The 72,089-nt window shown below is 39.9% G+C and overlaps 1 protein-coding gene across 3 annotated transcripts; it reads right to left on the bottom strand.

Annotated features, from left to right (window-relative positions):
* Positions 1–17,643: 17,643 nt before the first annotated feature.
* LOC130913306 (ubiquitin-associated protein 2-like) lies at positions 17,644–70,471 on the bottom strand. Of its 3 annotated transcripts, none has more exons than XM_057831799.1 (29): positions 70,355–70,471; positions 63,920–64,068; positions 61,505–61,582; positions 61,320–61,430; positions 61,086–61,245; positions 54,884–54,961; positions 51,714–51,774; positions 51,460–51,539; positions 51,126–51,178; positions 50,987–51,036; positions 50,714–50,900; positions 50,279–50,540; positions 45,850–45,984; positions 45,619–45,755; positions 43,950–44,173; positions 43,618–43,849; positions 43,499–43,538; positions 43,308–43,431; positions 43,156–43,213; positions 41,355–41,568; positions 36,806–36,897; positions 36,546–36,596; positions 35,463–35,541; positions 32,597–32,797; positions 32,354–32,524; positions 27,053–27,160; positions 26,693–26,766; positions 20,863–21,054; positions 17,644–18,340 (listed from the first exon to the last, which is right to left on the bottom strand). In XM_057831799.1, exons 2-29 carry the CDS (start codon positions 64,022–64,024, stop codon positions 18,245–18,247), a joined length of 3,453 nt encoding a protein of 1,150 aa, XP_057687782.1. In that variant the 5' UTR covers positions 64,025–64,068; positions 70,355–70,471; the 3' UTR covers positions 17,644–18,244. The 3 variants fall into 3 exon arrangements, with proteins under 3 accessions (XP_057687782.1, XP_057687783.1, XP_057687784.1); XM_057831800.1 differs by having other exon boundaries at positions 36,546–36,593; XM_057831801.1 differs by lacking the exon at positions 27,053–27,160 and having other exon boundaries at positions 17,645–18,340.
* Positions 70,472–72,089: the final 1,618 nt, after the last annotated feature.

Below are 72,089 nucleotides of genomic sequence, written 5' to 3'. Positions count from 1 at the left end.
AAAAAAAAATGTTTTTAATGTTTTTTTTCTTTGACCGAAATTTTTTTTTGATTAAAGCAACTTTTTTGGTGGATTGAATGATTTAGACACAAATGTCCTAATCATAATATGGCCCAAACACAAAAAGGATTGCTTCAATCAAAGAATTTTTTTTCAATGAAAAATGAAGTGTTCAAATGCAAATTTTTCAATCTCAAATATTTTTTTCGCATTCAAAAACTTTTTCTATGATTGAAATTTTTTTTTTTTTTTTGATTGATTTAAAAAAAAAAAAAATCTATATTTTTTTGAAGCAACTTATTTTTTCATTGAATAATATAGACACAAATGTCCTAGCCAAAATGTGGCCCAAAAATACATCAACATTACTTCAATCAAAAAAGTTGCTTCAATTAAAAAAAAAAAAAAATCAAAGAAAAATAGCTTTCACATGCATTTTTTGGGGGGGGCAGGGGGGTGAGTTTCAAATTTATTTTTGCAAACATTTTTTTTTTTTAATGAAGCGACATTTTTTTGGTTGAATAATAAAGACAAATCTACCTCCACTGTATATTACCCTGCACTTGCTCTATAAAATTAACATTTACTGACCACCACAATGTTTTTATTCATTTCTTTTTGTGTTTCTGAATCCTAAAGAGTTGCACTTTTAAACTAATTATTTTTCAAGCTTTTTATCAGTTTGTGTTCTACACTATAAACATTTCTGAGTGAGTGCTTGTCCGAGACTGGTGATTGCATACTTTTTTGCTAGGGGTTGTAGTACGTGATGACTGAGGCCATTGCAAGGGAAGCAAGAGTGCTGCTGATCTGTTTGTTGGTAGCCATGATGTGCATGCATCATTGCCCCAGGTTGTGTTACTGTGTTTCTCCAATAACGCAAAACATTTTTCAAATATGGCATTTTCTGATCTCCGAAAAGTTGCCCCCCCCTCTTAAACGATCAATACGTATATAATCAAAGCTCATGTACCAAAAAGAGTAGTTAAGTCAAAAATATTTATTCTACTTTGAATACAATTTTGCATATGCGTGTGCAGTCACAGACTGGCTTTATCATGGCGTTAACTGTCAATTCTCATTCACAAACAAACATTCGTCATGACAGGAGGCTACAGGTACACTTGCTAAACTTAGTTTTTGGCTTACTGTTGACTTCTGTCAGAGCGTGATCTGTAAAATCCTGTTTGGTGTCACCATAAACTTTATGATATATTGACATGGCACAAATGTCAAAAACTTTGTTTTCTAAACCAAAGCCGCTACCAACCTAAAAGCAAAACAGGCACCTACCTTAGCCATATATGAGTCTCCATGAGCAGCGACATCAAGAAATTCAAAGTCGTTCCCTTATAAAATCCTGATTATTTTTTATATAGGTATAACATAACAACATGGCTATAAAACTCTCAGATTTTACACTAGATAAACAAAAATCACCAAATGCAGAGATAACCTACATTTTCGGGATCAACAGCACTATTTAACGTATCAAGTTTTTGCCCAAAATATCAACTTAAATTTTTTTCAACATGTTGAGAGAAATGGTGGAGGAAATGTTTTGTATTCATAAATGTGTCCTCAGTTGATGTTGAAATAATGTTCCTATTGCTTGTTATTATTGACATATTATCTTTTGACCACAAGATGGCAGGATGGGACTTAATTGTCTAAAGTGCTACATTTATTACTTCTTTGTGTTTGACTTTGATGACTTTGATTTGTGGGATTGCCTGTGAATACAGCAATGAGAGAGGATGTATCCGCATGTCAATGGAAATTAAATACGCCGAGTTTTGGCTAAAAGACAACTTATTGTCCGTCAATTCTTCCTACAAATGCAACGTTGAGCTGCAACCACCTCAACACAACAGCTAATAAATCACTCAATTTTTACAGCAGAAACTTAATACTTGATGAAAACATGCAGAATCAATTATAATTTATAAATAGATTATTAATAAATTCTATATGCAATCACAACTTATTATAGAATAGCCCTTTATTGTCATTACACAGTTGTACAGTTATATAGTTTAAGTCAGGGGTGTCCAAACTTTTTGCAAAGGGGGCCAGATTTGGTGTGGTAAAAATGGGGGGGGGGGGGGGGGGGGGGGGGGGTCGACATTGGCTGACGTCCTTTACGTAGAACAATATATTTAAGCAAATTTTAGCAAGCCATTCTGTGTGTCACATTTGCTTTATTATTATTATTTTCATTTAATAATTTCAAGAATCTCACAACTAGCCTTTGTGGCGTTTGACTCTCAGGATATTGCTCCTGTGAAATTAAACTAGCTTCAAGTTGCTTCAGTTTCTCGCTGCGTATCTTCCCTGTAATCTTGTCGTACATGTCAGCGTGTCTTGTTTGGTAATATCGCCTCACATTGAACTGTTTAAAAACAGCGACTGTCTCTTTGCAAATGAGGCAGACACAGTTGTTGTGTATTTTAGTGAAGAAATAGTCCAATTTCCACCTATCCTTGAAGTGTCGGCCGTCGCATTCAACTTTTTTTGTTGTTGTTGAGTGTTGCCATTTTAGAAAATTGGAAGTCAAGCGTCACACGGGGTAACGTTGCTTAGAGTGCTGCTGCCTTTTAGTGGGTAAATGAGGAGCAGCATTTAATGTGTAAGCTACTTCATATGCTGGTAGCAGTACTGCTGACCAATTTATTAAGTCTGTGTGCGGGCCAGACATTATTGATCATATGACAGAGGCTGGGGGCCGGATGAAATTTGACCACGGGCCGCATTTGGCCCCCGGGCCGCACTTTGGACATGTCTGCTTTATACATTTGTTTACACTTTTCAACTAATATTGCTTCCATATTATCTTTTAGCCGAGGACTGCCGCTGAATGCTATGATCTTGTGGCTTGTCTCTCGCTTTACAAATGTGTGGGATTTTGGCCACAGAGACTGACCTTTCAACTTCAGTGCCACCTTTGACCCCGCTTACTTGTTGTGTTACAACACCTGCTACTCTCTTCACAGCATGCCTGACGGACGCTTACATTTATTCAATACTCAAGTACATTCACTTGTTTTCTACAGCAGATAACTGATTTTCCATGTTAAATTGCTGCGGTACATTTGAAAGTTATACTGTCATCTAGTGGCAGCAAACATGAACCACAAATTAGGGGTGTATGGGGCATTCACCATTCACCCCCATATTGCTAAATCACGCAGCTCAATTTTCCTTCTTGTAGAACAAAGGCGTTCAAACGACAGCCCACTTACCACCTGCCCAGTTTTACGAGCCTGCAGAAAGGTATAAAAATAACAATTAACATAGTCTGCACAAGAACTTGGGAACAGCCTAAATTCTGTGGCACTTCTCAGCTTCAACACTGGATGGAGCTAGCCACTTAAAAAGTGGCTCTTCAAAGGCTCCGGGGTCAAAATGTAACATGTTGAAATAAATGTAGGAAAGTGTAGAATTTCAGTACAGGTAGTCCCCGGGTTATGAATGAGTTCCGTTCCTACGCTGGCGACGTAACCCGAATTGCTGCGTAAGTCTGAATCAACCCTTCAAGTACACCTAAATCTCAAAATGACTATCCAAAAAGTCTAAACCAGTGGTTCTTAACATGGGTTCGATCGAACCCCAGGGGTTTGATGAGTAAGTCTAAAGGGTTCGGTGAAGGTAAACGCAGAGCTCTATTTTCGTACGCTGATTAAATCTAGACATAGTGGCGTTTTTAGACCAGTTTTTGGACTGGTTTGCTTCCAAATTACAGGCTGAAGCCATTTCTTTTAACTGCTAGTCCTCAATCTGACGGGAGGAAGAACTTGTTTGCTCAGTGGAAGGTTGACTCACACTTGGTATGAGAGAATACAACAGACCAATGGCCAACGTGGTCTCAAATTTTGACCTAGTGAACATGCTGTCAAAACAAGAATTGTGAACGGGAATTCGCTAAATTATTAGCTTACTAGCCTAGATATATTGGTTTTCAATAAAGATCCCGATCGATCGGGTCCGATCACGTCATTTTCAAAGTATCGAAATCGGCAAAAAAATATCGGCCCTTTTTTATATATTTAAATCGTTTTCTAATTGTATTTAACGTTACAGACAAAAGGTCTTACACTCATCCAGAGTAGTTTTGGCTTAAAGTACGGCTATCAAATTTATTGCGTTAACAGCGGTATTTTTTTAAATTAATCACGTTAAATAATTAACGCATGCGCTGCACGACCCACTCACGCATTGTCGCGTTCAAGCTATAAAGACGCTGTTTTACCTATAGATAGCACTAAAAGGCAGCGTAGAGAGAATTTTGACAGCCTTTGGAGCCTTTTTTTATGTGACTAAAGCTGACAATACCTCTCTCAGCAATTAAAAATAATGTGGGGGGCAATGTGGGGAAAAAAGGTAGTTGTTGATCATTTTCTTAATACCCTATTTTCTTTCCCAACGCAGAGAAGATATATCAATTGGTGCCCCTACGCAAAGTCATGGTTGCACTTCCCATCATGCATTTGGGCAGAAGTTAAATGGCTGCAGTATCATTTACTAAAAGCTCAACAAATACACTAGATGGCAATATTTAGTTAGAATATACAAAGTCCCATTTATCCTTTAAGAATTGCAAGTCTTTCTATCCATGGATCCCTCTCACAGAAAGAATGTTAATAATGTAAATGCCATCTTGAGGATTTATTGTCATAATAAACAAATACAGTACTTATGTACTGTATGTTGAATGTATATATCAGTCCGAGTTTTATTCATTTTTTTCTTAATGCATTGCCAAAATGTATATGATCGGGAAAAACTATCGGGAATGATTGGAATTGAATCGGGAGCAAAAAAAAAAAAAAAAAAAGCAATCGGATCGGGAAATATCGGGAACGGCAGACACTCAAACTAAAACGATCGGGATCGGATCGGGAGCAAAAAAACATGATCGGAACAACCCTAGTTTTCAATATGAAAAAAAATATTAACCAATTCCGAAGGGTTCGGTGAATCCACATGTGAAACTTGTGGGGTTCGGTACCTTTAGCAATGTTAAGAACCACTGGTCTAAACGTATTGTATTTTGTTTAATGATGGAGGATACACTGCCCTCTGGTGGCAGCGTTGGGTCTGGCTGGACTGTCGCCTTGTATGACTGAGAAGCAGACTCAGACATCTGACATGGATAAAGGATAGCTGCACTCTGGTTTGGCCCACATTAATGCTTTTGTGTTCCGGTGTCGGTGGAGCGACTCTACGCTGTCATTGCGCATTCGAAGTTCTGCGCCAAGGGACCGCATTGGTCTGTAATTCACCACCATACCACTAGAGGGATGTGACTTTGTACAGTTTTTGAGGACTCTTGTCGAATTCCTTTAGTTTTCCTCCGGTCATTGACAGCAACGGCATTAGAGATGGAAAGTGTATTTGCAGCTGCAGCTAATCAATAATGAACAACAAATGTTAATTCAAATGTTGTAGCGTAGGCGACACAGAAGACGTTTGCGAATGTTTGAATATGGCGGTGTTGCCGTGCTGAACCGGAAACAGCATTCGGAGCGGACCAATCACAGTCCTCCGACATTAACGATGTAGTCAGGATTTTTTGGAGTTGCACGTAAGGCTACGGCGTAGGATCGTAAATCAGGTCTGCATTAACGGCGAAGGTCCATCGTCACTGCTATGCAGAAGCATAAACCAGTCATAAGGCTGTAAGTTGTTTCAGCTAATATGTTTGTGTATGCAATTGTAATTATGTTTACAGCTAGTTTGTGGAGTTGTGTGTGAGAGATTAGCTATGTGAATGTTATCATTTGTAGCATTTATGAATTAAGACCAATTTGCCGAACAAAAATCCACAAATCTAATATCCTAAATTTACATATTGATTAGACTAGATCAGGGATCGGGAACCTATGGCTCACGAGCCAGATATGGCTCTTTTGACGGCTGCATCTGGCTCGCAGACAAATCTTACAAATATAAAAAAAAAAAAAAAAAAAAAGTTATGTATCGGGGAAAACCTGGCAGGCGTAAGGGCCACAGGGGAAGCATTAAAAAGAGCAACCAGTAAGGGGTGCTCACATTTTTTCCTTTGGCAAGCCAGTGGTCGGGCGAGAAAGGGGACAGGTGCGGCAGTGGAAAACGTAAGAGTCTGATGATGTGTGTGATGGTCAGTTGAACAGGCATGAAAATGGGTCAGGGGTTAAAAAGGTGAGAAAGGTGTGGAGGAAATATGTTCCGGCGTTCTGCCAAAATGTCAGCCGTCGGCAAAACGTCCTACATATGGCGAATTTGACCATTTTAATTTTTCACATAAGGCTTAATATTCGAGTTAACGGGGGTTTAATTAGTTGAAGGAGTTGATTTCAACCACCATTGACTCGCGCTAGCTTAGCCACTCCGGAGCCCTGAAACTAACAAATAACTGTCAAACTGCACAGAATTTGTTCAAATCATTTCCAACGACTAATTAAACCCCGGCTAACTCAAAGATTAAGCCTAATGTAAACAAATCAACTTCCCCTTTAAAATAAAGACCATTGAATATGGCCCTTAAAATGTTGTCTATAAAAGTTTTAGAGCAATAAAACAAACAACACAAATGAATAAAATGAACAGGAATCATTCAAAGTATTTCATAATGGGTCTAAATTATTTTTCGAACAGATCATGTGACTATAGAACCTTAGAGACAGCCGTTTGCATTGCTTAGCCAAAACTACAGCTAGGAGGCAAGATGGATATTTAGAATTTCTTTATCTTTACTGGACAAAAATGTGAAGTAATGGCTGTGTTTCCAGTGTGCAAATGCAGCCGTTTGTATCTCCTGCCTATTTCATTGCATCCTGGCGAGGTAGCAAGGCTATGTTGTTTTGGCCGCAAACTCCCAGCGCTCACGCATCATGGTAATACACGTGACCCTTTTTGTTCCATCCCCGATTAAAAAATGTGACATGTGATGTCACTCCCATGACTACAGTATTCTTCATTCTACACACATTATGGGGCAATAACAAAATAGTAACGCACAGGCATCAAGGAAAGTAATTTTACTCAGATTACTGATTTAGAAAAATGAACGCGTTAGATTGTTCTTTACTGAAAGAAAGTAATCAGATTAGTGACGCATTACGATACCGCGTTCCAAGAGGAAGCGGTCCGCGTCCAATAATCGCCAAGTTCGAGTTCTACCAGCAGAAAGTACTGGTGAAATCCAAAGGAAGAGAATTACAAGGAACAAGATTCGGCATGAATGATCATTTCCCGCGCGAGATCAACGAAAGACGGAAAATCCTCTATCCAATTCTGAAGCGGTCCAGAGCAGAGGGCAAACGTGCAATTATCACGTTTGACAAACTTTTCATTGATGGTCAACTATACCGAGACAAAGTGCTCACCCCATGGCTATTCTGACCGATAAGTAATGCCTAAATATTTCTTTTATGCATACAATGCTGAATGTAGCTGTCTTGATTTAAGCAAGACATATGTATAGATTAGGGAGGCTTAATACTTAGTCTGCTATTCCTAAACACTTCCAGTATGCATATAATGCTGAATTATATTGTTTTGGGTTGATTAAGGCACATATGTAGAATAGGGCTGCATGATAACTATTTTGTCTGTACCTTCGAAACACTTCCAGTTCGTATATAATGCCGAATTAAGTTGTCTTTTGTTTGAGCAAGGCACATGTGTAGATTAGGATTGCATGATAATCACTTTGTCTGTACTTCCTAAACACTTCCAATATGTACACAATGCCGTATTAAGTAGATTTGATTTCAACAATGCACACGTACAGATCAGGGTTGCATGATAATCACTTAGTCTAGAAGAGTCACGCATGTCTCACACTACACATTTCTATACTGGCGCTCATATCTTTTCTTCTTTTTCTGGGTTATTTGTCTCACCTTTTCCACACCGCTGTTTTCAAACACACACTAAGTACACACTTTAAAATTGTAATGTTTTGTGTTGATGCTACTCATGTATTTAATCCTTCTAACAACGTCTTAATGTTGTGTGAATTATGCCAAGAGGTTTACAAAAAATTGCACTCAGTTTTATTAGAATTTGATTTATTACATACTCGTATGGCTTCTAATGAATGTGAATGGTTGTTGACATTCAGGACCGAATATTATAACACACATCCTGAGATCATTACTTTCCTTAAGATACTTATAAATATCCGCATATGACGTATATAAATTTTGTTTCATTTAATGTGAATGGCTTCCGATCGCAGGCAAAGAGAACTAAAATTATGGAATACATCACCAAATTAAAGGCAGACCTCTTCTTTATGCAAGAGTCACATCTAGCCAAATCCGAAGAGAAATATTTTAAACACTCAAATTTTAACTTGATGTATTCAGCCAGCTATAACAGCAGACAAAGAGGAGTATCAATATTAATAAATAAAAGAATCTCGTTCACATTAAATAGTGCAATTGCAGACCCGGAAGGTAGATTCATAATAGTACAAGCCACCATAAGTAATAAACTGTTCACATTAGTGAACATATATGCCCCAAACAACGAGGACACACAGTTCTTCCACAATATCTTTGGTAAACTGAGTGACATGTCAGAGAGCTCAACAATTATTATAGGAGGGGACTTTAACACAACTCTTGATCCAAGTATAGATAGCTCCAATTTTAAACTCACTAAACAGTCACAAACCGCAAGAACCATTAGGAAATATATGGACGATTTCGGCTTAAGTGACGTCTGGAGAGCAAAACATTTAACAAAAAGGGAATATACCTTTCAATCCCTAGCCCATGGTTCATGTTCAAGAATAGATTTTTTTCTAGCGAATAATTCCGCTATTAATAATATTTCGCCAAGAATACATCCAATAATCATCAGTGATCATGCACCAATTTCTTTAGCCCTTAAAATTGACTCCCGCACGACACCCCACGTAACCTGGCGCTGTAATGATTCCTTATTAGATGACCCAGCATTTGATACATTCGTTAAGAAAGAATGGAAAGACTTTATGGAACTTAACGATTCCCCAAACATCTCACCATCATTGCTTTGGGAAACAGGAAAATGCGTAATTCGAGGCAAGATTATCTCATATTCATCATATAAAAAAAAACAAGAACAGAAGTTGGAAAACGAATTAGAAATAAAAATCAAACAACTGACGGAGGAATTCGCCAATAATCCCACAGACAATACCACAAAAGAACTTTTCAGCGCCAAAGAACGGCTCAATAGTATTCTGTCTAAAAAAACTCAGTTTCTGTTACAACAACTACGATATACCAACTTTGAGCATAATAACAAATCCGGGAAATATTTAGCAAACCAACTCGAACGTAACAAAGAAAAAACATTAATTACAACAATACAAGATTCAGCCGGCGTAATAACACAATCACCAGAAAAAATTAACGAAACTTTCTATAGCTACTACAAAAACTTATACTCGGTGACAATTGATCATAATGAAGACATTGACCTATTCGTTAACAATCTTGACATCCCCCAAATAACTTTGGAAAGCCAACAATTGCTAGATACCCCACTTACCCTCGCTGAATTATGGAATGCCGTAAAGGACATGCCAACAGGTCGCGCACCGGGGCCCGACGGGTTCTCGACATCATATTTTAAACACTTTTGGAATATGCTGGCACCACTTTTCTATAGAATGGTCCAAGAAATCAGTGCAAAGGGTCAAATTAGAGACAATATGAACACTGCAGTAATCAAACTACTGCCAAAAGAAGGGAAAGACCTAACCCAACCAGCAAACTATAGACCAATATCCTTAATGAATACAGATATTAAAATTATTGCAAAGGCTTTAGCTACTAGATTAGAACAAACTCTTCCCACTATAATTCATAAAGACCAGACCGGCTTTATTAAAGGACGTAACTCTACAAACAATATAAGACGCGTGTTAAATCTTATTAATATTGCACAGAATTATAAACAGAAAGCAATTATCCTCTCTTTGGACGCAGAAAAAGCATTTGACAAAGTCAACTGGATTTTTCTCTTCAAAGTTTTGGAAAAATTTGGCTTCGGTGAGCCATTTATCCGCTGGATAAAAATATTCTACAACGCCCCAAAAGCCACTGTAAACACAAACGGGGTCATCTCACAAAGTTTCTGTCTTCAAAGAGGAACTCGACAAGGCTGTCCACTCTCACCCCTATTATTTGCTCTATTTATTGAACCATTAGCAATTGCAATAAGACAAAACGCTAATATCAAAGGGATCTGCTCGCACACATCGGAACACAAAATTAACTTATACGCAGACGATATACTTCTATATCTAGAAAAACCAGAATCCTCCCTACATGAGACTTTTGAACTAATAAAGACATTTTCACAAATATCAGATTATGCTATAAATTGGTCAAAATCAATTATAATGCCCTTATCAACAAACTCATGGAATCCTGCAAATCAAAATCACAATATTCCAATAGGGAATATAAAGTATCTTGGAATCAACATTTCACCAAAACTTACAGAATTAATTAAACTAAACCATACACCCCTCCTAGCAAAAATATGTGAAGATTTGACACACTGGAATAATCTACCCATCTCACTTTTGGGCCGGATAGCAACAGTCAAAATGAAAGTATTACCACAAATAAACTATTTGTTCTCAATGATCCCCTTTAAACCCACTCAAAAATGGTTTCAAGACCTAGACTCAGCCGTCACAAAATTCTACTTTAAAAACAAGAAAAACCGAATTAGCCTTGCCAAATTGCAAAGAAATAAACCAGAGGGGGGTCTAGAGGCCCCTAATTTCCAACACTATTATATAGCAAATCAAATACAATATCTTATTAGGTGGTTATATCTTAACACTGAACAACAGTCATGGCTAGAATTAGAGCAAACAGACTGCAACCAAATACAATTGGCAAACCTCCCCTTTATTAGCTCTAGTATTAAGCACCATAGCTGCTTCAAAAACCCAATGATAGCATGTACCTTGAAAGCCTGGTGGAGAGGTATGGAAATTACGCAATCACAACAAGCCCCGTGTAAATTCTCACCAATCTGGCACAACCCAGACTTTGTAGTTAATAAAATTCCTATTTATTTCAGCACATGGGATGATACGGGAATAAACCAGTTACAGCATTTGTTTAAAGATAATACATTCATGTCATATGAAAAAATAGTACAAGATTTCCAGATCAAAGGGGTCAATTTCCTTCAATACAATAAAATCAGGGCAGCCATCAGAAGCAAATTTCCATCACTAACGGGTACGTTAGACCCACCACCTTTCGTAAATAAAATAATAAATATACATCCTCAACAAAAAAAAATACTTTCAAAAGTATATAAAGCCCTCTCATGTAACAACTCTACTTGCCTACCAATCGAAAAATGGAATAACGAACTTTCGGTAACATTAGATAATAACTATTGGTCCAACATCTGTAAAAATGCATTTATAATGACAAAGAATAAGAACCTTCAGCTTATACAGTTCAAAATACTGCACAGATGGCATATTACTCAATCTAAAATGCACAAAATGGGGTTCTCCCAATCCGATAAATGTATAAGCTGCAACGAAGATATTTCAGATACATACTTTCATGCTCTTTGGCAATGTAAACCAATACAAGATTTCTGGGCACAGATAACGAAGAAACTCTCTTTCCTATTGAACTGCAGGATTCCATTGTCTCCAACTCTTTGTCTGCTTGGCGATCTGAATACAGTGAATATCTCTATCCATCAAACCCGTCCACTACTAGCAAGTCTAACGATAGCCAAAAAAACAATATTGTTGAATTGGAAAAACAAACAAAACATTAGCATTAACCAATGGCTAAATCTAATCATTGAATATATAACATTAGAGAAAATATCTGCCAAACAGACAAATAAAATGGACAAATACGAACAACAGTGGGAAACGGTCGCAAGAATGATGAACATAGACTAAGGATTCTCTCTCACCTGCGAAGGAATGCCACAAAAATAATAAAATTGTATACATAAATGGATGTATGCGGGGTGTCCAGGGAAGTTGTATGCATCCTTCTGCAGCTGGAAACTGGACATGTTTAAATCCGAATTGTTTTATACACTCCCAACAGCATGTAATAAATAATTTTTCTTCCTTCACAGTTTTGTCGGTCAATGGGCTTATTTTACAAGGATACTCATGGACAATTTGGTTTCCAGCTGCTGGGGATCATATGCAACTTTTTTTGGAACACCCTATATATTACTTATCAGACTTGGAACAATTAAGGAACTATGCGTAAATAATACACTTCACTGGTCCTTGGCATACATCTAATGGTGTTTGATAAACCTCTTCTTCTATCAGCTTTACAGGTGGAGTTTGTTGGCGTCCTGCCCTGGGCCGTCCCGCCGCCGGTCTTGGCCCCCGGGATTTTCGGCCGGGGCTTGTCCGGTTGCGTCTGGCTGTGCGGGGGGTCCCGTCGGGCGCGCGCTGGTGTCGTGGGCGGGTGGGGGGGCCGTGCGGGTGCCGGTCCGGGGCCGCGGCCCTTCCCCGGCCGGCCGGGTTGGGGTTGGGGTGGGGGCCGGGGGGTGTATGCGGCAGCCATGGTTCCCTCCCAGGTCCGCCCGGCCGGAGCCGCGTCTCCCTGTACCGGGTGCCGGGGAGGTGCCCTCTGGTGCCATACCGCGCGCCCCTCTTGGCCCGGGGGTGGGTTGTGGGGGGTGCGCTTCTCTCCCCTTGGTCTGTTTCCGGCCCTGTCTGCCTCCCTGGGCCGCGGCGGCCGCGGCTGCCCCCCGGCCGGCGGGGTCGTTAGCGGGGCCTCTTGGGGCCCGCGGGGCCTAGGGTGAGGCTTGTTGTCCCTTGCCGGTGGGGTGGACGCCCCCTGGTCGCCGGCGCTTGGTGTGGCGCCTGCTCGGGGTACGGGGTGGGTGCTCGGTGGGTGGGAGGGGGGTGGGCGGTCGCGGAGGCGCCGTGGGTGTTCTGGGGCGGGGATTGATCGGGGCCCTGACGCTTCTTCCGCCCTGGGGCCGGTGGTTCTGGTGGACGGGGCCACGCCCGCGGGAGCCTGCCTCTTAACTCACGCACTTCTCACTTCGGCACTGTAAATATTTTTCACCCTGGCACTTACATGCTCATACATTTCTCCGGGGAGAGTTGGGACGGGGCTTTACAGTCCCAGCCCGACTCCCCCCTGTTTTTAATGCACCACACACCAAGGTTGTGGGATGGTTGGGACCTGCTGGGGGGGGGGGGGGGGGCCTCACGGCTGCCTCCTCACCACAGGCCCCGCCATCCCTGCACCTTTTTTAAATGCACCACACACATCATACTCCACAGGAGAGCTCTGGCAAAGGGCGGTGGGACGGGCGGCTGGACAGAAACTCCATGCTGCGGTCCCACTGCCCCAAGCCAAGCTCTCCTATTTTAATGCATACATTGCACTACCCTCCCCTCACACCCCCATCACGGTGCTGGGTGATGGCTGCCAGTCGGGAACCTGGCAGCCACAGTAATAGGGTGGTAGGTGGGTCCCACACTTTTTCTATATGGCGTGGCTCCCGGGGTGTGGCCTCCCCTCTGCCTCGGCTGCCGGCCGCGGGAGTGGGTTGGGGGGTCGGGTCTCCGGTCTTGCGTCGCCCCATGGCAGTCCCTGGGCGTTCTCCTGCCTCCGCCTTCCCCTCTCTTCTCTGGCTGGGCGTCCGCCCTGCGCTCCGTCGCGGGTCGCTGGCTGGGCGCCGGTGTATCAGCGGGGTGTCGCCTGCACCGGCGGGGGGCCCTGCCTTGCCTGGGGCTTGGTGGGCCGCTGGGGGTCCCGTGGCGTGCCGTGCCGGTTGGGGGGCTGTGGCTCGTGGTCCGGGTGGGCGGGCGGGGGTGGGTGTAGGCGTGGGGTTGGTGATGCGTCCCCTCCTGCCATCCCTGAAGGCCGGTTGATGGGCGCGCGGGTGGCCCGGGGGACCACCCTGGGTCCCGGGGGGGGGGTGACGGTGGCTCCTTTGCTGGGCGGTTGGAGGAGGGATGGGCTGCGCATGGACCAATGGGCCAATAGGCCCCCACATGGTGTAAACCGGAAATACATCTCGCTGACGATAGCACCAGCATATTAGTAACTAGTTTAGATGTTCAATGTATTTCTTGTTGTTGTTTGTGTATGTGTTTCTTTTCTTTCTTCTCTTGTATTTCTTTTCTTCTGTCCCCCCATAATCCCTTCCTGTTCGCTGCTTTGTCATAATAAAAAGGTATTTTGAATGATCACAATGGGAGTATGTCAGACTCTCAATGTGAAACATTAAAACTGTTCAGAATCCGGGCACTTAGACTTCCATTCTCTGTGTCAAACAGCTGAACAGGACAGGTTTAAAAAAAAAAAAAAAAAAAAAAAAAAAAAAAAAAAACAATTACAGGCCTCGCTAATATTTTCAAGTGGGAGAACTTGCAAAATTAGTGGATGAGTAAATACTTATTTGCCCCACTGTATGTAGCGCCTTCCAATGCTAAATCTAAGAAAATGTATTGAACACAGAAACAAAACAAAACTTTTTTTTTTTTTTTTTTTAATGGAAAAAAAAAAAAAAAAAAAAAAAAAAAAAAAAAACGATACCGCGTTATTGACAACACTGCTTTTATATTACCGTTAAATACACAAGCTTGACGCTACCTTAACGGGAGAGCTATTTTTTCCACCGGACGCTCCGGCAGTGTTCAACGCAAGCTGCAACGAATGGCAGTAACTTTGTCATACCACAAAATATGAAAACGAAAACCATTACTCACTAAATTCAATATGCTGGCAAATGCATTCATCTAAAAACAATCGGGAGTGATACTTTACCTCCTCCAGCGAATGTGAATTTGTGCTTAGTACAAGATCATCTGTCGCAATTACCGATCTTTGACGCTCTTTTTTTTTTTTTTTTTTTCCTCCCCGCATACAAACTTGTTTCTCTCTCAGCGGCTCAATGAAGTTGCTGTCCTAGCTAAGCCTTGCCTATCATTCGTCTTTGTAAGTTTTTAGTAACTTTGTGTATTGAATTTGAAAGGAAAATGTGTGTTTTGTTTTTGACGAACTTTTTCATGAAGCTAAACTGTTGAAGCTACTCACATGTGGAAAAATACGAGTGTACAACGTTTTAAATGTATTAATTTGGTATATTTCAGTTACCACGATTTGAGAGATCAATAAATTGAAGAATTTACGCCTTGCGTTTGGAGTGCTTGTTTTTGGGTTTGCTGGAATAGCGTCACTGACACACGCAGCATCAAACGGGAAGGGGTAAGCGCTGCCGCGCCAAGCTAATTCTGGCTGCATTTTCGACACATGAAAAATAACGAATACGTACTACTGCATGACGGAAAATTTTAGTGGTTTTGTAACCGCGACGTTTTCATAGCATGGTAATCCGTGAAGGTAACTGGCACATGCCTACAAACGACCCCCCCCCCCCTTAAAATTTTTTCTCCTCGGATCTACACGATTCACGTAGGTCATCCTTTTTGACTTCAAAACGGCGAATTTCGCCGAAAGGTGAGAGATTTTCATGCCTGGTTGAAGTAATAGCTATGCATCTGTAGCGGGGTGCAGACAGAACTTAAATACTTCAATCTGTTGCAACACATTTAATGTTTTATCTTCTTTTTTCTTGTATAGCTGAAAGAAAAAAAAAATACTTTTAACAACAACGTCCATTTCGCATTGCTGCACAGATGGCTCATTCCTTATTCGCTCTTTCGCTCTAAAATGCGAATACTTATTACCCATGTACCCCAAGAAGCGAATGCTGCTCCCTGCTGGTTTGAAACCGAATTCTTATATCATTATATTAATAAAAGAAGTCACAAGTTTTTGTGACGAAACATGTTTAACTTCTGCATTTTAGACAGTACTACCATTCACTCGTCGTCCACTCGCCATTACAAACACATTTGCAGTCATAAACATACTTAACATTAACATATTTCTGAACTATACTAACACACAGTACATGTCACAATCATCCTAAATTAAAGCAATCAGCTAATATACACAATCAAATTATACTCTCTCACCTGAAACAAAAAAATACTTATAATAACGTCCGTTTTGCATTGCTACACAGACAGCTCATTACTTATTCACTCTAAAATGCAAATACTTATTGCCCATGCACGCCAAGAAGCAAACGCTGCCCCTGCTGGTTTAAAACCGTAAGTACAATAGTCTTTTCAGGCTGAAACTTGTATTTTTTCCACAAACAAAAAAATAAGATGAAATATTTTAAACATAGGGTGAATCTATCTGTGGACACAAAATACTAAAATAACTTTTAATATAATTTATATATATTACTTCATTATTATTATTTATATAAGTTATTAAAAAGAATTCAGAGACTTATTGTACCGTATTGGCCGAATATAAGACTGCCCTGATTATAAGACGGCCGCCTTTTTTAAGACTCAAGTTTGAAAAAAAGACTTTTTGAGCACCAATTTTTATACAGAAAATTACATCTGAAACAAATGATGACAATATATTTGAGAGGAAAAAGCATGTTATTTTGCCTTATTCAAATCTTAATATCTGAACTTTTAAATATGTAAACTAAAGTGCAATCACATTCGTAAATGAATGGCTTCTGGTTTTTGAAATGTAAATAAACCAATCTATTGTGATACAACAACAAAATTGCAATAACTGCATTAACCATCAAAGTGAGGTCTAACTAACTGTAGTCTTGAAACAAATCTGAATAAGGAAAAACACTGCAATAAAATAATGTAAACTGGTTAAACTTGAGAGTAGCCGAGATCTGTCATGACAGAACATTACTCCTCAAGTTCAGCATTCACTTAATTGATATCTGGCACCATCTAGTGTCGTAAATGGGTATAACGTCTCGACCCCGAATATAAGACTGCTCCCGCTTTTTCAGTCTTATTTCAATGCAAAAAACACTGTCTTATATTCGGGCCAATACGATACTTTAAAAGTGTTGAAATTACATAAAATGCACATATTTTATTTTTAGTTTTAAACATATTGTATGGCTCTGACAGAATTACATTTAAAAATGTGTTCATGGCTCTCTCAGCCAAAAAGGTTCCCGACCCTTGGACTAGATGGACGTTTAAACAGTTTGTTTTGTGTCAAGTGTTTTGTTAAAATGCGTGTCATTTTAAACATAAAAGTACATATGTGTGTGACAGCTTTACAAATTGAAGGGGAAAAAAAGCTTCAAAAAGCAGTTGCCTTATTTGTTCTTTGTAAAGCTGAACAACTTTACGTTTCGTGAGGACAGAACATGTCATAATAAGGTGAAAAATAAGTTACTGTGAGGTACAATAAGGTACTGTTTATGCGACTAAAGAAAAGACGACTGGAGACAAGATGGCGGACGAGACTCCGGCATCATAAAGTCGAAATTGCCTAAATCGAGTACATTGTAACCCGGGGACCTGTATCGTTTTACATATTTTAAAAATCCAGTGTGATAAATTGAGGTATCTAGGTTGTGTTTTAAACTGTTGCTCAACATTGAGTTATAAACATCAAATCTATCTCAATTGGATAGGCTAGCATGAGTTATCATGTTTCACCTTCATTGACGGCGGATCGAACGCTGACATTCAGCCACCCAGTCAAAATGGATGGACGTCTGGTTGAGTAGATTTGGGCCTTTGTGGTTGATCCCTACAGAGAAAACTCAAGACAGGAGACAAGTGAAACTTCCAACATCTCAGAACGTTTATTTGAAGGGCTATGAGGATTAAAATTAAATTAAAATATAAAATTAGGGTCGGCAGGTGGTGTCTTAGACACGGGGAGCTTACAAAATGAAAATTGGGGATTTGTGTGCGTGTGTATTGTATATAAAACAAAGAGAAATGCAGTAGCTGTGGTGATAAAGACCATAACCCCCACCAGAACAGTCCTCATGCATCAATCAGTGCGGTTGTTCTCCCTCTCTGCTTGCTTCTTTTTCCTGTAACTTTTTCTCTTCCTGCAGTGTTCAAACTCAACCCGAAAAAAAGTCTTTCAACAATGCAGCAACCAAATCAAGTTATACTATTACATATACAGTATATATATCTATATATCTATATTTATATAAATACATACATAAATATCTTACAGGTACAATCAATTTGGAGGTGGGGAAGGAAGAGAACCAAATGATGAGGACTCGTGGAGGTGGGGGCAAGGCCAGGGCACGTATGGTTGCTTTTGTGTGTCTTTCCTTTTTGTTCCTTTTAGCACAAAAGGGGGGGCTGGGTTACAGATTATTGTGAGGGGTTTAGAAGAAATCCTCAGTTGCCCCAGTAGGGGGAGCTGCCATAACTGGACTTGCCGCCTTGGCTTTTCTGCTGCATGCTGCTCGACTGGCCACGCTGACCCGGACCGCCCTGTGGGGGAATTAGACAAAGACAGATGTCCAGTAGAATTCGTCAAAGTGGTAGACATCCAAAATGGTAGTGTGAGAATGAGTGTTTGATGGTGGTCGGGAGGGCCTACGGCGCAGATTGGCTGCCTCGCTTCTGTCAGACTGCCCCAGGGCAGCTGTGGCTACAGTAGCGGCTTACCGCCATCGAGTGCCGAGAATAATAATAATGCAATGTGAAGTGTCTCAGTATCCAAAAAAGAGCTAAAAAATTCCAATGTATTATTATAATTTAAATGGCAATAAATTCCAATGTATTATTATAATTTAAATGGCAATGCAATGGCAAAACTTAAGATTAACGTTACTGTACCTTGCTAACGGAACGTTAGCCCTGCGGAGGGCTAGGTTTCTATTAATTACGACTACTGTCGATGCGTGTCTTTCATACAGGCTTTATTTAATCGGTGAAAAAACAGCACTGTAAAGTGATGAAGGTATAAAACAAAACATAATAAAGATAATCGAGATGTTGTCAATTTGAGCTCAGTAGTCATTGATGGTTAAAACAAGTAGCACTGGTGCCTACTGTACAGGTATACAACAGGTATCAAATTTATTTTGAACACTGCAAAAACTCAAAATCCTATCAGGACTTAAAAATTCAACTTAAAACAACTAGAACTTAAAAATAGCTTGGCACAAATGGAAATTCAATTGAAACATGAGGAAAATAACTTTACACGATGTGTGTTATCAAGCGTAATGACATTTTTAGGTAAGAAATAAGTAGTGAAAGCAGTGAATTTTTTTTTCCTAATCGCATCTGTGATGCAATTGTTGGCTGTTTTCAACAATGTACATCGAAAATAAAGACATTGATTGTCTGAAAATGGTTCAATATTAGGTGAAATGTCTTGTTTTCTCATGTATATAATTGCTCGATTACTCGATAAAATTTTCAGTCGAATATTCGATTACTAAAATATTCGATAGCTGCAGCCCTAGTTTGGTATTTGCAATTTCCCTGACACTTCCCAGCCACTAGTGACGCTGCAGCATTAAAAAAAAAAAAAAAAAGCAGTCTTCTCTTTCCATATCAAGCAGGGCCAGAGGTAGGTGCCATTTCATCATGACATCTAGCAGTCGGGATAAAAACGACAGGTAAAATGAAATACTATGCACCCTGCTCTATATTCAGGACTGTTTTGATTTCCACAGCTGTTAAAATCTGAGGTAAATTCTACCATCGCAGGATTGCGGATTCCTTGGGAGATTATGCAGTAACTACACTGTAATAAATGCATTTCCAGTTAATGGACATAATGGTCAAAATTAGGGCTGTCAAACGATTAAAATTTTTAATCGAGTTAATCACAGCTTAAAAATTAATCGTAATTAATCGCAATTCAAACTATCTCTAAAATATGCCATATTTTTCTGTAAATTATTGTTGGAATGGAATGATAAGACGGATATATACATTCATCATACTGTACATGAGTACTGTATTTGTTTATTACAACAAATCCACGAGATGGCAAAAACATTAACATTCTTTCTGTTAAAGGGATCCACGGATAGAAAGACTTGTAGTTCTTAAAAGATAAATGTGAGTACAAGTTATAGTAATTTTATATTAAAACCCCTCTTAATGTTTTCGTTTCAATAAAATTTGTAAAATTTTCAATCAAAAAATAAACTAATGGCTCGTTATTGCTGACGTCGCCGAGCGGGACCTCACATGGGCTCCCTGCCATTCTTCCACCGTGTCTTTAACTACGTAAGGTAGTGATTGAAATACACCGCAAGGTGTCAATGGCGAGTTTTAAATTCGAGATCTAGCCAAGGCAAAGTCTGAGTAAGTTTTATGTGTATTTTGCAAACCTATTTTGATTGGGAATGCCAGTTCTCTTTGCATTAAGCGCTTTTCTTTTTGTGAACATTATTTTTTTGAGAGAAGAATATTATTTTTGTTGTGCTTTCACTAAATGATACTGTAGCGACTTAACTGTTCCGCCCAAATGCATGATGGGAAGTTGGGCAACCATGACTGTCAGTGGTGGCTGCAAATGGTATACAGTATGATCTGCGTTGTGTTCAATTAAGCGTGCTCCGAAAAAGTCTCCTGTCATTCTTTCCCACGTCGTCCGCCACAATAGTTATATTTGTTGTGAAAGAGTTGCCAAAGCTTAAGCCAATAAAAGGCGCGGTCCAATGAACGCCTGCGTCCACTCAAATTGCTCTGCCTTTTCGCTCTCAATGTGCCAAAACGGCATCATTGTAAACTGTTTGAGGCAACGCATGAACGGGTCATTCCGTGCATGCGTTAATTGTGTCAAATATTTTAACATGACTAATTTTAAAAAATTAATTACCGCCCGTTAACGCGATAAATTTGACAGCACTAGTCAAAATATGAACTTATTTATCCTTATGTGAAATATTTGATTTTATACACAGACTTCAACCCGGAACAAATGATGCTTTCATGAAAAAGTTTGGGGCCCAAACTTTTACATGACCCTGTTTAAGATATTGTCATACCTGTGTGTCCTGTGCGAGGTGGTGGTGTAACAACTGTGAATGGGGCTGCTGATGCGGGGGCAAGATGTGCAGAAAGGGGGCTGGCGCGTAGCCCGGTGCTCCCGCGGGGTTCATGGGCCCCGCACCGCCCAGGGCGGAGGGCAGGCTGAAAGGCGGCGGCGTCCCCGTGTGGAAACCCTGTTTGTCGAATGACTGAGTATTGAGGGGGGGAAGGGGGAACATAAGCTCAAAATCCAAGAAGGCTCCATTGTTACGACACTGATTATTTGCCTTTCTGGACTCCTACACCAGGAGTTGCGCAAAAAAGCCAGTGTCAGCCAACTCATCGTCATGGGCTTCTTACATAGACAGCAAAATATATTTACGAGAGTACTTCCCCCCCATATTTGCCTCTTTAACTGTGAAACACAACCCCAAACGTCCCAGCATGCCAGAAAATCCCTTTTAAATGACAACTTCTTCCAAGGAAGTACTGTATTTTTCGGACAAGTCGTTTTTTTCCCCCTCCTTAGTTTGAACAGGGTTCAGACTTATATGTGAAATTATTACAGGGATGTTGGTTCTAAATTCTTTTAATGTGGGTAACTCATTGATAATATACACAGGGTTTCTACAGGTATCAGCAAATCTCATTTAATGCTTTTTAATCCCACTTTAAACTAATTTAATACCTATGCTAAACTGCAGATAGTTTCACACACACAAATTGTAAGCAGAGTTGTCCGATAATGACTTTTTAACCAATAGCCGATATCCCGATATTATCAAACTCCAAAAATCCGATACCAATATCAAACCGATACAGATATGCGATTGTGGACTTAACCTATTACGGCTAATTGTATTGTGATGCAGCGGCACGGTGGCGGAGTGGTTAGCACGTCCGCCTCACAGTTCTGAACTCAAGGGTTCGATCCCGGGCTTTGGCCTTCCTGTGTGGAGTTTGCATGTTCTCCCCGTGCCTGCGTGGGTTTCCTCCGGGAACTCCGGTTTCCTCCCACATCCCAAAAACATGCTGATTGAACACTCTAAATTGTCCGTAGGTATGAGTGTGTGCGCGAATGGTTGTATGTCTCCTTGTGCCCTGCGATTGACTGGCAACCAGTTCAGGGTGTCCCCTGCCTACTGCCCGTAGTTGGCTGGGATAGGCTCCAGCACCTCCGCGACCCTTGTGAGGAAAAGCGGCATGGAAAATGAATGAATGAATGAATGTATTGTGATGCCCCACTGGACACTTTAATAATGATAAACGTAACAATTTCAAGATATTCCAATAAACATTGTCAAAAATAAGACAATTTCAACAGAAGTGCCTCTATTGCACCACTATATTGTTAAAAAATAATACTAAAAAAAAAAAAAATGCAAACATCAGGTTTTTGGATCAAGATCAAAGTGCCAATACGGCACTGTCATACCTCATTTGGCTCACACAGTGCTGCTGGCTCAAAACAACAACAAAAGGTACACAGCTTCAGTACAGTGAATGAGGTATCTAATGAGTTTATATTTAACTATTCTAGTCATTGATTGTTCATTTAATCTTTGCACCATGAATGCAAATGGTCTGCTCACATAACAAATCCCAATGATCTTCTTTTGGAGACATCTAATGGTCAATAAGCACAACTGCTGTGCAAAGCTGTGACCAGCCCTTGTATCATGGTAGGTCTCATCTACATTCACTTTGAGGGCAACACGCATATTAGCCCAAAATCGATAATAAAACAGAGGTCAATATTATCCAATATCATTTAAAATGTTTTTATCCGCAACCTGCTAATATCGGACAACTCTAATAAAGCATGTTTAAAAAAATTTAAAAAAAAAAAAAAGTTTTTAACAATAAAGCACATGTATTTTTTAATGGCAACAACAGTGATTCTTAACCTTGCAAAAGGTACCGAACCCCCTAATTCATTTAGATAACTTTGGAAAATAAATAAATAAATAAATAAACATCGTAAGCAGTTACTCACAATGTTACTCATTGCTTGACTATTCTTTTCACCAAATACTTGTACTGGAGTACATTTTCAGGATGACTAATTTTACTTTTATTTGAAAAAAAATTTGAAGCAATGCTAGTTTTACTTGAGTTAAATTTTTGGCTACTCGACCCACCTCTGGTTCTGTTTGTTTTTATGAGTCTTGTAACATTGGCTGAATGTATCACGTTAGCATACCATACAACTTCAGCCTGTTGTTCTTTATTCCAAATTTATTGTAACGACTGTTTGTAATAACTGTCCTAATAGGTCTGTTCCGCCCACAAAGGTTGATTTGTGAGAGCACAGTTACTGGGAGTATTGTATCAAGCGGTGCATGAGGCGCAAGACGCCTTTCAAAACGAAATATCTATTCTTGGTGTTGGATTTTATCAACCCCCCCCCCCCCCCACCGCACCCCCCAAAAAATGCAATTTCTATTCAAATGTGCGTTATACATGTTTTTCTTTCTGTATTACACATTTTTTCACTGGTGTGATTTATATTCCAGAGCAATTTATTCAGTAATCCGAGTAGAGATTTGTGTACGTCGCCCTCTCGTGATTGGCCGCCATTACTGGGGTGTTTGCAAACCTATGGCAGCCCAACGTCAGTAAATGTAAACAGTAACATTAGCTAGGCTTGCACAATATATAAGTTGAATATATCATTCAAATGATATATTGTCAATATATTGTTATCAATATATCATTTCGCAATAGCAATGCGCAGTAGTTCCATTGTAGGACGTGCAATTGATTTGAAAAAAAAAAAAAAAAAATTATGTTAACTATTGTTTTTCTTCATTAAAGTAGCAATTGTGCAGAGACATGGCTTCCCGGACCCCTTTTATATACACACTTCATTCACAGATAAACTCCCTTAGCTTGGATTAAACCGTATTATATGAATACTAGGGATGTCCCAAACACATATTTTTTCCCCGAGTCCGAGCCACCTAATTTTGAGAATCTGCCGATACGGAGTCCCGATCTGATACCGAAAAAAGTTTGTTTTATGCCGCTGAAAAGAGCTTCTCACTTAATAGTGCTGCAACGATTAATTGATTAACTCGAGTATTCGATTAGAAAAAAAACCTTCGAATTAAATTTGTTGCTTCGAGTATTCGTTTAATTAAAGTGGCATTGTAATGGTTTATTTTGAAAGTGTTTGCATTCAGTTTTATTGATTAGGGTGGATACACTGCCTCATTTCACATGGCTGAATGCAGCTGCTCTCTGTTAAGACCAATGTAAGCTACCGTAATTTCCCGAGTATAACGCGCACTTTTATTCCCAAAATGTACTCGTAAAATCATGGGTGCGCGTTATTCACGGGTACAGGGACAGAGACAGAAAAAATTCATCATGATTCATGTTCCACTGTAAGCATGGACCCGCACAATATTACCTAATCCGAACGACAGTGATATAATAATCAAGTTTCATGTGGTAAATAATTGTTTTCATGATATTTTTCACATCTAATAAAATTTAAAATAATTTTGTACTATTAGTTTATTATTTACCGGTACATTTTTCTAACCTTTGCGTTGCAACATGCCGGCACACGGCGATGTTGTCTTGAAGAGAACGTATACGGCGATCCGTTTCATATAAATGTTGACCATGTGGCGAGCTAGGACAGGTGTCTGAGGAAGCGTGTCGAACCACTGAGCCAAGCCGCGTTGTTTTATTTACAGTACATTGAAACTCACAAAGTAACAACGTACGTCTTGCACGCAAATCGCGGGACATTTGTTTACTTCCGGCTGTTCCCTTAACTAAACTCTTCCCCCCGGGAACTACACAACTTGCCAACATTAGTTCCGCTGGTGAATTTTGTTAAAACTCGCAACAACTCCTTACATTGTGAAAATTATTATCGTATCCTGTGAGCAATTTTACCACAGAAAATTAATTCTACTTTTTTAAAAAATGTATATTTTATTCATTATTTATTGATTGATTTATTTAAAAATGCAACCGCGTACTTTATAAAAGTTCGAGACACGAGACTCATTTATTGGTGCTAAAATTACGGTGCGCTTTATACATGGGTACAAGAATTTTCCCTAGATTTTACAGGTAAAGTTGGGGTGCGTGTTATACACGGGTGCGCCTTTTATTCGGGAAATTACGGAAAGTCTTTGTTTGAGCTAATGTTTTTTTTAATGCATTTGTAATTTAGTTTATAGATATATTGCCTGAACCATTTGTAAAGGGCATTGTAAAAAAAAAAAAAAAAAAAAAGTTAGCATTTTATTGCATTTAAGCTAGCAGACTTTTGCTATGTAAGTTAGCCAATTGTTCTTTTGTTGTACTTAGATCCTTTTTTATCAATTTTTTAATATTGTTTGAGGCTCTGCTCAGGTATTTTCATTTTTTATGTTCCTTATCCGATTACTTGATTATTCGAACTAACTAGTCCATTGATTAATCGACTAGTAAAATAATCGATAGCTGCAGCCCTATCACTTACACAATGCATGAGTTGCCATAGCACACTTCAGACTGTGTACGCAGTGTAACGATGATTAACATATTTGTATCTTTGATTGTAGAGCTCCCGAGGAGTCTCTGGCCAGATCAAAGCTACAGACCTGTCAATCATTGTTAACTAAGCACCAAACGGCAACTGCACTGGTGACCAAGAAAAACAGTTTGGTCCCACTGCTTTTCAGGATAGAGTGTGAGAGGCTTTGCGAGCACGAAGAAAAACAAATACATATTTTTAAATTTAATATCCGATCCTTTTCACCCGATTCCGATCCTTTGAAGAATGGCTCGATCGGCCCAAATTCCAATCATGTGATTGGATCGAGACATCTCAAATGAATAAAATGTGGTCATAGTGAATAGACCAAAGTCTTCCCAAACAGAGCTATTCTGGTGAAAATTCCCCTAGTTTTAATATGACAATATATATCGCAAACCCCCCAAAAATCGCAAGTCAGTTTGTTCCAATATCGTTCAACCCTAACATTAGCTGCTGTTGGCTGTGTGCTGCAGGCGGCACACCTCAGCAATGGCGGACGGGGTACTTCCAGTTGTTTTGCGCTGGTTATTCAATCGACCGAAAAAAGTCAAAGTACCGTATTGGCCCGAATATAAGGCTGTGTTTTTTGCATTGAAATAAGACTGAAAAAGGGTGTCGTCTTATATTCGCGGTCTAGACATTATACCCATTCACGACGCTAGATGGCGCCAGATATCAATGACGCGATGTTCTGTCATGACAACTCTCAGCTACTCTCCCCATTCATGACGCTAGATGGCGCCAGATATCATTGAAGCGATGTTCTGTCATGACAGATCTCAGCTAATCTCAAGTTTAACAAGTTTATATTATTTTATTGCAATGCTTTTCCTTATTCAGATTTGTTTCAAGACTAGTTAGTTAGACTTCACTTTGATGATTAAAGTAGTTATTGCAATTTTGTTGTTTTATCACAATAGATTGGTTTATTTACATTTCAAAAACCAGAAGCCATTCAGTTACGAATGTGATTGCACTTTAGTTTACACATTTAAATGTTCAGATATTAAGATTTGAATGAGGCAGAATAACATGCTTTTTCTCTCAAATATATTGTTATAATAATTTGTTTTGGATGTACTGTAATTATTTTCTGTATAAAAAATAATCTGGTGTTCAAAAAGTCTTTTTTCAAACTTGAGTCTTGAAAAAGAGGGAGTCATCTTATAATCAGGGCTGTCTCATATTCGGGCTAATACGGTACATGGAAATTGACAAGTGGGAAGAGATTTGTTTCGTGAATGATCACAATGTTACAATATTCTTATGAAAATGTGGACTACAAATGAAGCTGTTGAAGTCACCTGTGTTTTGCTGTAAATGGACGCATTGATCTCAGGTACCCCTCCACTGCTGCCCGATCCGGACAAACCTGGTGCTGAAAGCAGAAGAGAAAATGACTGACTTAACCAACAGGAACATGTCAGTGACGCTCGGGTTGACAATCAATGGTGGGACATGAGGTCTTGGGGAAAGGTCAGCCAGTTGGAAGATGCTGATTAATGAAGTTTAGGCAGTGCGCAAGCAGGAAGCACTCTGCTTCTACCATGTGACTAACATGCATCACAGACATACACATTTAGCCTCCTTTTATGTTTTCTTTTTTGGACGCCCACTGACTCAATATATGTGTATGTGTGTGCGCGTGTGCTTGCCGCCTGTACCTTTCCCTGGGCCGCTGCCCGCCGACTTGGCGACTTGAGATTGGGCAGAGCCGCCGTACCCTCCCTTATTGTACTCCCCAGCGTGGGCTTGAGACAGGTCATCAAAGGCTGAAGGAGGAAGAGGAAATAAAGAAGAGGGAGCAGATAGGACAGATGAGGTGAAAAGACGGTGAAGAGGGAAGGAGGGGAGAAAGGCAATAAGGTAACCTGACTACAATGGCAGCTGTGTCTATATTGAGCCAAACAGTGGTGATGGTGGTGGTGGTGGTGGTGGGGTGGGGGGCGTTCAGCTATGCATGCAGCACAAAGTTAACAAGCACACACGCACACATATAAAGAGGCCCGACACCCAACAATCATGCAGAGTAGAAAGTTAACCTTGCAAAATCCACAAAATGTACTAAAAGCTGTACAATTGCCTTCTATTCGACTTCTGCAAAATTATTTCACAATAAAATTAACCTACATTGGTCATTCTTTACATTTCACTTACTTGCAGAAAATGCACCAATGCAACACTGCTTAAGTTGAAACTCAGTCAGTTCCGAAGTTCTAGCCGACCTTCACTTTGTTCAAATACTGTCGCCGTGAGTTTGTTAACATTTTGAAAGAACACAGTGCAAAAAGTTGTCTATTTGGTTAAAAATAGTAACACACTACTCAACCACTTTTATAAATACAGTAGGTCCTGCTATATGGAAGCTAACCTATACTTATAGCTTGTAGCTCAAGTCCACATGTGCTGATTACGTTTTCAAGGTATACCGTGGTATGAAAACATCAAGGTTTCAAAACTGCACAATTATTTAAGTCCAAAAATGCATGGAGAAATCCCCCGATTGCAGCGTCGAGGCTCAACCCTCCCCCACCGGTTGTTGCTCAGTGTCAGTGAGTCAGCTGTGCTACACGATGACTGGAGGAGGTCAAACTCCTGAACTTTTCCCCCCTCCATCCAAGAAAACGAAATCGCTGGTATGGGAATACTTCGGCTAAAGAAAAGTTAGACGGCTGCCGCTTAGAGGAGGAGGGCCAACTGAAATGTAAAATGTTTGCAGAAAGTGGCTGCCGAGGAGGCAATACCTCCAATATGATTTCACATTTATACAAACTTAAAGGTTAGTAAACAATGTAATGAACGTTTCCCACTAGCTGCGAGAGAACTCCAGCGTGTTTAGTGGTGGTAAAACGTGGAGTCTTTTTCTCTCTGGCAACTGTCTGTGTTAAGTGTGTATAATGTAAACACGATACGAGTCATACACGCGTGCTTTTTATGGAAAATAATTCAATTATTCCGTTCTGTTGGTAATAATGCTGAGCTGTGGTTGTGGGGTTAGGCTTACCTAAAGGACTGTATTTATTTTAATTTTATCAATATTTCAGTTATTTTTTTTGTTATGTGTTAAAATTTCAACTTAAAAATATACTTGTGTTCCAATTTGCGAACATGTTTTGGAAAAAAAAAATCCTGTCAAAGTTTATTTATCTGAAAGTAACACATTTTAGAGCTGGAATTGCAATACCGTGAAACAGTGATATTTTGGCTTAAGGTTATCGTACCGGCACATGCCTAAGCTCAAGTGAAGTGTGGCGTCTACATGGCATTTGTATACCTGTGTGTATTGTGCAGTTGTGTTGAATGCATGCATGTTTCTTTGTTACAGTTTCACACAACGAATTACTTCATATAAAAACAAAAGACCAAGCCTTGTGTTTTCTTGGAGGACATTCAATGTTAGCTGGCTGTCAGGCAGTGCACAAGGAAACACTGCTTTGGGCCGTATACTTACATATTTATTTTTATTTTCAAAAGGCTAAAAAGTAGGGGTGTAACGGTACACAAAAATCTCGGTTCGATATGTACCTCAGTTTTGTGGCCATGGTTCAGTTCATTTTCAGTACAGTAAGAAAACAAAATGGAAAATATAAATGTGCTAGTTTTTGTAATACACACCTTTGTGCTTTCAACAATAGGAACATTAGCCTATACAAAGCTAGAATTCTGCTCAAAAAGTAGCGGGTATTTAAAGATAATCCAACTACAATTTGCCTTTCAGACCCCGCGTATTGGTCAGCTTTCTTTCTGAAAGAAGGAAAAAAGTCCTGTGCTAAAGAGAAAAGCAATCTCAATGACAAAGATTTTAACATGTATTTTACAAATGAAATGCCTCAATGAATCATTTTTTTTCTTATGAACGGTTTTCAAAAGCCGAATTGGTGGATTTTCTCAAGTTAAAGCGCCACACAGAAATTAATACATTTGTGTAAGCAGGATCTTTGTATTATTCTTATTATTTAATTACAGGTGTTTTAGCTCATTTCAATTTATTTTATTTAAATGGGCTATTATTTATAACTATTATGTGTTTATATTTTACAAATGTGATGTAGTATTCATTTATATTGTATATTTTATGTTTTATAACTTTAGTTCCTATGTGAATATTAGTTCCTCCTTGTTTTGTTGTGGTAGGAGGGTTTTGTATTGAACACGGGGCCGTGCTGGTTATTATTATAGCAGAGAAGAAAGCAGTAAATCAACAAAGACAAGTCAACTGTGCCCCGATCTACCACTCAAGAGATCTGATGGACTCAAAAAGTGGGTTACGATTAGGGCTGCAGCTATCGAATATTTTAGTAATCGAGTAATCGACTGAAAATTCCATCGATTAATCGGATAAAACATTTTTTTAGGTAAAGAGCAATTTAAATATACATGAGAAAAAAAGACATTTAATCCAATATTGAAACATTTTCAGTCAATGTCTTTATTTTCGATGTACATTGTTGAAAACAGCCAACAATTGCAACTCAGATGTGACTAGAAAAAAAAAAATCACTGCTTTCACTCAAAAAACTTCTAGATCTTATATATATATATATATATTAAAAAAAAAAAAAAAAAAAAAAAAAAAAATACATTTCTTACCTAAAAATGTAATTACGCTTGATAACACACATCACTTGAAAGCTACGTGTTTTCCCACGTGTTTCAATTTAATTTCCATTTGTGTCAAGCTATGTTTTAAAGTTCTAGTTAAGTTTTAAGTTAGTCTAAACTGTAAGTACTGATAGGATTTTGAGTTTTTGCGGTGTTCAAAATAAATGTACGATACCTGCTGTATTGGAGCACATTAGGGACCAGTGCTACTTGGTGTTTTATTCAGCAATGACTACTGAGCTAAAACTGACAGTTAGCTTTATTATGTTTTAATTTTACACCCTCATCACTCTACAGCGCTGTGTTTTTACAGATTAAATAAAGCCTGTATGTAACTCACGTTAGCCATGCATCGACAGTGGTCATAATCAATAGAAACCTAGCCCTCCGAACGGCTAACGTTACGTGAGCGAATGACGGTAACGTTATATTTATTAGCGATGAGTAGTCTACTGTTTAAAGATGGCGGCTGTTTACTGACGCTGTCCAGACGCGGCCGAGTCTGTCATTTCGCATCAAGTCCTAAATGCATGCGATATCTATGAGACGCATCGTACATTACCTTCTACCACACTAGCATCATGCGGGCGTAGTTTTTAGCAACGTCGGCGTCGGCTGCTGTAAGTTTTTATTTATTTATTTATTGCTTTTTCCTGTACGCACGTGACGCAGGCGCGTTGTCCCGCATTAAAAGTATTCCGGGCAAAACGTGATGCTTAGAGCTGGCAAAATTAAACGATTCCTCGAGGCGAATAAAATTACTCGGATCAGTTTTTCAACCCGAGTTACTTGAGTTGCTCGAGTATTCATCTCAGCTCTAGATTGCATATTAGTTTGAAAATCGACCGGATCCACCGTATTTTTACACGAGTTACTTCCGGTCTGCCCGATCCTAGCTACCGGCAGTAGTAGTATTGACGCAGGAGCGTTGCGTCTCGCGTCAAATAATAAACTGCCGTTCTTTTCGCGTGCATCGTGTTAAGCTGCTTCTAGGACGCGTCTAACACACGGCCGCACTGCGACTGGTGTGCATTGGCTGATTGACTTTAACGCCCGCGTTTCACAGCGTTCTCGCGGCGGCCACGTTGTCGCGCCGTTGACGTTTCTGGGTTATACTGTCCTACCGTGTTGGTCTTCATTATCTCATTTGCTCCCGGAACCGTATAAATACGTTTTATTTCCAAATGCTTCAGTGTCCCGATTACGTATTTATACGTCTTTTGCGTTTTTTTGTACAAGAAGCATCTAGAGCTTTCGATCTATCGCCAAAACAAAAAACAAGCCTCAAAACCCATTTTAAAGCAATAAAACTGGCCACTTGAGGGCAGTAGCGCATTTGTTAAGAGCCCACAACTCAATTCAAACAGTACAACTTTATTAGGGAAGCTAGCAGAGCCCCTCCGCAGCTTGCTGCTCACTTCCACCGCACGCTCGAGGGTCCTGCACGGAAACGCGCACGGCCAAACCAGTTCCCCCCCAGGAACATAAGTTCCCCTGGTGAACGAGACAGTGGTCACCACAAAAAAAGACTTTTAAAAAAATCCATCTTTACGAGACAGTCGGCAATGAGGGAAAAGTTTAACCGCTGTCGCAGCCACCAAACGTCATCTCTCAGTTAGGTAAGTGTGAATAAATTGTTACTTTGCTATGAAAAGCTCTATTTGGCTGGTTGTTCGTGTTATTTTGTAAAAGGAAAACATTATTCAGATGTTTGGGATGTCACTGAAGCTAAAAATAGCCGTGTTAAAGTCAAAATTATGTTTGAAATTTTTGCGTTTACAAAAAGCTCATTTTCTCCGTTTTTTCATCAGAAATTGGAAAAATGCTCAAACTAAGCTATTTTCTAATGCTGATTTCTAAAGAATGAAATAATGTATGAACTTAATTTTTTTTTCTGCTGAAAGAAGAGAATCTAATCTTTCTTTTGGTGGGTTCCATGTTTATGTAGCAATAGAACAGAATTTTTTGTGGGCCGTGCAAAATCAGTCAAAATCCAGTAAAATGGCCGGGAGCGAAGGGCCTTGCTCCGGTGAAAATGGCTGGGAGTGAATGAGTTAAAGTAGAGAAGACGGAGTAAATATAATCTACACAGAGAAACTGTAACCCGATCGACTCACAGCCTCGAAAAGTAAGGGTTACAGTCCGTCAGAAACTCGTATGGTACGCCACCGTTCCGAACCGAGCACCATGTACCGAAAAGGTTCAATACAAATACATGTACCGTTACACCCTTATCATATATGTATAGAAATTTAACACAAAAAAAAAAATCCCTACTTAGTCCTCTAATGACCTCCACGTCATTGGAAAAGGGATGTTTATAACAAATTAAAGCCATGCACGTTGTGTGTTATGTTTCTCACCTGTGCTGTATGCATGCTGTCCATAAGTGGGCTGATGCTGTTGGTGGTACTGATTAGAAGGGTTGGCCAGGCTCATGGTGGGTTGTTTGGCCGAAGTAGGAGGCACAAAGACGGTGGGGCCATACTGGAAGGCCGAGGGGACCCCGGGCATGCCCGCGTAGTATGGCAGACCTGAACACACAAGAAGTATGGGTTTGTAAAAAGGTCTCAATCGTGAGTGACGTGTGGTCGCTCATCAGTCACCAGTGTATCCATAGCCTGGTGGTATCGGTGGGTTGAGGAAGGCCTGGTTCTGGGTCTGCTGGCCTTGGCTCTGGCCTTGACCCTGCCCCTGTGTTCCAGCCTGTGGCGCCTGTTGAGCCTGCGATTGTACCCCAGCTGTGGACAAGCTGGTAGGTGGCGCCGGGGATGAAGAGTCGTTCCTCCCAAACTTTGTCGCCTCACCTGGACAACGGGAGTGCAAAACATTTTTTTTAATTTAGAAATATTTCACACGGAAATCTCCCAAGTTTACAGGTATCGTATCAGCTGTAGATTCCCATTTGTTTTGTTTTTTTAACCCAAATTAATTTTACCTTTCAATGAGCTAAAATTGGGCAGTAGGCAGAGAATGAGTATGGATTTTTCATCTCCCATTAATTCTAACAAAGCTGACTATCTGTGCGTGTGAATGCAAAGCTTGGGCGATAAGATAAAAATTGTTATGACGATAAAAGTTTTCTTATCAGTCGAAATCGATAATTATCACGATATTTTTTTCTTTCCAATTTGATTTTGCATTTGAGTGAAAGTTGACAAGACAAGATTCTGCTATAAACAATCTTTAGTGCAGGAACAAAGACGCATGCATGGTGATAAACTACTACACAGCATTGCACAAATATGAGGAACATTGAAAAAAATTATAAGTTAACAAAATACAGAACATTTCGCAAAATCTGAGGTAGACATGCAATCTCAAAAATTCACCATAAATAGACAATTTTTAATTTACACTCCGCAACATGTTAGTCTTTTCTGCATGAAGTCTTAAGATACCTGACAATATCAACGAAAGACATTAGAAAATATTTAGTTTCACAATTTTGACAAATACACAAGACTCCCATTGCTTTAACCATTTAATGCCTGCGATATGAAGCTATTGTCAGAGAATATCTTCATGAAATGAATGGTCTTAATGAAACCTTTTTTTCAAATTTGTAAAAAAAAAAAAAAAAAATATGTGGAATAAGCGCTCTAATATCTATAACCCTTGCTAATTCCTGTTTTTTTTCTCATGGAACCTGCAGATGCACGAGTTGACTTGCATCCATTTTTTTTTTTTTTTTTTGAGGAAAGATATTTCAAAATTCTGTATTAGTCTCAAAATCATGAAAGCGTATCAAATGTGATACATTTAGCAAGAAAGGGTTAGAGGTTACGGGCCATAAAATAAGTAAGTCCACAGTGTCAAGCTTTAATGCTTCTCTGTGACAGGTCACAATAATGTTCTCTGCTGAGCTCAATGCACTCTCACAACTAACGTTCATGTTGCGTCAGCGCTCTCTGGTGCATGGATGGTGTAATTACAGTTTAAATATCGACTTTTTTTGGAACATTTCTGTTGACAAAAAATATATGACGATAATTATTGTTATCGTTTTATCACTCAAGGTTAAAACACAAACATTATATATATATATATATATATATATATATATATATATATATATATATATATATATATATATATATATATATATATATATATATAGCGGAAAACACAGACAACTGAAAAAGCAGTTTCTGCTCTTGCACTCCTCTTAGCAGTATTTTAAGCCAAAACAACAGTTGTTTGATAGAACAATACGTCTACATGCTGCCATAGCAGATTCATGGTGCATTAAGCCCCCGAACTATTTTCAATTTGTCCATTTTACCCTGAAAACCCCCGTTTACAGACGTCGCGAAACCGCTTTCGTTTCAACCTAGCCATAAAAACATGTATTATTCAAAATGTCTGCCATTTTTAGTTTAGAATCATTATTGATGTCTAATATTCAGTTTAAAAGAAGAAAATGGCTTTAAAAAATTATTCACTCACATATTTTAAACAATTTACGTCCCAATGAAAAATTTGGCGTCTGTAAAAAAAGTGACGGACATCTACCTCATAACTATCGCTTAATTGTATTTTTTTTATTTTTTTTTTACTGTTACATTTTCCCATATAAGTTAGATAAATAATCGATCCAAACAAAGAAAAATTGAAAAATAACGTTTAAAAGGGTAACTATATGGAAAAGAATCTCAACCACTCCTTGTTGTCTGCGATTTCTGCATCGCGACCCTTGTTATATTACCATGGTTCACCCATAAAATCCCCCAAAAATCTGGCTGTGGCCATTCACAGCTGTGTCTTGACACTCAGTGATACATGCTACATGGAGTTTTTGGATCGAAACAAGGTAAGAAAGAATTAATATCTCGTTAAAATCGTGACGTCTCTAATTCTGCTCTCGCGTGCTTTCGCCTCTAGTTAGGGTTTTGCTGTTTAAATTTTTTATTTATTTATTTTTTTTTTTTTAAAGAATGCCCTCCTGTTCAAAATTTTTCCTCCCCCAGAAAATTGAGATTTTAAGCTTTTCAATGATGTATCACACATGAATATCGGACAATTTTGAAATTTGGCCAAACCGGGGGTCTCAGAGCGGAACTTCAAGTCACCTGAGTGTTTTCCGGCATATGCAGGTTTAGCACAGGGGCCCGACAACCATTATCAATGCATAATCTTAGTGAAAAATGAATGTACACTAGATAGAAATAACTCTTGTATGAAGAAGCAGCTTATTGAAACAACTTCACAGCAAATACATGCCATAATTAAATCTAAAGGCAGTCCAAGGAAATATTAGAGTATGACTTTTTGTTGGTAAGTCAGTGTGTATATATGTATACTGAGAGGGAGAGGAAAAAACAGTTGGGCATTCTTTGAACTTGAACAATTGCCCTTCGTTGTCAAAAGACTAGTCAACCTGAGAAATTCATGCCATTTTGAGGGAGTAGTAAAACTGTCTTAGAGAACTTTTCCTACACTCAAGCTCATGCAAAGCTCCCCGCCACTCACCTGAGTAAGGATTGTTGGCCAGGCCATCTCTTCCAGGCATGGTGGCCGTAGTACCAGGAAATGCTACACCATAGTAGTCCTGCATAGACAGAGGTGCCACTTTAATATTAGATATTCAACCTGCAATAGGGTCTTAAACTCATTTACTCCCAAAAACGTATAAATACATCCTATTTTTAACTGTTTCAGTGTCCCAAAACATCTTTTACGTTTTTTCTCATCAGAGACATCTCTGGGTTCTGATTCAACTGAGCTCCAAAGTACAAAGCTGAAAAACAATTTTAAAGCTATAAAACTCGCCACTGGAGGGCAGTAGCGCATTTGGTAAGACCCGCAACCCGATTCAACGGCAACGAACGGCCCGGCCACATGGCCAGGGCGCCAGCAGAAGGATTCCAGGCGGCGGATGACCAAGCAGAACAACCGAGAGGACGCCCGGGATGCCAGGCGCTGGACGACCAAGTACAATGACCGGGACCACCAGTGCAGCGGACGATGCCGTTGAGTCCGTGCTGCTTGCAGAGCAGACCCCGCAGAGACTCCAAAAAAATCCATCTTTATGAGACAGGTGGCGATGAGGGAAAAGTTTACCCGGCTGTCGCGGCCACAACAGCGTCATCTCTCTGTTAGTTATGTGTAAATAAATTGTTAATTTGCTATCAAAAGCTCTATTTGTCTTGTTGTTTATGTTATTTTGTAAAAGGAAAACATTATTCAGATGTTTGGGATGTAACTAAAGCAAAAAATAGCTGTGTTAAAGTAAAAGTTATGTTTGAAATGTATGCTTTCACAAAAAAGCTCAATTTCGCAGTTTTTTCATCAGAAATTGGAAAATTGCTCAAACTAAGCCATTTTCTAATGTTGATTTCTAAACAATGGAAAAGATATGAACTAACTTTTTTTTTCCTGCTGAAAGAAGAGAGTAATCTTTTGGTGGTTTCCATGTTTATTTAGCAATAGAACAGAATTTTCTGTGGGCCTTGCAAAATCAGTCAAAATCCAGTAAAACGGCCGGGAGCTATGGGGGTTGCACCGGTGAAAATGGCTGGGAGTGAATGAGTTGAATATAAAAATGAAATTTACCATAGGAAGGCGGGACTGCAGCATCTGCAGGTCCTCGTAGCCATAGATCTGCTATTGGGATTAAAAAAGAAAAAAAATTAATAAACTCTGCCCAATATCAGATGATTGCATTCATTGTGCATCATTGATTGATTTTCTGAATTATGTAACAAGGAAGCTTGTATTGCCATATCATGAGATAATTGTAGTCATGAGCCTTGTATAACATTGGGAGGTACCCAGAGGTTTCCCACCAGAGGTTTGATATTTACAGTAGTTACCGGGTAAGCTGGGAGCAAGCCACCAGGGCCCATGATGTATTGACTGGCCAGAAGAGGGGGCACTCCTTGGGCCAAATTGGGGGGAGCTTTGCCTAGCAGGAGAAAAGGAAATCAAATTTAGTTAAGAATAAATCTATTTATGCAACACATTTCCTCACATAAACAGCTCAATTGTTACGCATTAGGAAAAAATGTTTGTAACCTATTATCTGGATTCATAATTAACATTTAACGATTATTATCAACATTTAACTACATAGCTTCAGAGCTTTTATGATCTTGGCCACCTCCTTGAAATAATAAAAATCTTGTCTTTCTTGTGCAACAATTAAAAATAAACGCATTCTTGCAAGGGAATGCTGCTCTATGGGATTGTAATCGGGCAACTGCTATGCCCAATCGGGAATATTCCAACCTATTGTGGTACCTCGACATACGATCCATTTGTAAAGTACGTAGCTGCTTATTCAGCTTCATTAGCGCTATGAAATAATGCGATTTTTATTCTCGTACTATTAATTCGACATTCATTCTCGTAGTAATAGTTCGACTTTTTTTCTCATATTACTACGTAGGGCTAATGTAGCTAAATAAGCAGCTACGTACTTTACGTAGCGTGTTGCCGCTTCCATTAAAATCAACAATATTGAAAGCATCTTGTGTTGTAGAATCGGTTTTACAAAAAAGGAAACCCTTAATATTTTTGCCTCATCACATCATGAAATTATCCATAGAATGATTTATACTAATGCTTCGCTGTAGGTCCCAGCTAAGGTACATGTACGTAAAGTGCGTAGCGGCTTATAGCTACATTACTCCAATAGTACGACTTTAATCTCGTAGTCCTTTTTTGGGGGCCCCTAATGCTCCATCATAAATTTAGACCATAATATCTTTGTTATGGTTCTTCTAGGAAAAAATGCTGCTAAAAAAAAAAAAATTCTCATTTGTCATGATATGAAGCAGTTTTCCACCACCCACAGCTTAAAAAATCCTACTGGAAACCCTGTATACTATCATTCTGATTTGTATTTATAATTCATTTGCTTTGCTATGTGTAATTGTAATTGTTTCAGCAGTATTTATCAAGGATTTAGCGTAGCTTTTTGGGCTGTGGAATGAATTAATCAAACCATAATGTATTCTTATGGGAAAATCCCGCTTGACATATGATCATTTCCGACTTACAAATCAGGTCTTGGAACGGATTGAATTCGTATGTAGATCGTACCACTGTATTACTTAATCTTTTTAACTAATTGCATCAGATACACACCCAAGATGGTGGAATTTCTAATGGCGTACCGGACGCATGCTATTTTTAGACCGTGACGTCGCATCGTAAAGCGGAGGTAAAGTAGAAGTGGGACATTATAGACCCGCCCTCGCATAGAAGCAATGTTAATTCTGTTACTTTTCTCCGGTAATCTTTAAAAAACAAACATGCTGATCACGCAATGCTTTTTCGGAACTTGTAGAAACGCCTCTAGACATTCAGGATGTTTTCTTCATACATTTCCCGAAATCAAACACTCGGGAGGAAAGAATGTGACGAATGAATCAACTTGCGCGGATGTTTTTTAACGCCAGCTAGATGAAACCAGGGTGAAGCCATTCACATTTCATATGCAGTAAACATTTTGTTGAGTTGGCATGCGCCTTCAGAGGACAAACAGGTAAGCCATTTTGATATTTTTAACTTATTTTTTTGCATGACGTTGTGGCGTCCTGCTTCTGTCTGACAATGAGTGACCTGAAAAGAATTACCGGTAAAATGGTATTTGACTGCCAGTTACATTTTCTGTTGTTTAAAAAAAAAAAAAAAAAATTAGTAAGAGGAAGTGGAAATAAATTATAGAATTAAGATTTGTTATCAATGAAAACATTAAAAGTGTTCATTGGCTGTCACTGAGAAGCATTTGCGATCGCTACACAAAACTAAATTACAACCAGAGGATATAATATATAAGAAAGCCAGGGCTGGTGATAAAGGATAGCTTTGAATTGCCTTGTGTTGAATTGTGCTATATAAATAAATTTGCCTTGCCTTGCCTTGCCTTGATGAAACAGGAGAATGTCCTTGTCAGTCGCGTCGATAAAAAAGCCAAGGCTATGCTTCGGTCGCCTCGTTTTTTTCCGTCTTTTTCAGCCTTTGACGCTCAAGCCATGTGTTTAACTACTGGTGCACGATAATTATTGGTCCGATAATAGGAATTATGACGTCATCCCGATAATTCCAATAACATTTATATTAGGACCGATAATATGTACTGTTCTGGCTTTACAGTTTACACACTTGTATGGGAAATCAGTTGACCATTTGCATGGCATTGCTCCCACCTGCTGGTCAGAATAATTCACTGCATCTATTTTTTGTTACAGTAGTTTGGTGCAATCACTTACACATTGCGGTGTCTAGCGGTAGCATTGACAGTCGTGAATACTTTGTTACGTTTCCGCCTCGGAAATATATTTAAGTATTTTATGTTTACTATAACGTATGGATGTGCAATATATGTTTACTTCTGTGGTGAAGGGTCCTATGTACAGAACTTTATAAGTTGTGTTATAGAAGCCAGCCAATGCTTTAGGAGCTCAAGCTAGTGTGCAATGCTATACATATAGTAGTTGTGTATATAAGTGTATTTTGCAGTTGTTGTATATTGAGTATTGAATATGTGTATTTTTCTGTTGTACTTTCACAATATTAAGACGAGCGTGTTCCCATAAAAGCAGGAAAAGACCAAGCCTTGTGGTTTATGGAAGTGCATTCATTCTTAGCTGGCTGTCGGGCAGTGCAGAAGTGAAACGCACTGTTTTGTTCATGTCATTATAAAAAAATCTGGTGAGATCAAAGGCAAATCTATGTTAAATCCACCACTAGTTTTTTTTTTTTTTTTTTTTAAACCACCAGGTGTTCAAAAACTCAGATTATACATTTAAAAAATCATATATTTATTATCGGTATCGGCTTTGAGGAGCAGGAAGTTATCGATATTGGTTTCAAAAAATGGATATCGTGCACCCCTATCTTTAACTCAGTACTTCTCAAATAGTGGGGCGCGCCCCCCTGGGGGGGCGCAAAGCGATGCCAGGGGGGGCGCATGTGACCTCGGGGAACATGTTTTTTTTTTTTTTTTTTTTGCCGCACTGGAATAAAGTGTACTTGCACATCAACTCAGTAGGTGGCAGTGGCGCTCTCATTTTCAGAGTGCGCGCAGTATTTTTGAACTAAGGAAGAGCACTCAGCACACACAGACAACAGATATGAAGAGCAGTGTGCCACCGCCGTTTTCCGACCGGACTCACTCACGCAGCGACCCACTGTCTTGTCCGGTTCTCACGTCGCCGCCCGAGAAGTGCCATTTTCGGCTTGGGATCGTCACGACGACCGCCCTCAGCTACGGTTCTACCTCGGCCGCCATGAATGCGCTTTTTTCGTGCCGTTTGCCTTTAAGCTTTGACTTTTAATACAGTGGGTGATGATGAAAGACCACTGTTTACTGTGTCTAAAAATAATTATAGCAGACAGCCAGAAGCCAAATCAATTAAGACGCCACTTAAAGACATTAGACCCCAATCTCATTATTAAGCTGCTTGATTTTTTTCAGTGGAAACGTGCCGAATATTGCCAACAATCGTCCTGCTCATTCAGTGTTATATCAGTAAGCCATTGAGCATTGTTAGCATGCTAATTGCAAAATAACTCCACACCATTGCAAAGGAGGTAAATACTCAGTATTTAATACTGTGAGCAGCAAAAATAAAACTGTCCTATCCAAAGACACTTTTTTCTTTCTTCTTTTATTCAGATTTGTTTTTTCGGTCAAATTTTTTGGCACATTGTCCTCATGAGTGAATGTTTCTAATCAATTTTAATTTGTTATTATTTACTGATTTTATTACATTTTATTTTTCTGTATCAAATGGTCAAAAATGTACCTTGAGTGTATTTTTTAGTTTGGATGTGAATTTTTTTAAGTCAGGCAAATTGATGCATGTCAAGTCTTCTCTGTTACAAACAAAACAATGTTAATAAAGTTATACTTTATTATAAGTTGATCTATGTTACTTTTTATCTTTATTAGAAAAAAAGGACACAATATTACGCTGATGCGTATTTATAATAGTAATTTTGTAGACAAATGATACTATTTACAGTGGCGGCAGAGAGTTTGGGGGGGCGCGAAACATTTACGTCTTCCTTGGGGGGGGCGTGACAGAAAATAATTGAGAAGCACTGCTTTAACTGAACATTTTTATGTTCTTCCACATCTTTGCCAGTGAATTTGGCACCGGGGATATCATTTTCGGAGAGAATTGGAAGGTTTAGCTCTGTAAACATCTTCGTAAATGGTTTCCATTCATTTCCTATTAGGGACAAACGGTGGCGTGTCCCCCCCTTAGCAACAGTAGCTAATGTCGTGACTATTAATGAGCGGAAGTGACGTGTTGCTTGCGGTAGGCCATTCATGTTCTCTAACACATCCAGGAGATTTCCTACACTGAGTTATAGGCTACAGAAAATGATTTTTTGTTTTGGTCTTACCAGAGGTGGTGGTGAGCAGGGGTGCTGTGCGACTGTTTGCAGCGGAAAGAGTGCCGCTCGTGCCATTCAGTCCTGGTGCTCCGGAAGGGTGCAGAGCACTGTTGGAATTTGAACTGCTGACAGCCAGTGGGGTTGTGATAGTGGCATTGTGCGGCTGGCTGGACTGAGTGGAAAAGGTGTGTGGATTGGCGCAGACATTCTCCTCATTACTTGTCTGAGGGAATTAAGAGCAAGAGAATGAGGCTAGTAAGATAAGTCTTGACACAATTGGCTCTTTCAGGTTAGCTTGAGGACGTTCACACTAAGCCTGTTGCAATATGCAATAATTCCATTTATCACGCGATAAATAAAAATGAAGGCGGTCATTTTTCCGCCGCGATTTATCGCCTCGCGTGCACGTGCGGCAGACGTGCTGTTAAAAGTTCGGATTCCTCGTTACCAACTGCGCAAAATGCATCTTCATTCGAGGTCTGGCAAAAACTAGCGCCAGAGCTAATCGTTCCCATTATATCCTATTGTTCAACGTATACCGCCTGCGTCAGGGCTCCGGAGTGACTGTGGACCATCTACGGCGCGCAGGTGCTGTTGACGTGTGGGCGCTCCCGTCAGGAGTGACATTTCACGCGGGGCGGCTGCTATTCGGCACAACGCCGGATATTTACAACGAAGTCCACCAAAACATTGTTACCGACTAGGCAGCTACGAATAACCTCGCTTTGACAACGAACAACTGAATGAAATTAAGAGCGCTGTGCTTTAAACTCGTCCTGTTCATGAAAGTCGATTGTCATAAGCTGGTGTAGTAATGAGCAGACGTGACTTCAGCGGCGCTTGCTAACTTTTTTAATGCGCTCACACACTAGATATCATGAAATGGCAAACTAGATGTGCTACGTCCCATGCCATTGGCTACGTGAGCCCAGAGTGATTATGGGACACATAGTCCATATACTACATCGATGAATTCTAAACTGTCATGACTGAATGGAAGTTAAGAAGGCCAAATCAATCCATACCAGTGACTATAGATAATGTTGCAAATATTGTTAATTCAGTACGTGACATAGATGGATTCGGACCACAAATAGGATGTCTTGCTTATGTAGTAAACCTAGCTGTTAAGAGAGCTGCAACAATCAACAGTGTGCCTTGCCTCACTTTACAAACAGTAAAGATTGTTCTCAGCACTTTTATACAAAAATTTTTCAGATCAGTAAGAAGTAAGCACATAAATATTATGCACTAAAATGCATGTTTATATGATGACAATTTAATTTTTGCTCGATAGCAAAGAAAAAAATGAAACAAATTTTTTTTTTATTTTTTTATTTTTTTTAAAGAGCATTAAATGTATTGACTCGGATCGAAAATCGTGTCCCCCATATCAAAAATCGTATCGAACCCTGACTTAACTATCGTTGCATCCCTATGGAACACCACTGCAGAAGCTATGACGGGAAAAGTTTTAATTTGCCTAAATGCTTAAGTTATTAAGTGCAATTTTTTTTTTCTTTTTTTTTTTTTGAACACATTTTATTTATTCTGTGTTTCTGTGCGGTATACATATTGTTTTTTTACTTAAGAGGCATGGTCTATTGTTTTTAGTTGTGATTTCTTAAAAAGTATTTTTGAATTTATCTATTAATATATACTGTATTCTCACTGTGTTATTGTAAAGTGGTTAAAAAAAATTGGGGGGGGGGGGGGGGGCGGCGCAATAATATCGCATATCGCAATAATTTATGAGAATAATTATCGCACACTAAAATTTGTTATTGCGACAGGCCTAGTTCACACTTACTGGCACAGAAGAGCTTGTGGTATGAGTGGGCCCAGATGAATGAGAGCTGCTCACGTGGCTGGAAAGCAAGTTACATGCATACATTACCTATTAGCACATACAAATAACTCTTGTAAAGTATAAAAAACAGGATTAAGTTAGCCTCACTTTACCTGTTAAGCGAAGGAATAGGTGCTGAGTTGACGGTCGTGGATCCAGTGGAAGGCGCATGGTGGGTGGGGCCGCCATCATTTATGAGCGGGGACTCTGTTTTCACAGTTCTTGGCGATTGTGCAGCTAACAAAGATTTCATATTTTTTAAATATTATTTTTTTGTAATAGGAGTTTTGACTGGTGAACTTACCGTCCTGTGTGCTTTGCACCTTCATGCCAGAGTAACCATTCTATATATAAAGGAGGGGGGAAAAAATAGCAATTCAGGCAGCGTTTCACAAAGGTTAAAGAATCAATGCTTTACATTACCGTGAGGGGGGCAGCAGATGGCTGGCTCTCTTTGTTCTGAGAGAATGGCAGGTGGGGAGGTAAGGCTCGGGATCCGCCACCATCAACACGCTTTCCGGGTGCTAGCACAGTAGAGGATGGAGCAGCCGCACCCGGGAGGCCCAGGGAGGGTGAGGGTGTGGCACTGGGCAAGCCCAAGGACGGTGAGGGGAAGCCAGTATCCGGCATGGCGGGTATGCTGCTCACGTGTTCGCTGTTAAGATAACAAGAAGGAATATTTGTTTAGAAAGAAAAAAAACAAAAAAAAAACAAACGATTTGAAAAGTCTTAAGGAGAGTCATTGGCATACTCACCTCACAGAGGCAGGTTTGGAAAACAAGCCTTGCGGCTGCTGTGCAGGTGTTGCAACGGGGACAGACATGACCCCTGGAGTTGCCGATGGACCCTGTTCCCGTGTCAACTCCTTTTGGGTCACGTCAACAGTGCCTGCCTCGGAACAGAAGTCCAATGCACCGAACTGAAATTTCAAGCCCGAGATGTCTGCTGATCCCGGCATCTCCACAGCTGACGAGGGAATCTGAGGATATGACAGGTTGCAATGTTAATATAAATAAAAGTTGTTAGTAAAATTACATTACATTATTACCACTGTTTATTACAATTACATTCATGGGTGAAAGTGGGCCAGAACAGTCCGGAATGACTGAGACAGGCTTAAGTATTATATTAATCGGGCGCCCTTGAATATAAATCCAATTGTGGCAGACTATCAGTGTACTAGAATCTATATCATAACGTCATTACATTGGTAATTTGGACCCTTAATGTTTGGTTTCAGTATGGAGCTCTGGAAATAAAATTTAAAACCTGATACAAATATAAAAACAAAAACGATATAACTAGAGCTGAAACGAATAGTCGAGCAACTCGAGTAACTCGAGTTTAAAAACTGATCTGAGTAATTTTATTCACCTCGAGTAATCGTTTATTTTGACAGCTCTAAGCATCACGTTTTGCTCGGACTACTTTTAATGCGGGACAACGCGCTGATGACACGTGCGTAGAGGAAGAAGCAAACAAAAAAAAAAAAAAACAAAAAAAAAATTACTGCAACCGACAGCCACTACAAACGACGCTGACGTTGCTAAATACTAGCCCGCACGATGCTACGTTGGTAGCAGGTTGCGTCTGATGAGTCTCATAGAGATCACATGTATGTTGAACTAGATGCGAAATGACAGACTCGGCCGCGTCTGGGCAGCGTTAGTAAACAGCCGCCATCTTACAGCAGTAGAGTGCTAAGCGCTAATAAATAAGATTAACGTTACGTCACTAGCTCAAGTAACGTTAGCCCTGCGGAGGGCAAGGTTTCTATTAATTATGACCACTTTCGATGCGTGGCTACCGTGTCTTATATGCAGGCTTTAACATAACATAGCGTTGTGGAGTGATGAGGGTGTAAAATAAAAACTCAATAATGCTAACTATCAATTTTAGCTCAGTAGTCATTGCTGGATAAAACACCAAGTAGCACTGGTCCCTAATGTGCTCCAATACAGCCTGTATCATACATTTATTTTGAACACTGCAAAAACTCAAAATCCTATCAGGACTTACAGTTTAGACTAACTTAAAACTTAACTAGAACTTAAAAATGGCTTGAATAGAAATTCAATAGAAACACGTTTTTTTTTTTTTTTTAATAAGATCTAAAGGTTTTTGGAGTGAAAGCAGTCAATTAGTCTTTTTTTTATTCTAGTTACATCTGAGATGCAATTGTTGGCTGTTTTCAACAATATACATCGAAAATAAAGACATTGATTGACTGAAAATGGTTCAAGATTAGATGTTTTCTCATGTATATTTACAATTGCTCTTCACCTAAAAATATATTTGTTTTATCCGATTACCCGATTAATCGATAGAATTTTCAGTCGATTCCTTGATTACTAAAATATTCGATAACTGCAGCCCTATATATAACACTTAATGACAACTTTCTTAGTTGACCTACTGTAGTACCTTAGAGGGGGGCATCACTCTACGCTTCTGCGTCTTAAGCTGTCGCATTGGAGGCTCTGTGATAGGACAATCCACACCAGGCAACTTAATTCCTGGAGAGGCTCCATCTCTTGCAGGCAGGACTGATGACTCGTGACCTGAAGCATAAAAAGCGGGAGGGTGAAGTTTAACTATACATTCAATACAGTGTAGGTGAATAGTAGAATGTATAGAAAACAGACTGAGTCATACCTGGTGGTGTGGGCACTTGCGGGGCGTGTGAATGAGACATAAGAGGCTCTGTTGTAGGAAGGATGGAGGATTGTTGATGTCTCTGTGCTAGCTGGCTGAGCACAGCAGAGGGTTCTGGCTGAAGCTTCATTTCCACTACAGCAAACATGAAATAATATTTAAAGTAGGGATGGTGATATATCATGATACTTTGCATCCCAAAAGGTTATAGATACACTCATGCCAAGAATCGAGATATTGTTTTAAAAAGATATCAATGTTTAAAAAAAAAAAAAAAAAAAAGATGGAACCAACAAGTTGCTACCAAAATCTTACTACATAATAGTGTTTCAGTTAACTCAATGCGAGCCACTGACAGTCACTCTTTCCGATTTTCAGGGCACTTACAGGTCACTTTCTGTTCATTTTAGGGCATTTACAGGTAACTTCCTTTTGAGTTTGAGTCACTGCCTATTCATTTGTTGGATTCCCGGCTCACTTTTTGTTCTGTAACCCAAAATCAACAGGAAGTGCCCATAAAATGCCCCAAAATCAACAGGAAGTGACTGAAAATCAACAGGTAATGACCTGAAATGGCCCAAAATGACTCCTTGCCTGGAATTGGCTGCCACTCATGGCTATAGAAGTGGGAGGGGCCTGCTTGAAGTGGGAGGGGTTCATTTGCTGCCACCCTCCCAGTTCAAATGGATTGGATGTAAACTTACAGCAGAAGGATGAAGACCGCTTGTTTTTATGTTTATTAGTTGCTTTGTAGAATGATTTCCTAACCAATGTATCGATAATTTCTGTATTGCTATATCGTGAGATCGTTATCGTGAGCTTCATATCGGAAATAGTATCGTATCGTGAGGTACCAAGAGGTTCCCACCCCTAATTTAAAGTGACATGTGCTCCACAGCTAAAAATTCTGATGCATTGGACACACTTGACACCAACGATTATAGTATGAATTTGATTCTCGTTTCCGAGACTTACTAAAATTTGCCTATGGTCCATCATGTCTTAACACAAATGAGTCATGTTCAGCTCGACTACTCTACTGTAGATTTAATGCTAAGTACAGCTTTCGTTGTATAACCTCGAGCAGGGCTTGGATGTTGTGACAAAGCTAGCCGCTACTGTTAGCGCAGTGTGAAAATCAAGCACCCATAATGCCAGCTACAATAAGTGTCCCAGACACATCAAAACACAAATAACTCATGCAGCAATGTTGATAAACCCCAGGTTTAAGTGACCATTATTCCTGATATTTGTGCAGCTTCAAGATATACTTCCTTTGTTAAAATTAGGGATGTCCCGATCCTATCACGTGATCAGAAATAGCGCCATTTTTAAGAGGTTAGAAATTTTTAAAAAATGTTTTTCTGCTTCATGCTCATACAGCGCCACACCCTCCCTCCTGCTAAGCAGTGCGCCCAAGTTGTTTAGTGCAGCTTGTGTTTAGTACCTAAAGTTAACGATGATCGACAGGTTTGTAGCTTTGATCTTGCCAGAGAAGCTTGGTAGTGCTACGATTAAAGGCACTCGTGTCAATCATTGTTAAACTTGCAGCCCAATGTGGCAACTCATTGTGTAAGTGATAGGCTGTTCCCACCAGCGTGAGTGGATTTGAGTTGACTCACTCAATGAAACATTTAATAATGACCTGTGTTTTTCTACATTATTCTTGTTTAAAAAGAATTACGAAGGTGGCACAATGAGACAGTAACATGTTTGGAACTTTTTGTTTAAAAAAAAAAAAAAAATTTTATCTGTATTGGATCGGGACTATCGGCAGTAGACATGTGCCGATTACCGGTTTCAAGGTATACTGTGGCATGAAAACGTCAAGGTTTCAAACCCTAAAATTTTTTTTCGTTACACCGTCCCTAACGTATTAGCTATTTTTCATGTCCCCAAAATGCAAGGAGAAACCCCTAGGTTGTAGCTGCAAGGCTCAACCCTACCCCACCGGTTGTTGCTCAGTGTTAGTGAGTCAGCTGTGCTACACGATGGCTGGAGGAGGTGAAACTCCTAGATGGCAAAAGCAAGCAGCACCTGACTGCAATCAACTGATTGCACTTGTAAGACACCAGATTGGTGAAAAGGTGTCATCTTGTCTTGTTGGAAAGAAATCCAGCACGCACTGTGGCTCAATGTGGAATAGTTTGGACACCACTGGCTTAAGGTTATCATAGAGTCAGAATATCATACCGGCACATGCCTCATAGGCAGATTCTCAAAATCAGACGACTGACTCTGGTGCAAAAATATGCGATCGGGACATCCCTACTTAAAACTCTCAAACCTTCACCCAGCCTGGCTTCAAAGTCTGAGCGTGTATGACATTGTATAAATGTGCCTTACTGTTATGTCACAATCTAGCAAAAATTAGAACAGCTGGCCTCCAAAGGTTTTGGTAAATAAGGAGCTTTAAATCTTTTCTTTGTTGCATGAGGCGATTTAAACAATTTGCGTACTAAAGGTGTGCGAAATTTCCGATTTATAGATTATTCGCGATTCGGCCGTGGAAGATTCGAGAACTATTCACCAAAATCCAAATTCCGATTATTGAAAAATACCAAGTAAAGCGGAACTAAAAAAACAGTCAGCGCTGTCTTCGGGACACAATGAGGAAGAGACCAAGAGCAAACATCATGCTCAACTCATATACCAGTAGATTAAAAACCAATAATACCTCACTGTGGCCTAATTAACTTTTTATCTAAAATACTCCTAAATCGGCAAAATCTTGATTTGAATTAGAGCAGGGCGGTAAACCGAAAATTTAACGTCACCGAAATTCTTCACGATGACCGACGTAATTTTGACCAAGTCGGTAAATTCGGTAATTTAATAAAACAAGAAAATATAGTCTTTTTATCCCGCTTTGACGCTGTGTTGTTCGGCTATGTTCATTCCCCTTTAAGAAAGCAGACAGTGTGCTTACGTATGGAGTCACGTGGTTTTCAGGAAGCCAATCAAACAGAAGCCCGGTAGGCTAATGCTAACGGCTAACGCTAAAAGTAAATGGGATGGAGTCGGGCTTAAGTTAGCTAACTTAGCTTCGCCAAACTTTCACCCGGCATTAAGTAAACTCTTGGCGGTTTCCAGACGGGCTTTCACCCGCTGTCCTCCCTGGTTCAAACGATATTAGGAGAGGATGCTTTCAGTGCGTTCTTCTGGTAGCCAAGCCACAGGCTAACGCTAGCAGCTAACAATGGCTACAAATGAACGTGAAAGAGTCTGACAGCGGCTCTAACCTTGTCGAAACGGCTGAAATTAATGAGTGGACTGGGCACGGACTTCATGTAGAAATCATCATGTCGCATTATTTGGCATCTCTGTGTGATTTCTCTGAAAGCTTTCATGATGGTAAAGCACTCAGCATAAAGTAGCCTAATCCAACAGTGAAGCTTATATATGACAGTTTAATGGCCACAGCTATTTTTCTGTATGTGTTTGCTTTATTCTACCATCATAAAACCTTAAATGTTTCATTGGCATCAGAGCAATACAGCTTTAATCTGGTTGTGTCTGTGTGGAGGGTGCATGTATTAAAAAATGTTTCGGGGGGGGAAAAAAAAAAAAACTGAAACCTTGACGTAAACACTTGTGTTGAATAATTATGTCACATCAGCCATTACCAATAAATTGTCTGAAGTGTACTGTTAAAGCTGCAAGTCATTTGTGTTAGAATGACATGTTTGCACAGTCATCATATTGATTTTTATAATGTTGTCCATTTTCCAAGTCATACAAGCTGTTATAAATGTTCACACTAGAATTCTTATTGTTTACAAGATTTTTTTTAATACTTAATGTTTAGACTGCATGTGCAATTGTTAGATTGAAAGCTGGTTAAATAAATTCAACGAGAAACTGTTAATTTGTATTCCATGCATTTATTCAAATTTTCAAATTATATAACAGTCTGCTTGGGCGAATTTATCGTCATTTATCGTCATCGAGGTAAATCTGCTCAATTTATCGTGATACTTACTTAAGGCCATATCGCCCAGCCCTAATTTGAATCTCTGTCCAAATGATGAAACAGTTTTAAAACTTTCACAGGTCTAAAGTAGACAAAAGAGAAATGATGGAATAACGGGAGCAATTTTAACAACTTTAACGGTTGATTCACAACATTAAATTAATTGAATGTAGTTTAAAGCTGCTGATACAGAATGGGGACTTATTTTATTTACTGTTAACTTAATGCTGGAATAGATTATTTAAGCCTGAGAGGATTTGATTACAATTTTTGTAACTAATGTACTAAACATTAAAAGCAGCTAATAGCTGGGGAGCATTAATAATCGATTTATAATCTAATCGTAGCCTCTGAATCGTAATTGAATCGTTAGGTGCCCCAAGATTCCCATCCCAAATGTGTAAAAAGTACCGGTACTTTCAATGTTTCATTTCAAGAGTAGGTTTATCAACTTACTGTGCAGGCCTGTTACAGGTCCGTTGTCCAATCTCTGAGTATTGATTTCGACTGTGGGTGAGGGGACTGTTGTGGGGTTCTGTACCACAGGCAGCACCGCATCTTTGGAAATGCTACCGTTGATGGTCACGGGAGTAGCTAGGACCTGTCTTGCTCTCTGACCGAGCCGAGGCCCGTTGAGCTGATCTGCTGTCCTGGCGTCTGACACAGGTGCTGGCTTGGGTGCGCTTGGAGACCCAAAACCAGGACTAAGGGTTGAAGACTAGGAAAGATTAAAAATAATTATACTGATGGAGGACATTTAGGCATGTACTACCTTAAACAGTTCCATAAATATAATTGTAATGAACTAGTAGAATGTAATAGCCCATCGTGTTTATTAATTTGAATGCTATGACATGCAGCAGTGCTAAACATCTGAAAATGTTCTTGTACCAGAGCAGCATGCGCGTAAGTGGCGCTTCCAGAGGCAGCGTGGGCATAGCTGTGTGTGGCTGTGCGTCCATTGTGGTGGGAATTTGTGAAGACCAGGCTTTGGCCCAGATCCTCAGCAGAGGGCCCGTCAACAAGGTCAGACTCCACAGACACTCCTGACTTTGGCAGGAGGCCTGTCAGGTCCACACTAAGGGAAAACCGTTAAAGTACGGTAAAATTATTTGAATAAAAAATGTTCCAATAAGTGTATGTCATTAGGTGGGTGGCTCTCACTTGTGGTTTCCTGGAGTGGAAGAGGAAGTGAAAACTTTGGTCTCAGACAACTTTAAGGAGCCAAAAAAAAACAAACAAAAACTTGAATAAATAATGAAAAACATCTAATGTAATCATCATAATGTCCATATTTACTCACGTCTTCATTCCAGTCTTCTGTAGTCCAGTCTTCTGGGTTTCCTCCCCACGTTGCTGAAAGACAACATAAATTTGTTAGTCGTTCGGGGTGGATGCCAACTCTGACTGGCTGTATGTACCCTCTAATTAGCAGGCAACCAGTTAAGGGTATAACACACTTTGCCCCCCAAAAATAGCAGCTGGAATAGGTTTTAGCACACCAGCGATACCAATGCAAATCAGCGGTATAAAAAACAGATGGTTAGGCTAATCAGAGCATTTTGATGCACACCTATGCATGTTGAGCTTCGAAATCACTTGCAAAAAGACCCTCTGAAATTTGTGCTGATCCTTACCAGGTGCCTCAGTAGTTTCATTGACGTCTCCTTCCCAATTCTCATGGCGACCAGCAGCATAGTCTGCGGGATTGAATGTCCTGCAGAGAAAGTGGGTTGATGTGACCGAAAGGGTGACATCATCATTGAGAACTACTTTTTCCAAAAGAGGTTCAGAAAGTTTTTTCCACATTGTTACAATTGAGATATGTGCTTGTAATGAACATCACCACCTCTGTCACACTTTGTGATGGCTAAATAATTCTTTTTCTTACCCCATTGCCTGGGAGAACCTGGCACCGGCAGCTGCTCTTCCTCGACCACGCCCACCTGCCCCTGGAGGTGCATGGAGAGCACTATGTGAACCAAGGTTTCCCTGAGCTTTTTTTAGTATCAGGAGAAATGGAGCAAGTTGCAGGAAGGTATTAAACAAGGCAAGCCAAGGGTGCACTATAGGTATAAGAATTAATGGACACGTATTCTGATATAAGACCAACTGTTTCAATGCCTTGTTTGTTAAAATTCATAAACCTACAAACTTATGAATCTATATTTTATCCTTCATCAGTTACAAATTAGGTTCATATGGGATTTTTTTTTTTGAGAGACCCAGCTGTAACATGGATCCGGAGTGTCTCATTCATGACAAAAATATATATATGAAAAAAGGAGAGCTCGCATAGCACATACCGCAGCAGATTTTATGTTTGAGACTGGCGTTGTGTTTGATCAGTGTGTCATGTTTAAACTATGTAGTGTCAGTATTGTCCACAAATGTAGTTGTGAGAGAATTTTATTTAGGGGTGCACGATACCCATTTTTGGAAACTGATACCGATATCGATAACTTCCTGCTCCTCAAAGCCGATACAGATATCCGATAATAAATATATAAAATTTTTAAATGTATAACCTGAGTGTTTGAACACCTGGTGGTTTAAAAAAAAAAAAAAAAAAACTAGTGGTGGATTTAACATAGATTTGCCTTTGATCTCACCAGATTTTTTTATAATGACATGAACAAAACAGTGCGTTTCACTTCTGCACTGCCCGACAGCCAGCTAAGAATGAATGCACTTCCATAAACCACAAGGCTTGGTCTTTTCCTGCTTTTATGGGAACACGCTCGTCTTAATATTGTGAAAGTACAACAGAAAAATACACATATTCAATACTCAATATACAACAAACTGCACAGTACACTTATATACACAACTATTATATGTATAGCATAGCACACTAGCTTGAGCTACTAAACTAACTAAAGCATTGGCTGGCTTCTATAACTTATGAAGTTCTGTACATATGACCTTTCACCACTGAAGTAAACATATTTTGCACATCCATATGTAATAGTAAACATAAAATACTTACATATATTTCCGAGGCGGAAATGTAACAAAGCATTCACGACTGTCAATGCTACCGCTAGACACCGCAATGTGTAAGTTATTGAACCAAAGTACTGTAACAAAAAATAGGTGCATTGAATTATTCTGACCAGCAGGTGGGGGCAATGCCCCGCAAATGGTAAACTGATTTCCCATACTATTGTGTAAACTGCAAAGCCAGAACAGTACACATTATCGGTCCTATTATAAAAGTTATTGGATTTATCGGGATGACGTCATAATTCCTATTATCGGACCGATAATTATCGGACCAATAATTATCGTGCACCAGTAATTTTATTCATGCTTGAAACACAACCATTGTACATATTTTGTATGCTTTTGTTATGCTTGCATGAGAACATTGTAGCATAGAGCGTTGTGATAGATTTTATTCATGCTTATAAAACACATTACTGGTGTGATACTATAATCATTTGTTAGACTGTATTCATCCATGTTCATGTGCTGTATTTCTTTGAACATAATACGAAGAGGTATTGTTGACTGTGTAATCAAATTTTCCCTCCCTTTTGGTGTCAGCCACGGCCAGGTTCTTGAGGTCGTGAGCTGTGGAAAATCACCAGAGTTGATACTTAAGTTTCACTCTCGTTTTCATAGGTATCGTTTCACAGTAAGCATCCAGTTTTGAGAAACAACACTAAATAAGGCACTTTCTAAACTGTTGCTATTCTGAACTAACCAATCACTGCACGCCATGTACTCACTTTCTGCATATTCACGTGTTACCATGTATTATCATGTGATTTTGGGGAATAAAAGACGTGCACGATGGAAAAAAGGTTCGGAGATCGTCCCCATGCACGTAAACAAACTCGAGTGACTTCTGCTTTGGATGTGAGACTTCCGTTTCCTTGTGACTTTCTTTAGAACAGAAAACTGGTTGTGTTTTTCCTGACAAGCGTCATTGTTAATCTGTTTGAGTGTGCCTTCCCATGGCCTTGACAATCGTAGACTGTATCACAATATGCCCGAATATTGACTGTTATGTTCCTATGTTTTTCAATATGCCCTGAATGAATACAAGGGAGGACTGTGGTTTCTTATCGTTGTTCTAGCCGGGACCGGTGTTCAAGGTCTCAGCTCAAAAATATTTTTGTATGGAAAAATACCCAGGTTTGTGAGGTGATGAGTTTCGTTTCCTAGTAAGTTTCGTTTCACGATGGGCTTCAGCACCGCCCTTTCAACAGTATAAATGTCCAGCCTCTATTGTACTTCTTCGTACTTTCATGGGTGATCACAGCTCCTGGCTGGGTCACATCGGTTTGTACCCAAGAGCTCTTGTTCATAAAGCCTTCGAAGAAAAGCAATCCATGGTTGGGGTCGTATTTATTTCTCTAATCGAGCTATCGAAGTAACACTTGTCTTGGAGTTCAAAGTTAAATTTCCCTGACAGTAGTGTTGCCTGCATGCTGAGGGTATCATGAGCAGAATTTGTAGTTCATAAGAGCTACACAATTATAGTCCCCCCCCCCCCAAACTGTTCAGGCGTTTTTTTTTCTCAACGGCTAAAAATTAACAAAATACTCCAGAAATACAATGGCATCACCAAAAGATACAAAAATATATATGAGTTATACTCCGCAACACTCCCAGGAAAAACAGAAGAGGAAGTATTGTAAAAACTACAGTACTGTAACATGTTTGGAACTTTAGTTCAAATTTTTAAAAAAAATTCCGGTATCAGATCAGGACTCAAAAACAAAAGTGGGGGGAAAAGAGGCCAATCTCTGCCAGTGACCATGTGTGTGTGAGTGTCACTGATACCCCCACCTTAGATGTCAACACCCACTTAGTTTTCTGTCCCTGTTCAGATTTCATGTTACCCAGTGAAGGCACAAACAGTTCATGTGGAACTACACAACCCCACTGTAGAGATACCTGTTAACGGGCGGACAAATTTCTCTTCCCTCGTTATGGTTTTCTTCAGTTGAAGGATGGCAATTTAATTAATACCCTCATGCAATAGTACCACAGACTTAGAAAAAAACAACACCCTGAAAGTGTGACTGGAATATTTAGATTGTAAGGTACCTCTGCCCCGTCCCCTGCGTACGCGGTCTCCTCCCCGCTCTCCAGGCACCATCTCGAAGCCATTCTCCTCAACGCGACCTGCAAAGTTGAGAAAAAACAAAAAGGAATGGGATAAAGACACAGACTATCAAGAGCATCAGCATATATACACACACACACACACACACACACACACACACACTACAGCACTTCCCAGCACCGTATCCAGCGCTAATACCAATAATCGGCTCAGGACATCACGAATGCGCACCTCTGTCCATTCAGTCCTCCAAATTAGGTGTGATTTCCTGTTACTTCACCCCGCCCCGTTCATTACACCCACTGGTAAGCAACACAAATTGACGTCATCAAAGGTTGCCTGAATTACAATTTAGGGGCCCTGGACAATTCAGACTAGCGATGTCCCGATCCGATATTTGGATCGGATCGGCAAAAAAATGTGCATCGGTATCGGATCGGCCAACACGGAAAAATTCCGATCCGGATCTCCGATCCAGTTTTTTTTTTTTTTTTAAAACTCCGGTCCGGGTTTTCCAGCGCACCGATTTACATAATCCATTCCAGTTTTTGCTTCGGTTTCCCTAAAATCCGGTGAGCAGTTTAAGGCACACCTTCAACACACTACATTTACATTATGTCTCCCAATTTACAGAGACTTTATTGGTAAAAATGTCAGCTTTGTGGGATCATTTCACCTTAAAGGACGACAAAGACGAAGAGGCAGAGTGCAACATATGCCACAATAGAGTCAAGCGTAGTGGTAAAGCTGTAAGAAGTTTTAATACAACCAACCTAATCAAGCATTTAGCGAAATACCACCACAAACAATATGAGGAGTATGTTAAGAAAACCGAAGACAAAAAGAAAGGTCCTACGCAACTAACACTGGCAGAAACTTTTGCTATGCTTGACAAACTGGCACTCGACAGTCCCAAAGCCCAGGGAATAACAAGATTCATTGCTGAAAAATTCATTCTGGATGACGAACCATCATCTCTCGTGAGTAAAGACGCACCATCCAACACTTAGAACCACGGTACAACATGCCCAGCCGGAATTACATCCTTAAGCGATTCGGCCGTGGAAGATTCAAGAACGATTCACAAACATCCAAATTCCGATTATTGAAATATGTCAAGTAAAGCGGAAGTAATACACAGCGCGGTCTTCGGGACACAATGAGAAACGGACCGCATTGCATCCCGAAAGTAAACATAATGTTTGTCATAGACCCAGGTAATGCCAATGCTCAACTCACGACTTTAGCTCAACTCATGCCGCTGGATAAAAAACACAAGAATACCTGACTGCTGCTGACAGCTGCTACAAACTACGTCAACGTCGTTTTACTGGAGATAATAGATATCATATGTATATAGAACTAGACGCAAAACGACAGACTCAACTGCGTTAGCAACATTGAAGTATTGAAAACCAGATGCGTTGGTAAACAGCCGCCATGTTAAAGCAGAAGACTTCCCTAGTAGGCTGTTGTGAACCTTCCAAGCGAACCTCATTAACTTTTTATCTAAAATACTCCTAAATCGGCAAAATCTTGACTTGAATCTATCTTCAAAACAGTTTTAAAACTTTCACATGTCAAAAGTAGACAGAAGGGAAATTATGGAATAACGGGAGCAATTTTAACTTTAACAGCTGATTCACAAAATTAAACGAATTGAAAGTAGTTGAAAGCTGCTGATACAGAATGGGGATTTGAGTATTTTATTTACTGTTTTAAAATGTTAACTTGATACTGAAATAGTTGTTTATTTAAAGTGCTTGTGACACGAAAAAGCATGTTTATTTCATAATACACGCGGTATTTTATGCTCCTGAATGATATGGACCGCTTGGATGTGTGTGGAAGCGATCGCTATATTTATTTAGTTTTTTGAATCCCGCGCCAGGAAAATGAGTGACTTCCGGCTTCGGTCTCGCATTGAGGAGGAGGGCGCTGTGACGTGTACGGTAGAAGACGTCCTCTTCACGCTACAGTGTACTGTTGTGTATGAGGACGAAGGATTCAGCTGATTTTGCGGATTAATACTTTTATTTTTTGCATCACGCCAGCCAAACGGCTGCAGAAAAATCATTCTGTATGCGGGAGAGGCGTATGCGCCTTTTTGGAGTTTCAAAAGGTTCCCATTCACCGTGGATATTTACTGTGGGACCATTGGACTTACAAGGAAGTGAGTAAACATCTTGTTTTGTATTATGTCAAATACGAATACAGTGATTACAAAGTAAACACTATAAAATTCCTTTAAATAAAGGACTACTTACGTTTGATCATTGATAGGCATGTAAAAAGCTATCCTCACGCTCATTAGCAGTTAGCTGTTAGCGCGTTAGCTACACAACAATTCCAGCCACCCTCCTCCAGGGAACGAACTGTAAATTGCTCTCCGCCGGGCGGTTTGCCGATCCGCAAAGAAACTCGACAACCGGGTCGTCATGTCAAATAATCCAGGCTAGTTATGTGTGATTTTCCACTTCGAAGACTTTGAAACATCCCTCGGTTCGGGTTAGCATGTCGGCTAGCTGTCACTCCTTCTGGTCTGTTTGCATTCTCCGAAGCCGGGGAAGGGAAATGACATATGTCCGATTTAGGTGTCATAAAATATCGTTCGGCAGGTGTGACAGTAAAGGTAAAGTCGACTGTTTTGACCATTATGGAGTAATTTTGCCATGTCGTCTTGAATAAATGGATTTTTATTATTTTATATTCCATTTAGCACAAGATATTTGTCATGACCATGCCATTTATTTAGCAATTGGGGAAAGTACTTGGGTAAAAGGAATATCCCGTAAAAATATTGAAGTAAAGAGACAGAAACAATGACATTTTGCCGCTCTCTTCGTCTCGTTTTCCTCATTGTGAATAGTTCCCCCTCGACGGGCTGACTGGTCCTTCTCAAGCCATTTATATAGCTATTGGGGAAAAATACTTGGATAAAAAGAATATCCTGTAAAAATATTGAAGTAAAGAGACAGAAACAATGACATTTTGCCGCTCTCTTCGTCGCGTTTTCCTCATTGTGAATAGTTCCCCCTCGACGGGCTGACTGGTCCTTCTCAAGCCATTTATATAGCTATTGGGGAAAATACTTGGATAAAAAGAATATCCTGTAAAAATATTGGGAGTAGAGAGACTGAAACAATGACATTTTGCAGCTCTCTTCGTCTCGTTTTCCTCGTTCTGAACAATTCCCCCTCAATGGGCTGAATAGTAAAACCGATGAGCCTAGTCTACCGCTGACGTCATCCACCTGTTGGGGACGCTAAAGCCCTATAATTGTAGGCGTGGCTAACCGGCAGATTAAAAGACTAATTTCTCGTCATCTGCGCTTTGCTAAATTGTTGTATATGGTCGAATCGTCTCAAAATATGATTCTAATTCACATAATAATGCCATTTAAGACTTTTTTTCTGGTGTCGTATGCTCTTTAAACCTGAGAGGCTTTTTATACAATTTTTGTAACTAATGCACGAAACATTAAAAGCATCTAATAGCTTGGGGGATTTGTGGGATTTTCCACTGAGGTTGTTGGTGTGTTTTGCTTTTTTAAGACAGTTTACAATATTATTTGCACGTTTTACTGACTGACTATGCCATTTCTGTTTGTTATTTATAATGTTTTGTGTTTATCACTGAATAAACAGGTCAGTTTCTTGTTACCAACCGTTGTGTGTTATTCAAACTCACCTAATTCAGCTGGCTAGTTGTTATCAAGAGTACTAAAACCTTTTTTAACATGACAGTGTTTCCCCTAGGATTTTTTGAAGCTGTGGTGGTGGGCTGCATCGGAGTCGGACAGCCTCACCATGTCGTGCCACAGCGAATTTTTTTTTCTTCATTTTTTCCCCCAAGAAGAACCATAACAAAGATATATTTGAAATATTTCATTAGCCAGGCTAATGTTGTACCTCTCAGCTACAGTACATGTATGTAAAATGCGTAGCTGATTACAGCTACGTTACCCGATGTACTAATGCGACTTTTTTTCTCGTGGCAATAGTACGACTTACATCTCGTAGTGACTCAGGGTTGGCAACCCAAACTGTTGAAAGAGCCATATTTGACCCCCCAAAAAACACAAAAAAAACTGATACAGTATGTCTGGAGCCACAAAAAATTAAAAGCCTTTTACAAGCCTTATAATTATCGATACTAGCTATATTAGCCTACTATAGAAATACGTAATTAGCCTTCATGATTAAATGTTTGTTTTCCCTGCAGTGGATCCTATAGAGAATGACGCACCACGTGACTACTCTGTTGTACTATGCCACCACAAGTTTAACTTCATTACAATATTAATGAATTGAAAGAATGTTTGTGTCATGTTTGTCCTCCTAGAAATCCTATTAAAACAAAAAAATATATTTCCCTCCCCCATCTTTTTCCATTTAAAAAAAAAAAAAAAAAAGCTCCGAAGCATCGCTAAAGAGCCGCATGCGGCCCGAGAGCCGCGGGTTGCAGACCACCGTCGTAGTCCTCCTTTTTCCTTTTATTTGACCCTCATAAGTACTACATTACCACAACAATAACAGTCCTTCTGTCAACTGACCCATTTAGAGCACTGGGGGAATTCTAATAGCCGTGTAAAGAGTTTTACTTGATTCGGTGAGAAGGTGAATAGTTTTTTCCCCGTTGTTCGTAAACTAAATTTCCACACAAAGGCACGTCGAGGTACCATTAACTTAGCAAGGAGAGGTATGAGAGTCATTTTTCGAGTGTCCCAGAGCTCGCGAAATTTGGGTGGGGGGGCGCATTTATCAAAGTTTCGTCAGCCGTAATTGTCTGAAGTTGGCGCGCCGGTGTTGTGCCGAAAAAATAGCCACTCCACGTGAAATGTCCCCCCTGACGGGAGCGCCCACACGTCACTCGTACAAACAGCCTTTTCTTACCAATCGATGGACACAGAAACGACGTTCTTGTACCGTGAATATGTATCATTTTACTCTGCTTGAACTGATAAATCGTTTACTGTGACCAACGCTCTGAAAATAGAGCAAGGCTTTATTTTGGGCCCCGCCTCTCCGCAGTCTCTCAGCGCAAGTTAGTCAAAGTTTGCTTTCCGTCCAAGACGGCCGTCCACCGCTCACTTTCGCCGAAAAGTCCGATCCAAATTATTGTAATGCCCCGGATATGGGCAAGAAGGAGAGAAGTCTGTATTTGCTTACCCACTTTATTGTGCTAACAATAATAAAGAAAAACAATAACAAAATAACAGCGGGCTGCTACAACATGCGACCGCTATCTCTCGCTATCTCGCTCGTTCTCCCATTCTTCCTACTCGTTCCCCTTGCGTCTCTTAAGGGGGGCCTGCATAGTTACGAACATTAGGCTACAATACACAATGAATAGGTGTCCGCTGAACTCCTCCCACTCGGCTGCCGCTAGTTTGAAGCGGCCTTAAAAAAATTTTTTTTTTTTATTTAAATAAATAAATAAAATACATCTCATTTGCCAGGCGTGGCGGCTTTCATTTTAGTGTGGCGGTGCGCCACAATCTGTTGAATATAGGGGAATCCCTGCATGAGTCTGACAACTAAGTAAGGAGACTAAATAACTTTAAACTTTAACACGTGCTCAGATAGGTCGGTATCGGTATCGGCCAGTATCGGTATCAGATCGAAAGTGCAAAAACCTGGATCGGGACATCCCTAATTCAGACCACAGCTAAATTCCAAAAAATGTAGCCCACTTCTGATTTAAATCCACCTATGAAAGTGACCTAGACTGGACTTGAAATTGAAAATATCCACTTCCTTGCTGCTCAGCCCGTTCAGACAGTCATACTCACTCGAGCCACCCTCCCAAAAGAAATATATACAGTAACAGGGTTTCCGCGAGGATTTTTTGAAGCTGTGGTGGTGGGCTGTATTGAGTTGGACAGCCTCACCATGTCGTGCCACAGCAAAAAAATATATATCGTAATGGGGTCACTTCCGCCTGCGTTGTGAACATAGCCAAAGTCAAAGCTTCACATTATTAATGTGTTTCTGCATTAGTTTTCAGAGACAACTGAGCCATTAACACTCTTCTGTCCATGTGTGAACAATATCATCTATAAAGTACAAATCCAACAATTCTGATTACACTGTAAAGGTAACTAGAAGTCTTGTCCAAGTCAGTAGACAAACACACCAGACAAAAATCAACCAATTGTTTAATTCCATTGCTCGCTTTTACCTTCACGTCCTCGGCTAATGCCGCGGCCTCTCCTGTTGCCTCCCCCTCGTCCGCGACTGACCTCACGCTCGCCTCCCTTCTTCTCTCGGGTCTCCTTTACTTCTGGAGTACCTCCCTCTTTTCCCAGGCTCCGCTTTTTACCGACTGTTTCCCAGGAGTTCTGATAAGCAAAAGACACAGACTTCAATATTTTAACCAAACTATAGGACAATAGAATGTGACATGGGCTCTCACTGTGTCAGAGGTGCTTTCCAACAAAAGATTGATGGCTCTGTTCATGTCCTCGTTACAGTCATGGAGGGCGACCATGCACTCATCTTGAGTCTTGCCACTGACCTCAATCAGCTACAATTGTGTGATGCAAAACAGTCATCAATATCATTCCCCAAAACATGGTAAACAATAGACTGAAACAACACCTGTTTGACTTTGTCTTCAAAGACTGCGTCATTTTTGTCGTAGATCATCTGAGCCAAACGCATCTGTTCTGCTGTTGCCTGGAAATCAGACAGACTTCAGTGAAGAAAAAAGCTATAAGCATTAAGCACATAAAGCAGGGGTGGGCAAACTATTCCACAAAGGGCCGCAGTGGGTGCGGGTTTTTGTTGCAACCCATTAAGAGGACACCTTTTCACCAATCTGCTATTTTACACGTGCAATAAGTCGATTGCAGTCAGGTGCTTCTCATTTCTGCTGAAACCTCATTGGTTAAACTATCCGTGCTGGGTCAGTTGGAACAAAGACCAGGACCCACTGCGGCCCTCAAGGACCGGTTTGCCCACCCCTGACATAAAGTGATCTGTATACACTGCAGGTCAAAAGTATTGGCACCCCTGCAATTCTATCAGATAATGCTCAATTTCTCCCAGAAAATGATTGCGATTACAAATGCTTTAGTAGTAATATCTTCTATTATTTTGCTTTCAATGAAAAAAAAAAACACACCAAAGAGAATAGAAAAAAAGATAATCATGATCATTTTACACAAACCTCCAAAAATTGGCCGGACAAAAGTATTGGCACCCTTTGAAAAATCATGTGATGCTTCTCCAATTTGTGTAATTAACAGCACCTGTTACTTACCTGTGGCACATAACAGGTGGTGACAATAACTAAATCACACATGCAGCCAGTTAAAATGGATTCAAGTTGACTCAACCTCTGTCATGTGTCCTTGTGTGTACCACATTGAGCATTGAGAAAAGAAAGAAGACCAGAACTGTCTGAGGACTTGAGAAGCAAAATTGTGAGAAAGCATGGGCAATCTCAAGGCTACAAGTCCATCTCCAAAGACCTGACTGTTCATGCGTCTGTCTTGCGCAGTGTCTTCAATAACTGTGGCTAACCTCCCTAGATGTGGACTGAAAAGAAAAATAGAGAGATTTCAACAAAAGATTGTGCAGATGGTGGATAAAGAACCTCGACTAACATCACAACAAGTTCAAGCTGTCCTGCAATCCGAGAGTGAAACAGTGTCACCCCATACTATCTGTCGGCGTCTGAATGAAAAGGGACTCTATGGTAGGATACCCAGGAAATCCCCACTTCTGACCCAGAGACATAAAAAAGCCAGGCTGGAGTTTGTTAAAACATACTTGAGAAAGCCAAAAACGTTTTGGAAGAATGTTCTCTGGTCAGATGAGACAAAAGTAGAGCTTTTTGGGAAAAGGCGTCAACATAGAGTTTCCAGGAAAAAAAGGAGGCCTTCAAAGAAAAGACCATGGTCCCCACAGTCAAACATGGCGTATGTTCCCTGATGTTTTGGGGTTGCTTGCTGCCTATGGCACTAGACTGCTTGACCGGTACATGGCATTATGAAGAAGAAAGCTGGGTCTCCCTCAGAGGTCATGGGTCTTCCAGCAGGACAATGACCCACAAAACACACTTCAAAAAGCACTAGAAAATGGTTTGAGAGAAAGCACCGGAGACTTCTAAAGTGGCCAGCAATGAGTCCAGACCTGAATCCCATAGAACACCTGTGGAGAGATCTGAAAATGGCAGTTTGGAGAAGGTACCCATCAAATCTCAGAGACCTGGAGCAGTTGGCCAAAAAAGAATGGTCTAAAATTCCAGCAGAGCATTGTCAGAAACTCATTGATATCGGAAGAGGTTGTTCAGTTATTTCATCTAAAGGTTGTGCTACCAAGTATTAAGCTGAGGGTGCCAATACTTTTGTCCGGCCCATTTCTTTCTCATTTTTTAAAATTATTCTCTTTTGTGTTTTTTCATCGCAATCAAAATAAATGACAATATTACTACCAAAGCATTTATAATTGCAATCATTTTCTGGGAGATATTGAGCATTATCTGACAGAATTGCCAATACTTTTGGCCAGCAGTGTACTAGGGATGTCCCGTTCTGATCACGTGATCGGTATTCAGGCCACTCTATCAGAGGATCGGAATCAGATGAAAAGGAGGAGGTTTTTAATTTAAAAAATATATAATTATTTTTCTGACTGATTTCTCAGTGATTGCCTTAATTTTTCCTCTAAATCGACCGATCATTTGCTCTGCTGCTTGATTAGTAATAGTAAAAAAGTAATACTAACTAACAATTAATTGTATTTCTTTTCAGTGTTTCTCAAAGCTAGAAAGTTGCGATTTCAAATGACTTAAGTTTTGTATCCTGTCTTTGGGTTGTTTTCATCCCTGCACAAATTAACAACTGAATGAACATCCCTGAGACTGGCGAGTCCATAATTTTAGCCAGGATTGTATATGTAAATTGAATACTCAGCCTGCTCGTGGAATATATTCAAGTCGTGAGTGAAGTTAACACTGCAATAGGACTTTTTGTTTTAGGGCACGCTAAACATTTCCTGTTAACCCACCTGTATCTGTTTCTGTGGCTGTGTGGTGTGTGTGGTGGTGGTGGTGGTGGGCAGCGTTTTGTCCCGAGTCCCCCGGGCTTGATTGCTGACCAAAGAAGTCATCATATACAGTATATACAAAACAATGTATGTACAAAATAGAAAAAAATCTGGAAACAGAAAAAAGACAAATATTAGTTTCCTGAAAAAATGATTTAATAATGCACACGTAAAGCACATTTGATAGAAATTTATGGGGATGTAGTTTGCTGTTCTTTCATCACATCACAGTTCGAAAGTTTCCAGGCATCTCAATAACATTTGTGGGGAATTGTTGCATTGAAGATTAACAGGTAAGGGTGGGAATAGGCATGTGCCGGTATGATATTTTGACGGTACGATAACCGTAAGCAAAAATACCACGGTTTCAGGGTATCACGGTATTGCAATTATAGCTCCAAAAAATTCTGAGATGTATGGGTTAAAAAAAAAAAAAAAACTTTTTTCCATTAAACAGGATTTTTTTTTTTTCCCAGAACATAGTTGCAAATTGGAACATGAATATATTGTTAAAATAAAAAAAAATATCAATAAATTTTTTTAAAAATAAAATTAAACTAAATATAACTTATAGACTATACTCACAACCACGCCTCAAGTTGCTCAAGATTAGAGCAAGAACAAAATAATTTCTATGAGAAAGTAAAAACACTTCTGAATAAAATTTTTAAAAAATTTATACTGCATGCCTTTTTTTTGAGGGTGGAAAAGCTCAAGTGAAGTTCCGCCATTTTCAGCCACTGTGTCAACTCTAGTCTACATGATGTCATGCCTTTGTGTTAAAAAGAACAAAGAATTCATAAGTTAGTTAAAAATGTATAAGTTAGTTAAAATGTACATATTGTTGTGGAAAGGTTTCATCTAAAAAATAAAAATAAAAATAAAACATTGGGAGTGAGACCTCTCCTTGATCCAGCGAACGTGGATTTGTGCTTAGGGCAAGATCATCTTTCCCAATTAGCGATCTTTGATGCTATCACTTTTCCTCCTTCATTCAAGCGAATCAAGCTTGTTGTCTCACTCTGAGGCTGTCACACTCAACGAAGTTGCTCTCCCAGCTAAGCCTCGGCTAACATTCATCTTTGTAAGCTTTTAGTTAGTTTGTATATTGAATTTGAAAGGAAAATGTGGGTTTTGTTTTTGGCGAACTTTTTCCATGGTGCTAATCTGTTGAAGCTACTCACGTGGAAAAATCTAATTGTACAACATTTTAAATGTATTCATTTTGTATATTACACTTACCACGATTTGAGAGGTCAATAAATTGAAGAACAGTACGCCTTATGTTTGGAGTATTTGTGTTTGGGTTAGCTGGCTGGCTAGCCGATAGCGTCACTTTCACACACAGCAACTAACGGGAGGGGGTGAGCGCTGCTGCGCCAAGCCGCTTCTGGCTGCATTTTTGACACACGAAAAATAGCGAATACCGTACTACGGTCTGACGGAAAATTTTAGTGGTTTTGAAACCGCGACGTTTTCACACCACGGTAAACCGTGAAACCGGTAACCGGCACATGCCTAGGTGGGAACTAGGGCTGCAGCTATGGAATATTTTAGTAATCGACTGAAAATCCTATCGATCAATCGAGTAATCGGATAAAACATTTTTTAGGTAAAGAGCAATTATAAATATACATGAGAAAACAAGACATTTCATCAAATATTGAACCATTTTCAGTCAATCAATGTCTTTATTTTCAATGTACATTGTTGAAAACGGCCAACAATTGCCTCTCAGATGTGACTAGAACAAAAAAACAGACCAATTCACTGCTTTCACTCCAATAACTTTTAGATCTTACAAAATATATATATTTCTTACCTAAAAATGCCATTACGCTTGATAACACACATCACTTAAAAGTTAAGTGTTTTTCCCACGTGTTTCAATTGAATTTCCATTTGTGTCAAGCCATTTTTAAATTCTAGTTAAGTTTTAAGTTAGTCTAAACCACAGGTGTCAAACCGATTCCAGAAAGGGCCTAGTGGGTGCTGGATTTTGTTCCAACCGATAACGCGCAGAGTTTAACAAATGAACAAGCAGCACCTGAAAAAGTTTAACTGATTACACATGTAAAAGATCTAATTGGTGAAAAGGTGTCCTCTTCGTTGGTTGGAAAGCAAACCTGCACCCACTAGGCCCTTTCTGGAATCGGTTTGACACCTGTGGTCTGAACTGTAAGTCCTGATAGGATTTTGAGTTTTTGCAGTGTTCAAAATAAATGTACTATAACATATCAGGTTATAATATGGCGGGGATATGTGCATGCGTTCCTGAATGCACCGCGTGACGTGCGGGAGTGAGGGAGGTGCGGGAGAGCGAGAGACGTGCCTTCCTGTTGTTGTTGTCGTTCCACAAGTTCCCAAATATGAAATAATTGCAACCTAACGAAGCGGGTGCTTCTTTGTCAATGTTACAGTATGATAACTGCTGTATTGGACCACATTAGGGGCCAGTGCTACTTTGTGTTTTATCCAACAATGACTACTGGGCTAAAATTGACAGCTTTATCATATTTTCATTTTACACCCTCATCAAGCCTGAGTTATACTCCCGCGTTGCGGTGACGGCGCAGCGACTGCGGCGTCATTCGACATTCGATAGTTCAGCGGTGAGGGAACGCGTTGCTCTGTAATTCACCGCCAAGCCACTAGAGGGGTGTGGCATTATGTTTGTACGGTATTGGGGCATGCTTGTTCACTTCCGCTAGTGTAGTTTAACGGAGAAAAAATAAACAATGCAAGATGGAACGCTAGAATGTAAATCTTCTGCTCATCAACAGTGAATAAATGTTGATAATACAAATGTTGAGGGGCAGGCGACGCAGAAGACCGTTTCGAGGCGGTCTGGCCGACTTTTGATGCCGCACAGAGAGTTTTAGACTCGGGTGGAGAGAGCTAGCTGTGGCGGCTAGCTTCAAACTGGCGTCGAGCACTGCGTTCAAGGTCTGCAAAGCCCTCCGGCCCGATTAGTTTGTCGTGTCCTACAACCAGCCAGTGGGAAGCCATAGCAGATTTCTGGCGTCTATGGAACTTCCCAAACTGCGTTGGGAGCCTTGATTTTAACGTTATCATAAAAAGCACCGAGGCACTCTCAATCAGTGATGATGTATCGTGTGTGAACTGTTATTGAAAATTAAAGATCAAAACAACTCTTTTGACACCAAATCTGTGCTTTGTTCTTCATATACTTGAAGTGTCCCACGTAAATAAGTCACAGACTCACAGCAAACATATGTACACAATAAATGATGAAGTGCACCAACCAAAAATACCACATAAAGTGATAAAAAGTTGGCAGTTTTTGGCCGACTGGGTCACCGCTTCGTGTGGCCACTCGATTCCGAACACACACGTCTCGGTGGTTCTTCACTCTACAGCGCTATGTTTCACAGATTAAATAAAGCCTGTATGTAAGAGACGTTAGCCACGCATTGACAGTGGTCTTAATAGAAACCTCGCCCTCCGCAGGGCTAACGTTACGTACATGAGCGAGTGACAGTAACGTTAATCTTATTTATTAGCGCTGAGAAGTGTACTGCTTTAAGATGGCAGCTGTTTACTAACACCGCTGACTCTGTCATTTCGCATCTAGTTCAACATACATGTAATATCTATGAGATGCATCAGATGCTACCTGCTACCACCGCATCATGCGGGCTAGTTTTTAGCAACGACGGCGCAGTTTGTAGCGGCTGTCGGCTGCAGCAAGGTTGTTTATATATTTTTTATTGCTTCTACCTCTGGGCACGTGACATCAGCGCGTTGTCCCGCTTTAAAAATAGTCCGGGCAAAACGTGATGCTTAGAGCTGGCAAAATTAAACGATTCCTCAAGGTGAATAAAATTACTCGGATCAGTTTTTATACTCGAGTTACTCGATTTGCTCGAGTATTCGTCTAGTGGGAACCCTCGAGTACCTCAAGATACGATATATAAGGCTCGTGAGAAGTATCATCTCACAATAAGGCGACATAACAATTATCTATTCATGGGCCAGAAAATCATTCTACAGTATTTTACAATCCTAATTTACAGAAGAACAAGCTCTTTTCATCATTCTCCTGTCAAATGAATTGAGTTTATCACTGGTAGATGTCCAATTGATTTGAACTTTAGACGGATTGGACGTTTATGGCGGTCAAAGGCAAACAATAAGTTTAATTTTGGGGCATTTCAGGTCATTTGTTAATATCTTTAACCACATCATGGCCGAGCATCTCGCAGACAATGGCTTTGCAGGCAGGTAGTATTAATGTCTATGTGTGTGGGACTTTCTGGATTTAGCAACAAGGCTTTGAGGGCTTGTTTGCAAGTCGAAGTGATCGTAAGTCAAGCAGGATTTTCACATAAGAATACATTATAATTCCATTATTCGTTGCACACCCCAAAAACCTACACAAAATCCTTAAAAAAATACTTCTGGTACCATTACAAATGGCAATTACACACAGTAAACTAAATAAATTATTAATAAAAATCAGTCTCATAATAATAATTCCTATCATAATGGAACGAATCGGGTTCTAATGTGGCGGATGTGTTTTGCATGCTGTACGTGAACGCAAATTTTTTTTTCCTTCAATGAATAATTTCTATATTTCCTTGAAACATTAAAACACTTCCGAGTGGCTGACGTAAGATAGGTGCGGTAAAGATTTTACTTTCTTTTTTAATGTTCCGTTGTTGGCATCAACTGCGACTGAGAGTAGGCGTGTTATGTCGCACAAGTTCTGAAATGATGATTAAAAACCTGACAATTGCTTTGGCGATGTTCCCACAATAATAATTGTCACCTTAACTTATAAAGACTGGCGAACGCAGGTCAGAGGTGGACCGTCGAGATCCTTAACATTCTACGGCCGTACTGTCGAATCCGTTCACAGACGCGCACACCACACTCATATTTTTTTTATCATTTTCGTTTTCATTTAAATGGTAAGCATCACCTTTTTCCTTTTTTCACCACCTGCATTAACCTTCTTGGAACCCATGTTGATTCCTCTTACAAGAAAATCCACTGTGCGTCCATCTTGCGGGAAATCAAAGCAACTGCAACGCATTTTTTGAGCACGTCATCAGATGTAGAAAATAAGGCCGAGTCCAATTTTACGTCGGATGTCAAAAAGATTGTGTGTTGAAGCGATCGCATGTCGAGGTACCACTATATTTTAAACATCTCAAGCTGGGAGGTATAGACAGACATATAGGAGCAGCTGGTTGCTGTCACGATGACATGTCTTACATTTGATTTGATTAGATGATTATTCGCAATACAAATTAGCTACGAGAGGAGTGTCAAATAATTGTTTGAGTCAGCTCTCGTGCAGAGCTTGGAACACATCTTCATGATAAACAGCGTGTCCCCTTTAAGTGAACGTACAAGTGTGGTGTGTTGGAATATACCATGTAAGAGTATAACTCCATCTGTCACCCACCCACCTCTCAAGGTTAAATTTAGCACCCAGAGGGGACATTCAAGGTGTCATCTTACAAACACCCCTACCGCTTAGACACTGTCATACACACAAAAACACCATGAGTGACTGCAACCAAGGCCTTTTACAATTTAAAAAAAAAAAGTATCATTCTAATTTGACGTGAATTAATTGCAATGCATCACACATTTCGGTAATACATTGGACATTGAATAAACCACATATTATGTTAGGGTGCAGTTATTGGCAGTGCTATGCTAATTGTTATTCATGTACTATACAGTTAACCTATATAAAGTATGAGACTGCGTTTTATGCGCGCTACACTGGGCTAATGTCCACATGAGCTTAACTCGAGCTTAGCTTTTAGCCACCACTCATTCTTTGTTCCGAGAGTGCGACTCTTACACGATACCTCGCTCAAGCTTTTCAACAAAACACAAACAAACAAACAAAAAATAAAATCCCGGTAAGAACTCGCATATTTGTCGATTGGTAACGAGTTTGGCTTGGCGTTATGACGTTCGAGAGCGAGTTTGACAACAAAACAGGCTTTCTGAAAAAAGTGCGTCAAGAACAACGCCGCCGTGGGAGTCAATGGAAGCTAACACTAGCGGCGCGCTCACAGGAGCGCCCAAACGAAGGCATTGCTTTTACTACTTTATGTACATGAGTTAAACTATTCAGGGGAATGTAAAACGTGTGAATTGGCGATATGTTGACCAGGGTTATTATACAAGACATTTAGGAAGAATGCCTCAAACTAACCCGGCATCAGAACGGCCTGTACACAGTCCTGACACAACATGGGCTAGTTTTGCTGTTGTCTGGGTGAAATAGACGGATAACATGACACAACGTGTTTAATCATCAGTCGAAGGCTTCATTCAGACTGACGCTGACAACGTCGACATTTGTTATTAAAACTGTAGGGTTTTTCTCCATATCTCTTTCCTTACCTGCTAACACGCGTCGCTCAGCCCAGCAGCAGCAGATGTCACGTGACCCACCGCGCCGTTGTTCACCGTTGTGAAAAGCCCTTCCGTCTTTTTTCACATAGCTTTATTGGTTTTGACAGTAAAACAACAAGATGGAGTGTCCCGGATGCAACCGCCTAGCCAATCGGGAAGCAGCCGTGTAGATCAGCTGTTTGATAAGCGACACTTATTGTAAAACAAAACCAAAAAATAAAACTACACTGCTGGGGTGTCCAAACTTTTTGCAAAGGGGGCCAGATTTGGTGTTGTAAAAATGTGGGGGGCCGACCTTGGCTGACGTCCTTCACGTAGAACAATATATTTAAGCAAATTTTAGCAAGCCATTCTGTGTGTCACATTTGCTTTATTATTTTTTTTAAATGGATAATTTCTAGGGCTGTCAAAATTATCGCGTTAACGGGCGGTAATTAATTTTTTAAATTAATCACGTTAAAATATTTGACGCAATTAACGCACATGCCCCGCTCAAACAGATTAAAATGACAGCAGTGTAATAGCCGCTTGTTACTTGTTTTTTGGTGTTTGGCGCCCTCTGCTGGCGCTTGGGTCCAAATGATTTTATGGATTCGAGCACAATGAGTGAGCATGGTGTAATTATTGACAATGGTGAGCTACTAGTTTAGTTTTTGATTGAAAATTTTACAAATTTTAATAAAACGAAAACATTAAGAGGGGTTTTGATATAAAATTTCTATAACTTGTACTAACATTTATCTTTTAAGAACTACAAGTCTTTCTATCCATGGATCGCTTTAAGAGAATGTTAATAATGTTAATGCCATCTTGTTGATTTATTGTTATCATAAACAAATACAGTACTTATGTACCGTATGTTGAATGTATATATCCGTCTTGTGTCTTATCTTTCCATTCCAACAATAATTTACAGAAAAATATAGCATATTTTATACATGGTATGAATTGCGATTAATTACGATTAATTAATTTTTAAGCTGTAATTAACTCGATTAAAATTTTTAATCGTTTGACAGCCCTAATAATTTCAACAATCTCGCAACTAGCCTTTGTGGTTTTCTCATTCGACTCTCAGACTCTTGCGAAATACCGCTGCTGTGAAATTAAACTAGCTTCAAGTTGCTTCAATTTCTCGCTTCATTTCTTCCCTGTAGTCTCGTCCTACATGTCAGTGTGTCTTTTTTTGGTAATACCGCCTTACATTGAACTCTTTAAAAACAGCGACTGTCTCTTTCCAAATGAGGCAGACACAGTTGTTGCGTATTTTAGTGAAGAAATAGTCCAATGTTGGGTCTAAAACACCTTCTTCAATTTAGCTGTTGACCCAGAGCGAGGTGACAAAGGCAGGACACAAGGAGGCAGGAGTCAGAGAGTAGACTTTACCAACTGCAGTTTGGGAAGAGGTCTGAGATCGGGCAACGTGACTAAGAGCGTCTCATTGAAGTCTCTCTCAGAGCTCCCCGTGCTGCTGACTTTTATTGAGGGCTTGTTGCTGGGCAGAATATAGTTACAACGCTGTTGTCCAACGTGGCAGTTTCGATCGGGCAAGTTCCTTATTCTAGTCATTGATTATATTAACAGTCACACTCATTGATTAAATTAACAGTCACACTCTTGAGCGAGCAAGATAACTTTGTTTTGAACACACATTTTCACTCGAAGTAGCTTGGTGGAAAAGTACTGAGACGTTGTGTGATGAATCAACATATGTGTGTATCCG

Source organism: Corythoichthys intestinalis, chromosome 3 (genome assembly GCF_030265065.1).
Source record: "Corythoichthys intestinalis isolate RoL2023-P3 chromosome 3, ASM3026506v1, whole genome shotgun sequence".
Classification (NCBI taxonomy): Eukaryota; Metazoa; Chordata; class Actinopteri; order Syngnathiformes; family Syngnathidae; genus Corythoichthys; species Corythoichthys intestinalis.
This window is presented reverse-complemented; position numbering and strand designations above follow the sequence as displayed.

Bases quoted from the DNA above. Each gene is read 5' to 3' on its own strand.
- LOC130913306 (XM_057831799.1), bottom strand. From the start codon at position 64,024: ATGATGACTTCTTTGGTCAGCAATCAAGCCCGGGGGACTCGGGACAAA. The intron at 36,597-36,805 runs GTAACTACTGTA...TAATCCCAATAG, and splicing joins GCTTGCTCCCAGCTTACCCG to CAGATCTATGGCTACGAGGA. The intron at 27,161-32,353 runs GTGAGAAACATA...TTCCTCCTTCAG, and splicing joins ACAGCATGCATACAGCACAG to CCTTTGATGACCTGTCTCAA.